The sequence below is a fragment of the Mirounga leonina genome, unplaced genomic scaffold, assembly GCF_011800145.1.
Source record: "Mirounga leonina isolate KUSES-001 unplaced genomic scaffold, KU_Mleo_1.0 Mir_168, whole genome shotgun sequence".
In the NCBI taxonomy this organism is placed as follows: Eukaryota; Metazoa; Chordata; class Mammalia; order Carnivora; family Phocidae; genus Mirounga; species Mirounga leonina.
In genome coordinates, this window is record NW_023270426.1 from 37,712,522 (window position 1) to 37,784,097 (window position 71,576).

A 71,576-nucleotide genomic window follows, 5' to 3' on the forward strand; every position below is an offset into this window, starting at 1 on the left:
AGCTCCTTTATTACTCTTGAAGGCCAGGAGCGCTGTGAGCCCCGAGAAGCCCCAGGCAGCCCGCAGACCCCCCTGTGCTATGACGTGGCTGTGACAGGCCGCTCCGCACTTACCCATCCCAGGCTCCTCACCGCAGGGGTGCATCGGGCCCGCAGTATTAATGGGTGCACCTCGGAGGACCCAGCAGCAGTCCCCAGGGTGCCAACACTCATGTGACAAGTCTTCCTTCCTTATTCCTCCAACACGCAGTACCAAAAGAGGGGAAAAAGGAGAAAATAAAGCCTTACTTTGTTTTACTTGCCATTTATTATAAGGAACCTTTAAAGCATTTTTAAGGAAATACTCAAAAGCAGGGTTGGAAAATGATCTTTCTATAGAAAGTTGGGTACAGTATGTGACTGCAGGAAACCCACTGCCCCTTTGTAAGCTCTGGAACCCAAAATGTATGGAAATACTTGGTGTTTTCAGCAAGAGAAAGAAAATATGGTCCAAATTAAATTTTCCAAAGATACCTTTGATTTGTCTGATTATTTTTCCCGCTCCACGAAAAATGAGTTTGTAAAAATTGCCCCATGGTTGAAAGGGATGTTTTCTTTCCTACTCTGGGTGTTGGCTCTGCCCTGGTAGGTGGTGCTGTATGTAGCAAGTCCTCGTTATTCTTCTTTCAGTTCCTCTTTTTATTTAAAGACTTAAAAGTTTCTCTAATGTGATATTTCTTTATCGTTTTTATTCAGTCCTCAAGACTGATCTAAGAAGAAGAATTTCTTTTTGTTGATATAATTATTTTCATTTAGGGCGCTATTCCCAGCGTTACCAGAAATTCTCAAATGTGCTCCAGTTTTTCAGTTATAGTAAAATAACTCCTCTTTCCAGTTCCCGACAGATTTCATTATAGTGTTATAGCAAATATTACTGAAATAGCTATGTTGCAGAAACAGTAAAAAACTTACCTCAGGGAAAGAGTTTGGTTCATTTTTTTATACTGAAATGTTTAAAATAAGCTTTAAGTAGGAACATTAAGTAACATGACTTAAGTAAGGGACATTAAGTAGGAAGTGTTTAACACAGCTCAGAAAGAAATCATGTATCTTGAAATTTTAAGTGCTCAATTAGACATAAAATACAAATTTTGATTTATGGAATTCTGTTCATCAATGCAGCCTTATAGCAAACATTATTAAGTTTTGGACAAACGAGTTAACTCAGCCAGGCCTCTGGTTGAACTGTGGCTCCCGATACAAGGTAATGATCATTTCTATTCCATAAATACAGCTTCTTTTCTCTTTATCTTATGTTTCAGAGACTTCTCCATTCCTCTAACAAAGGCCCATGTGGCCAAAAAAAAACATTTTAAAGTTTTTATTACAAGTGGTCCCTTGTCCATCTGTCTCCCACCAGTCATTTTAGAGAAACCACATCATTGCATGTTATACACCCATGTTTATTGTTTCCCTTGAGAATCTTCACCTTAGATCTTTATTTTACCTACTCCTCTCTTCAACTTGTAATTGTTCAAGTTCCTGTTTTGTGCCATGGTGCTATGCTAAATTCTGGGATTAGAACAGGGTACTTACACCTTACGAAATTTTATAATTCAGTGGGAACACATACTTGCCAACACACTATTAAAAAATAGTGGTTCTGGGCGCCTGGGTGGCTCAGTTGGTTAAGAGACTGCCTTCGGCTCAGGTCATGATCCTGGAGTCCCTGGATCGAGTCCCGCATCGGGCTCCCTGCTCAGCGGGGGGTCTGCTTCTCCCTCTGCCCTCTTCCCTCTCGTGCTCTGTCTCTCATTCTCTCTCTCTCTCAAATAAATAAATAAAATCTTTAAAAAAAAAAAATAGTGGTTCTAATGGAAACGTATGTTCTGGAGCAACAGGAATGTGGGGGAAGGAGACCATATACAAGAGAGAATGTATAATTTGGTATGTATTTAAAAACTACCCTGAGACAGCATAGTTTGGCGAAGTGACGTAGAGGTCAGTGGCGTTATGCTGGAACTGGGACGCTCTGATTTCAGACTCAGCTACTTGAAATTACTCTGACCTACGGTATCGTCACTGAGGTTCTGGAAATGTTAGAGCTCAACAGCCTCACAACTATCCCTCGTTCCACAAATTAAAACATAAAGCTCACCTATTAAGGGTAGTGGTCTTCTGCTCTACTTCTACAAACCTTACAGATCCCACACGAACAGAAACTTAAAAGTTGTTGGAGAAGTGATAAAAGGAAGACAAGAGATACATGTCATGGAAAAAAAAAAACTCTTCCCTCAACTTACAAAAACATTTTAGTCTATAGAAGCATTGAGAGAATAGTATAACGACCAACAGCCCTTTATCTGGATTCACAAAATTGTTTAATTTTAACACGTTCTCCATACATACGTATACACACACAAATATATATATACTTTTGCTGAATCTTATGAAAGTAAGTTATAGACACTCCACCCCCACATAGTCCAGCATACCTCTAAGAATGGCATTTCTCTGTATATCTACTAATACGTTAGAAGGTTCACGCAATAATATAAACAGTTCATACTCCAATTTTCCCCAATACCCCAAAGATGTCTTTTATATGCTGCCCATTAGTTTTATGATCCAGAATGCATTGAATGCGTACTCATTGCATTTGGCTGTTCAGTTTTTAAATCTAGAATAGTCCTTTTTACATGTCATTGGCTTTTTTGAAGAATCCCAAACAGTCGTCTGGTCGAATGTCATTTACGGCCCGGGGTTCTGATTATTTGCTCATAGTTGGGTGTGGTTAACATTGGTTGGCAATGAGACTGCATTGGTAACGTGGTACACCTGCCGTGGCATCACGTCTGGAGGCCCGCAATGTCTGCTTGTCTCTCTGGTCATACTGTAATGGTTAAGGTGGTGACAGCCAGGCCTCTCCTTGATAAGGATAAGTTTTCAAAGAGAACCTTAACAGTCCCAGAAATTTCCAGTCGTGGTTGTGTTTCTTTTGTTCTGTTTTGTTTTTACCCTAGAACTCTTTTTTTTTTTTTTTTAAGATTTTATTTATTTATTTGACAGAAAGACACAGCGAGAGAAGGAACACAAGCAGGGGGAGTGGGAGAGCGAGAAGCAGGCTTCCCGCCGAGCAGGGAGCCCGATGCAGGGCTGGATCCCAGGACCCTGGGATCATGACCGGAGCCGAAGGCAGACGCTTAACGACTGAGCCAACCAGGTGCCCCTACCCTAGAACTCTTAACCGCTACCAGCTTGCCTTTTCATTCACAAAAAGTTCTGCAATTGTATTTTAACCTAGAGAGGTCTTGTGGCTGAGCTATGGAAAAGGTATACTGAACCTGGTGTGGGTTTCATCAACCTTTTCAAGTTCTGAAAATCCATTATTGCCTTGGCACACCTCTTAGCCAACATTTCTTTCCTCTTTTTTTCCTTTTTCTTCCCTCAGTCCCCCACCCCCTCATGTTTTTGAGGGGTATATAGATCTTGGTAAATACCAGTATAACCTGAACTCATACACCACTAAAAATGAAGAAACAAAGGGAGGTGCTGTCTTTCTGTTTCTCATTTGGGTTTGTAAGCCATTGGCCAAGAGGTAAAAATAGCTTTTATTATTTTTATCTATCTTTTCTTTAAAATGCTTTATCACATTTGGGCTGGACTTAAAAGGCAGAAACATGCCAGACTTTAGAGAGTTTTCATTTCATGTGGTTTAGGAAGAGAAGCAGTACATTATCAGCTGGCAAAACGGGGAGAGAAAAGAAAATAATCATTTCCTGAAATGTGCAGCTTTGATCTTGGTACCTCCATAGGACCGACATCTGAAACAGCAGTTTAAAATCACCCTTTTCTCTTCAAGAAGAAGTGCATTCTGTCCCAATCACATCCAAATTAGAACCTGATGTCCTGTGAAGATCTAGCCGTGGAAGCTTAGACTTTCCACAGCTGCTGCTCTTGTCTGAGTAGAGCTTTAGAGCCCTTATGTGAATACCCTAATACCCTGGAAAAGGCTATAGCTATTAGTATGAATTTCTCCGTTTTTAGTTCTGGGAAGTTGAATTCCTGGCCTGAGGGACTCCTTGTGGCCTGCAGCATTTGGATAAAATTCAAAACCGAGAGGCATTGACCACATTTTCTCTTGAATTCTTTCTCACTCTAACAAGTAGAGTCTCCAATTAGCCAAAGATTTTAACAAGCAAGATTTGCTCCTTGTTCCAGCTAATGCCGGCATCTGACTCATTTGGACCACTGGAATTTATTTAGTCAAGTGTGCTTTGAAGAACTGTCTAATCCGGGAAGGAATGTATTGAGGTCTGGTCATCCAGCCCTTTCTTCCTTCCAAATGAAGTATTGATTTTCATGCCACTTTAATTGCCCAGTAGGGCAAAAATGGAATGGAAGTAACTCCCAGAACAGGTATGAGTCCAGTGAGGCTTAGCACACTTATATCTGTCTCGTACTGGGCACATGGTTTTAAATTTGGAAATTGGCCTTGTGACTAGAAGACTGCCAGTTGGGGATTTTTATTGCTCGGGTTAGAGCATGAAAGGCTGGAGATGAGACTGGGAGTAGACCTTCAAGTGAGCTTTTCAATATTTATCAGTACCTTTTTTTAAATTTTTTTAAGATTTTATTTAACAGAGAGAGAGAGAGAAGAGCAGGGGGAGTGGGAGAGGGAGAAACAGGCTCTCCGCAGAGGAGAGAACCCCATGCGGGACTCGATCCCAGGACCCTGGGATCATGACCTGAGCCAAAGGCAGACGCTTAACCGACTGAGCCACCCAGGTGCCCCTCTCAGTAGCTTTAGCCTGAAGCAAGATCAGTATCTCATTTCAGAAGGGGCAGGTCATTTTCCCAGTGCTCTCTAGGCTAGCCCCAGAGTGACTTTTTTTTTCTTTTTCCTTTTTTAATGAACTGCAATTTAAGCAGTGATCTAGAAGAGCAAAACTTTTTGCTTGACAAGGAAGTTGTAGCTTGTCACCATGTACACCGACCTCAGAAGTGTACCGACAGCCAGCCAGGGAAGGAAAGTCTATGGACAGATCTGGAGATAATCACTATGAGCTCTATCTAGGGAAGGAAGGCAGCTTGGTTTATTTCCTTTTTGGATTGAAAGGCACATATCTTGTTCTGTCTCTGGCAATGAGATCAATACCGTGAAATGGCCTTTTCCCTTTCAGCCTGGCATGTTCTTTACTTAGCACGATGCACTGAGAAATGGGGAGCCAGGTGAGCAATATTTTAAGTTCCCTGTCTGATGGTTCTAGTAATTCTAACACCTGTGTCATTTTTTTATTATACTTGGTAGATAAGCTTGCTAAAAGCAAACTCACAGTATGGAAAGAGGAAAGCCCAAACTTAATGAAGTCATAGATTAGGGAATTGATCATTTTAATGGGCTGTTTATACCTTACAAAAGCTCCTCCTTGCAGATATCCCTCCTTGTAGATAGAGTTAAAGGAAGGTTGCCTATTTATTTTGATTCATTTTTTTTTCTTTTTATCAGAATTTAGAGCAGGAAGGGAATAAGAAATGACTGCCTTAACCTTACTATTTCACATGAAGAAATGGGCCCAGAAGGTGAGGCATACTGCCTTGGGTTCCTCAATAATACATATGTATTTGAAAGTTAGTGGTTGCCTATGTTTACACTGTACATATTTAATCTACCTTCAAATAACACTATTCTTCATACATAGTGCGTGTAGTGTAGATACCTTATAGCAGAGTATTCCCAATTCCTACCCCCATCCCTTCTGATGTTGCTACACTTGTCTCATCCATATTCTATAATCACTAGTACATTGTTACCTTATCGATCAATTAATTTAAAAACTCAAAGATTTGATTTTACCTTCATTTGTTTCTGCTCCAATCCCCATCCTTTCTTCATGTAGATCCAAATTTGTGACCTATATAATATTCCTTTTAACATTTTTTGTTTTGCAGGATAGATCTTCAGGCGATAAATTCCTTCAGTTTTTGCTTGTCTGAGAAAGTACCCCAAATTTTGAAGAATGTCTTGCTGCATATAGAATTCTAAGTTGGAGGGTTTTTTCTTTCAATGCTTTAAATGCTTCACTTCATTGTCTTCTTGCTTCCATGGTTCCTGAAGAGAAGCCCACTGTTACTTTTTTTTTTAAAAATCTTTAAAAATTTTTTAAATTTATTTAAATTTAATTAACATAATGTATTATTAGTTTCAGAGGTAGAGGTCAGTGATTCATCAGTCTTATATAATACCCAGTGCTCATTACATCACATGCTCTCTTTAATGTCCATCACCCAGTCACCCCATCCCCCCACTCCCCCACTCCAGCAACCCTCAGTTTGTTTCCTATGATTAAGAGTCTCCTATGGTTTGTCTCCCTCTCTGATTTGATCTCGTTTTATTTTTCCTTCTCTTCCCTTATGATCCTCTGTTTTGTTTCTTAAATTCCACATATGAGTGAGATCATATGATAATTGTCTTTGATTAACTTATTTCGCTTAGCATAATACCCTCTAGTTTCATCCATGTCATTGCAAATGGCAAGATTTCTTATTTTTTAATGACTGAGTAGTATTCCAGTGTGTGTGTGTGTGTGTGTGTGTATACACACCACATCTTTATCCATTCATCTGTCGATGGACATCTGGGCTCTTTCCATAGTTGGGCTAATTGTGGACATTGCTGCTTTAACATTGGTGTGCAGGTGCCCCTTCGTTTCACTACATCTGTATCTTTGGGGTAAATCTCTAGTGGTGCAACTACTGGATCATAGGGTAGCTCTATTTTCAACTTTTTGAGGAACCTCCATACTGTTTTCCAGAGTGGCTGCACCAGCTTGCATTCCCACCAACAGTGTAGGAGGGTTCCCCTTTCTCCGCATCCTCACCAACATCTGTTGTTTCCTGACTTGTTAATTTTAGCCATTCTGACTGGTGTGAGGTGGTGTCTCATTGTGGTTTTGATTTGTATTTCCCTGATGCCAAGTGATGTTGAGCATTTTATCATATGTCTGTTGGCCATTTGTATGTCTTCTTTGGAGAAATGTCTGTTCATGTCTTCTGCCCATTTCTTGATTGGATTATTTGCTCGTTGGGTGTTGAGTTTGGTAAGTTCTTTATAGATCTTGGATACTAGCCCTTTATCTGATATGTCATTTGCAAATACCTTCTCCCTTTCTGTCAGTTGTCTTTTGGTTTTGTTGACTGGTTCCTTTGCTGTGCAAAAGCTTTTTATCTTGATGAAGTCCCAATAGTTCATTTTTGCCCTTGCTTCCCTTGCCTTTGGGGACATTTCTAACAAGAAGTTGCTGAGGCCGAGGTCAAAGGGGTTGCTGCTTGTGTTCTCCTCGAGGATTTTGATGGATTCCTGTCTTACATTTAGGTCTTTCATCTATTTTGAGTCTATTTTTGTGTGTCGTGTAAGGAAATGGTCCAGTTTCATTCTTGTGCATGTGGCTGTCCAATTTTCCCAACACAATTTGTTGAAGAGACTGTCTTTTTTCCATTGGATATTCTTTCCTGTTTTGTCAAAGATTAGTTGACCATGGAGTTGAGGGTCCATTTCTGGGTTCTCTATTCTGTTCCATTGATCTATGTATCTGTTTTTGTGTCAGTACCATGCTGTCTTGATGACGACAGCTTTGTAATAGAGCTTGAAGCCCACTGTTATTCTTATCCTTATTCCCTTCTCTATAGGGATTCCTCTATAGATAAAATGGTTTTCCCTCCCCTTCTCTGACTTCTTTCAAGATAATTTCTCTTTGTCTTTGGTTTTTTGCAGGTTGAACATGATATGCCTGGGTATCTTTTTTGTTTTATATCTGTTCAGTGTTTTTAATTTCTAGCATTTACTTTTGATTCTTTCTTAGAATTTCCATTGCTCTGCTTACTTTACCCATCTGTTTTTTGTCTAGTTGTTCCTTTAGTGCCCTCGACATATTAATGATAGTCACTTTAAGTTCCCTATCTGATAATTCTGTGTCATATATGAGTCTCATTTTGATACTCGATTGAAATCTTCTCTAATTTATTTTTGATCACAGAACTTGATCTGTGTGTTTTGTTTGCTTTTTAACATGCCTTGTAATTTTTTACTGAAAGCTGGACATACTGTATTGGGTAATAGGAACTGAGATAAGGGGCCTGGGTGGCTCAGTCAGTTAAGCATCTGCCTTCAGCTCAGGTCGTGATCCCAGGGTCCTGGATCAAGCCCCACGTGGGGAGGCTGCTCAGCAGGGAGTCTGCTTCTCCCTCTGCCTGCCACTCCGCCTACTTGAGCTCTCTTTCTGTCTCTGTCAAATAAATAAATAAAATCTTAAAAGAAAAAAAAAGGAACTGAGGTAAATAATTGTCCAGTGTGAGCCTTTATGTTAATCTAGCTAAGAGTTAGGCTGTGATTGTTTGGGGTAGCTCTTGGTATCAGAGATCTCAAATTCTGGGGTTCTTATTTTGTTTCCCTTCTTTGGGCTTCCCTAAGTACTCCTCCATACAGAAAGCCTGTATCTTACAGCTCTTTCAAAAATCCACCATCACACTGGACATCTGTTGGTGTAGTTCTAAAGTGTGTGGACAAGAGAGTGTTCTCTAATCTTATGATTAAACCTTGAGTCTCTGGCCTACGACCCATCACATGTGTTTCTTCTTTGATAGCTTCCTGTCATGAGCACGCTATGAAGGCCCACACATGAGCTGTGTCTTTCCACAATGTCAGCTTTATTCAATCATAAAGCAAAGTTAATCACAGTTATAAAGCATGTTCGGGATCCCAAACTCAGTGACAATTCACCATGTGATTAAACTTTGCTTCTTACACATCACACAGAGCAGGACAGAAGACAAGCCACACAACAAACAAGACAACAGAAGGCACAGGACGTGAACGAACCAAACACAAAGTCATTCTGTGGGTGTTCAGTTGAGATAAGACCTCCCCATCTGGTCCAGGCCAGCTCTCTGCACTTACTGCTTCTTCTGTTCCAGCAGCGAAGGATCTCGGTTCTGTTCGGAGATCCAATGGGCAGAACCTTTGGCGACAGTTGCCCTTTTTAAGTGGTCCGACATAGACGGGTCACGTCTGAAGAGTCTGACAGTTTGCTGCCAAAATCCTTCCCTTTTTAAAGGGATTTCATCATTTTTGGGTCTCTGCAGACCTCCTCTGGTTCTGCTCATTATCGGCTGATGGTCTGAGCGGCGGTACCTTAACTGCTCACGTCCTTTCTTGACACAGGCTCCCACTTGATGTGAGCGACTCCGTTTTGCTCTTTACAATTCCCCAGCCCATGAGGTGAGGCAGGAAGGCTCTCAGGGACTGGAGCGAGAGGAATGCCATTCTCTCACAACTTTAGCACAAAGCATCGCTAAAGTGGTTCCCCTGGGGAGTAGTCCTGTGTTGTGGAGCAGGTTCTGGGCGTGTTCACAAGCATTGCCATTCCCCTCCACCTGCCAGAGCCATGAAGAAATCTTTCTCTGATCTTCCCCACGAGCAAGTGGTGGGGCTCGTGGAGGTAATGCCCACCAAAGCAAGAGGAGGTATCCCCAGTCGTGATGCTGCCAGTCTCTGGCTCCGGCACTCCTTATGCCGACACTTGGTCCTGCACACTCAGTTCTCTGATGAGTCCAAAAAAAGTCACTGATGTTCAGTGTGTCCCATGTTTTACTATAAGGACCAGGGTGACGACTTCCAGGCCCTTTATGTGGTGGAACTGGAGCAGTCGGTCTCATGTATTCTCTGTACAGTCTTCCGTTATATAAATAACCTAAAGGATGAACAGTAGAAGGAAAATTCCTCAAAAGACTAGTGATTTTGTCCCAGTAATAATTCAGAGATAGCAGTTGAAAAACTGATAAAACACCAGAGAAATCTTTTGAGCAAATTACATGCTCAGTTGCTTTTTTTTTTTTTTTTAAGATTTTATTTATTTATTTGACAGAGATAGCGAGAGCAGGAACACAAGCAGGGGGAATGGGAGAGGGAGAAGCAGGCTTCTTGCCGAGCAGGGAGCCCGATGTGGGACTCGATCCCAGGACCCTGGGATCATGACCTGAGCCGAAGGCAGACGCTTAACGACTGAGCCACCCAGGCGCCCCACTCAGTTGCTTTTTAATAACATATTTTCCTCACTATAAAAGCAATGTGTGTTCACGGTAAACAGTTAAAAATACAAGGAGGTATATGGGAGGAAATATAATTGTCCATAATCTTCCTCCCTAGAGATAACCAGTTGACATTTTGCTGTATTTTGTTCTATTTTTCTTCACTATGATAGAAACACCTGCCCCCCAAATTGGGATCATACTAGTGTCCCTTTGCTAGTGTACTGCCCTTTTAATTATTAAGTGTTCTATTTAACCATTTTCTCATCATTTAAATATTCTTTAAAAATATGTAGTATCTGCATAAAAAATTCACTGTAAGGATGTATCAAAATTTGATTATCTATTTGAACATAGTACTGTGGTGAACATCCTTGTTCATAAACTCCTGTGTACATGTCTTAAAATTGCCTTAAAATTACTAGAAACAGAATTACTAGGTGAAGAGCTATTACTATTGAGAGAATACTAACATTCTTATGCTTTTGATGTACGCTGATTGCTTTTGGATGGAAAAAGTTTTCTCACCTGCATTTAGCACTGGGGTACGTGACCTCTGACCCTGCCCCTGGCAGTGTTGGCAGGGGATATTGTGTGACACGATGAGAAACAGAGTACACAGGAAAGAAGATGAGCTTTATAATCAGACAAACTGGATGAGTCTTTGATTATCTACTAGTTAAGTAATTTAACTTTCCCGAGCTCCTTAATTTTTCTCATTTGAAAAATGGGAATAATTGTTTCCTTTCCAGGTGGTCATGAAAATGAAATATTCATTCAACTTCCATTGAACAATTACTGAGGGCCTGCATATGACGTATGCTGGGTGCTTAGGATACAATGATAAAAGCGTGTAAGACTGTTTTTGTTCTGAGTTTTCCGTCTACTGGGAAAGACACCTATCAAATAAGCCTGCAGATAAATGTAAAAATGGAGGTGTGTCCTTGAGCTCTGAGGGTGTCTGATAGGCAGATCTGACCTCGGGCGTTACAGAAGGCTAGGTCTCTGTGGAGGCGATGATGGCGGGGAGGTGAGAAGAGCGAGGAGGTGACATGGCATGGAGTGTGGGATGACAGTGAGTGTTCTTGTCAGAGGAGCAATGTAGAAAAAGGCTCCAAAAGGGAGCCCGTGGGAGGGCTCGCATGGCCTGGGTGGGAAGAGCAGGGGAAGCACCATGATGATCTGCCTCCCATAGGGTCTTGTAGGCCAAGGTCAGTTCTGTCGTTCTTCCAAGAACAACAGGAAGTTCCAGGGAGAGTGGAAGGGAGACAAGAGCAGGTTTGCCTTTTAAAGTCAGAATCCTGAATGCAGTCAGAAGACAGCGTGTGGGGGACGGGGACGGTGGGATGGGGGGAGAGGACAAGTGCCTGGAGGCCGCCGCCCTGCAGAAACTGTGGCAAGCCTAGGACGGAGATGAGGGTGGCTTGGGTTAAAGTGGTATTGAAATACATTTCTAGGCCCAGGGTGGAGCCGCTTCGGCCCGGGGTGCTGTGCTTCCTGCCTTCCGCCCTGTTTTGCAGTTCTCTGGACTTGGGAATGGAGACTGCCCACTTCCTGAACGCGAATGCTTCATGTTACATAAAGTTTCTTTGTATCACCTAACTTGGCTTCTTTAATCATTTTTAACAGTGGTGATGGGCAAAATAGAAGTGAGTAATCAGAGAAGGATTTAAGAGGTGCTCTGAGTAGGAACCGATGAACTCCGAGTGAGACGACGCTCAGTGGTGTGGGACTCTCGCCAGCGATCTCGTACCGCTCAGCTGTAGCCGCGGAGGTGGGTTTTGGAGATGCTGTTGCTGGAAGTCAGAGGATGCACAGCGTTCAGGCCCGATGATGGGCAGCGGATTCTAAGATGTGTAAAAACGAAGTGCAGATAGGGGAAAGCCAAGGAGGGGTGACGAGGGGGCTCAGTGGCCTGCAGATCCTGACGCGGTTGCAAGTGGCGGCATGAGTGGTTGATGGGGAGCTTGGATGGACTGGCAGGTGGAGGCGGTGAGAGACAGATCCTGAGGGCACCGCCTCAGAAGGAGGAGCACTCCCAGGCATGACAGGGGTCACTGTGGGACTGGGGAAGAGAGTTCTTGGTGAGATTAGTCATTCCTCTTCTCCTCCCCTCTGCAGGAGGTCACAGCCCAGAGGAAAATGTTTTTTTGTTTTTGTTTTCATTTTACAAAAGGGAGGAGTAGTGGTCTGGAAAAATATGTCTGTACAGCACCCAGTGCAGTGCTTGTCTCCTAGTAGGTGCTCTACACGTAAGCTGACTCGGCTGCTGAGCTGTCTCCTAGGTCCAGGCTCTATGAAGTTACTGTAGAACTTCTTCCTGAAGCCAGGCTTAGAAATGCCTGTCTACTTTATAATGAATAGTGTCCTGGCAAGATTTCTGTTGTGTGGTTTAGATAACATCCTGTAATTAAAATCATTCTCTGGGACCACATCTCCAGTGTTGAAGTCCTGTTCTGACCACAGTTGGATCTATATTCACCCACCTTTTCCAAAATACATCCATCCTGTAAAGTGAGAAAAAGAAGTTGTAGCATCCTGAGAGATGGTATTTATCAGCCTGCCAGGGCTGTTCTTGCAAAGGTCCCAAAGCTGGGGGACTTTAAACAATAGAAATGTATTCTCTTGCCGTTCTGGAGGCTAGAAATCCAAAATTGAGGTGTTGGCAGGGTGGGCTTCCTTCTGAAACCTGTAGGGGGCGTCCTTCCTTGCCTCATCTACCTTTGGTATTGGCTGCACTGTTTGGTGTTCCTTGGCTTGTGGATGTGTCACCCCAGTTTCTGCCTCTGTCGCCTCCTGGGCACCTTCTGTGCCTCTTTCCTCTTATGAGGAAACCAGTCATCTTAACTAATTACATCTGCAATGACCCCATTTTCAACTAAGGCCATATTCTGAGGTACTGGGGGTTAGAACTTCAGTTCTTTTTTTGTCAGGGGTACATAATTCAAACTGTGGCAGATGGGCTTTAAGAGAACTCACATTAAATATTTCTCTGTTCAAGGGCGCCTGGGTGGTTCAGTCGGTTGAGCATCCTGACTCTTGGTTTTGGCTCCAGTCATGATCTCAGGGTTGTGAGATAGAGCCCCGGGTGGGGCTCTGTGCTCAGCATGGAGTCTGCTTGAGTTTCTCTTCCTCTTTCCCTCCCCCCCCAACTTTCTCTCTCTCTCTTTCTCAAATCAATCAATAAAATCTTAAAAAAAAAATTCTCTCTTCACATTGCCCTCATGATGTGTCTAATAACTATAAGCTTGCTTTTGTAGATGGAACTGCTGCTCAAAAAATAAAACCAAGTTCTGAAGGCACTCATGAAGTGTGGAATGAGTTTTGGTTCATTGTAAGGGCTAAATCCCTGTGGACAGGACTGCCTGTCTGCCGTGGTGGTGGGGAGTCTAAGTGATGAGGTGATCATAGCCCCTCAGTAGTCATCAAGCTTTTTGCAAGAACGTTCAATGTTCAAGGCTCATTTACTAACCTTGCTTCAGAATGCTTGCTTGGAGCTATAAGTAATTCACTGCCAAATCTTAAAGATATCCCCTGGTTTCCATCTTTTTTTTCAGTTAGGTTAAATAACAAGGGGGAACCGCGGGTAGATATTTGTGCTTTCTCCCAAGGCTTTGCCATTGTGCAGAAGGACTGGGTTTCAGTAAGTCTAGGGAGAATGCAAAATGAACTGCAATAAACAAAATGCGCTTCAGCCCTATTTTAGTTCAATTTAAAATGATAATGGGATTCAGGCTGCCTACAGCTGCCCCAGACTTAGGCTCCTCTCTTGATTTGGTCTCCAGAAGACACAACAGCAATGTTCGATGCAGCTGCTGTTTTGAGTTGTGTGCTGGATGGAGTGTGGGCTCTGGAATCAGATCGGAGTTTGATTCCAGGTTCCAAATCTTGGTTTTCCTACCATGGTAGGCAGGAGAATGGCCCCCCAAAGATGTCTGTGCCCTACTCCCTGGAAACTCTAAAATATGGTCATTTACATAGTAAAAGAGATGTTGCAGATTTGAAATGCGGGAGTGCCATGCATTATTCAGATGGGCCCAGTCTAATTACATGAGTCCTTAAAACCAGAGGTGCTTTCCCAGCTACGGTTAGAGATGTAATGAAGGCAAAAGGGCCAGAGATGTTGGCTTTGAAGATGGAGAAAGGGACCCTGTCCCAAGGAATGCAGGTAGCCTCTGGAAGCTGCCAAAGGAAGAAAATAGATTCCGTCCTAGAGCCCTTAAGAAGGAATGGACTCTGTCATAGATCCCCCTAGAGCCAATGCCTTGATTTTAGGACTTCTGACTTCTAGAACCAAAAGATAATAAAGTTGTCATGTTTAAGCCACTGAGTTTGTGGTCTGCTGTAAGGCAGCAATAGAAAACTAATACACCCTCTTACTGACTGTATGACTTTGTGAGTCTTGGTTTTCTCATCCATAAACAATCCTATAATAATCCTGATCTTGAGCAGTTTATGTATGGCTTTGCTGAGATGATGTATTATCAAATCCGTTGCTAATCACTTCATGACTCAGTTACGAGCTCAGTCCCATAGGAGTCTGGCGATTTTCTCTCTTGGGTCTGATCTCCAGTTTGGGCCCAGGTGCTGGCAGGTGAGAGGCTGCGCTGTGTTTGGTAGTCTGTGCCGTGTGTTCACGGCGTGATTCGGGGACCAGCAGCGGCAGCCTCAGCTGGGAGCTTGTTAGAATTACTGAATCGCAGGTCTCATCCCCAGATCCAGGGAGTCAGAATCTGTATTTTTTAACAAGATTCCCAGGTGACTCATATGCACTTTAAAGTTTGAGGAATGCCAGACTGGTGGTTCTCAAACAACATAGATGCTAACAACAGACGCTGGGCCCAGAATTTATGGGGGTGGGACTTCATCATCTGTTTTTTTTAATATGCTTCCCAGTTATTTCTAATGCACAGGGAGTCATAACTACTGGAATAACTACTTCGAAATGCACTTGAATATATGAGACTCAAATCAGGACTATAAAATTTTCAATTAATACCTTTTTCTCTGAGGCAAACAGCTATGCTATGTAAGTATTACTAAGCGCTACATTTAAAAAAGATATGTAAAGGAGGAAACGTCAAAGAACAGCAGAGACACTTTCTCACTGTTCTAATTCCTGTTGCGGATTTATCATGTGCACTTATTAGACTTCTTCCAGAAGACTCATCCAGTTTTGCTTCATTAAGAAGCAGTACTTCTTAGATAATTCTATGACATGGAACCTTGGCATTAAAAGCTCTTGGCTATTTTCTCTTTAGCAAGAGAGATCTAAACACTTCTTACTATTATCAGAAGACAAGCAACAGTACTTGGAGAGCTTTCTCTATCCTAGAAGTACCTGCATCCCTCCCTTCATAGACAGAAGCATAAGGAGGAAGCTGGGCAGTTCTATTCCACACTTCTGGTGGCCATGACCCAGAGCACAGAGTTGCTTTCCAAGAACCAAAACTAGCATCTCCAGCACATCTAGGGCAAAGGATCCAGGAGACAGCGTTCAGATTCAGACTCTTATCCGGGAGCTCCAAGTCCAAACAGCTGGGTAAGGGCTACAGACAAGAGCCAAAATAGAAAATAAGGAGCTGGGTACAAACCAGGACAGGAGGGCAGCGGGTGAGGAAGACTGTGACAAAGTTCCTGCATAGTACCCACAAACAGCTTTGGGGGATTTGAGCTTCCACTGTGAAAAGCAGAATGAGCTGGGACCTAGGTCCGACCAAGGAGCCATCAAGAGAAAACTCACCATGGTATCCAGCTAGGCCTTGGCAACCCCTGCACACTGACCACCACACTCCTTGCAGGATTTCACAGGACGTGGTCTTGTGGTATCTCCCCAGGCCCAGCTCATTGACCCAGAACCCAACAGTCACACCCATGGGCAAGCATCTTCAGTAGAGTCTGGAAATGCAGGCCGGGACAGGCCATTCTGGGGTTTCCACCTCAGTGAACATAAAACCCTATGACAGCGTTTTTATTATCAGAAATTACAATTTTCCATTGTTGTTGGACATTTGGCGGCATTTTATTCACTACTGCTGGCTGGCTGAGGCTTCTAGCTAGGCAGTTAAACACTCCCCGTCATCCAGGCTTAGGATATTTCTCCCATTCTTCTCTTTCCTTTCCCTTGTCCCTCCCTTCCACTTCCCCTTTCCTGTCTTCTTAGTCTTACACGCAGTGTCCCAAACTGCTCTTGTCTAATGCTGTTTAATCATATCAAATTATACATCATCCCTGAGTAACTTCCAGTAGATTCCAGAACATCAGACTCCCCAGAGGTGGGGGTTGTTAGGACCCTAGAGTCCTGGGGAGAGAGCCTTGGGCTAACACATCTGAGCTGCCATCACCCTAGAACCCATCTTCAGAGACAGTAGGGAGCCCAAGTGTCTGCTCTTCTCTGAAGTTGTGCTTCTCCTTGTAGATTAATGTATTGGCTTTCTATTTTCATCAAAAAATCATATAAAAGTCAGACTCTTAAGTCTGAAAGCCACTCACTAGGTGGTCGCATTTCTCAAAGAATACCTTCCTTCACTCTGGAGCGAGGACTATAATCCAGCAAATAACAACAAAAATAATTATGGTGGAGGTACCTATTTGATGTGATTCTCACAATACCCATAAGAGTACAGTGTCCTCCCTTTTCTAGATGTGAACACAGGCTTAGAAGGGCCACGGAATCTGCCCCGGGTCATATGGCTGGCCCCTGTTGTCCCTGGCGTCAGCCAGGCTGCCCGACATCCGGCCGTGCACTTCAAGCACGTCACGCACGTCCCCCTTGCCATCCATCCTCCACCTCTCTCCCCTGCCTCCGCACGCCCTCCAGGCCACCCTCCCTGCCTTCCTCCCCCTGCCCCGCAGCCTTCTCCAGCGCTGCCCTGCCCCGTCCCCCCCCCCGGCCCCCCCCCCCCCCCCCCCCCCCCCCCCCCGCCTGCTCAAAGCCACCAATGTCAGCCCCCTTGAGCACACAGGGACAGCCTGCCAGGTGCGGGGCAGCTGAGTGGCACGTTGGTTCAATCATCTGAACCCGCTGCTGCCCTCACCCCCAGAGAGAAGCCTCATTGGGCGAGTGATTAGGGGCCCGCGCTGTGTGCCGGTGCGCGGGAAATACTCCCCGAGCGCTTTGTGCGTATTAACTTATTTACTCTTCATGATATTGCCCCACCTACGGAGAAGCCACACACGTCGTTAAGTGATTTGCTCCGGTCACACTGCAAGTGGCAAAGCAAAGCTCTGAAGCCGGGCTTCCAGCGCCGGTGTCCACGCAGCCAAGGATAAACCAGGGTCCATACACTTCCTGCCTTCTCAGCTCTGCAGACAGCCAACACCACAGGATCCGATCTTACCAAAACAAGGCAGGAGGAAATCAGGAATGATTGGACCCAGGCCCCCACGCTCCCTCCCAGGCGGTGGGGCTTTGTGTGTTGGGCAGCAGTTACGCTTGGGCAATAGCGCTGTAGACAAGGTCTTTTCTTGTGGCCGTACTCGAGACAAGTATGAGCTGTACCCTCCTTCTTTCATGACCGGCCCCCTCAAATCTCTGAGATCAAAGACACCCCAGGTGATTAGGTGAGGCACAGTGCACTCTGGGGGGGAGCGGATGAAACCATGGGGCAGGCCAGAGAAGCTGCCGGAGCTTGTGGCCGGCCTGTGGGTGCCCTTCTGCTGCAGCCTCTGCTGGAAGGAGAAGTGGGGCTCCCTGGAGAGCAGAGGTTGAGTGTCTGGGAGGGGCACTCTTTCCCCCCGCCCATCAAGGGCAGGGCCCTACGGAGTCTCCCGTGAGGCTCGGGTCATTCTGGAAGCAAGGCTGTCAGCTGCCTTCTGTTGGAGGTCGGGTGAGGCCAGGAGCAAACTTGAGCCCACAGGTCGTGGAGGTGACTCTCACCTTCCCCCAGGAGCCATTGCTGCCCAGCCATGGGTGCGGACAGGACCTTCCAGTGATGTCGAGGTAGACCAGAGCAGGGAGGTGGTAACAAAGGGAGCCCTCAACTGGACAGTCAGCCAGAGCAACCGTAGCTGAATTTGAATATTTACCCAAGAAGGACTACATTTTCAAGTAGTAGTAACTAAAACAATACCATTGTGGTTTGATTTTACTGGATTGGGACAAATTTCATTTTCCCACTGCTGTGTGAGAGCGGGATTCCCTTTTTAAGGAAAGACCATACAGTTATATGGGTAGAACAACTTTCATGTTGGTCCATGGACGATTTGAGAAGGTCAGTTTATAGGCACCACACATGCCTTAACCACATTTGTCTTCACAGCCTGGGGAGGGAGGGCCGTGTGGTGGGAGGCAAGAGTTGCTGGAGTAGCTTCCCCCTTGAAATTTCAGGTAGGATTCTGCTGGGGACTGCTGTTGTGGGACATTTTCAACAGGGGGAGACTCTCAAAAATAGTTTTTATACACACACACACACACGCAGTGTTGTTGCTAAGAAGAAAGATTAAGCCATGTATGAGGATTGAAAAGACTGACACTGGTGGCTGGTGTTTTAGAAAGGTTGGTCATGGACAGCTGGTGACAGCTGGTGACATTTAAGCAGATGACTGAGTGAAGTGAGATACAGCTAAATCTTGTTTGAAATGGGTAATGAAATAGGGGTGAATTTTTTGTGTTACGGACTGAATGCTTGTGTTCTCCCCACATCTGTGTGTTAAAGCCCTCCCCCTTCCCCCATGTGATGGTATTTGGAAGTAGAGCCTTTGAGAGGCAGTTAGGTTTAGATGAGGTTGAAGGTGGGACCCCTCCCCCTCCCATGATGGAATTAGTGCTCTTATAAGAAAAGAAGAGAGACCAGAGTTCTTTCTTGCTCTCTCTTGTGAGGACAGGAGAAGGCGGCTGTCTACAGGCCAGGATGACGTCTCTCAAAGGAACCAAATCTGCTGGCATCTCGATCCAGGATTTCCCAGCCTTCAGGCTGTGAGAAATGCCTGTCTGTTGTTCAAGCCACCCAGTCTGTGGCGTTTTGTTGTAATGGCCCAAGCTCACTAATATAGTTTGGATTTTTGTCTTGTTGAGTTAATGTCCACTCTTACTCATTTCAGAACTTCTGGAGATAAGCTCAAGAAGTTCTCCCTCTGGGATCAGAGTGCCGTCTCCCTAGTTTCGGGAAGGTACACAGTAGCAGTAACATGAACCAGGGAGGTAGTCATAGGAGGAGAGGTAAGGAGTCTAGGATGTTCTCCTTCCCTTAGTTGGCATATAGGGAGGCCTCCGGTGACCAACTCATTTATAGTCCAAATCAAACTTATAAAATTATTAGTATCTACACCAGGGAAACACATAAATGGGGCTCTTAGGGCAAATTGGAATGTTGGTTATCTTAGTTTAGTTCCTGGTTTAGTGATAAACGATTTTAATCCAGCCCTGGCTCTTTTCTCATGAGTACCCCTGGGGCACCGTTATCACTGCTCCAGGCTTGGGTGGCTGGCTGGTGATAAACACTGTGTTTAGGTTTAGGGGAAGGCACAGTCTTTCTTAGGCCTCATTCCTAGGTGTCAAGTAACAGAATAGTAAGGAAAGCAGTTATCTTGCCATTGTTCCTTGTAGGTATGCTTCTAGGAGGGGATTTACAGTTTAGGGTGGAAAAGGTTTGTGCAGGATGCTGACATTCCTGCACTCCATGCTCTTGTATCATCTTGATCCCATTCAGAGCCACAGATTGTAGCAGTTCAGGATGAAAGCTCAAGCACCCAACTGCCTGGGTATGGCTCTGTAAACTTCTAGTTGTAGGACATTGGGCAAGTTACGGAACTTCCCTGTGCCTCTGTTGCTTAGATGTATTTCAGAACAATATCTTTCTCATAAGGGTGCATTAAAGTTAAATGAGGTAATTCATGGAAAGGACGTAGGCAGTGCCTGACGTATATTAAAATGCTCCATCAATGATGGCTCTTGCAATCATTATGGTTAAACATAATTATGTTTTAATAGCTAAATCTCTAACAGATTACTGTCCTATTTTATGGATAAGGAATCTGAGTTCCAGTGTGGATTATTGTGGCCAGAGGAAATGGAAAAGAGTTGAGGCAGGTCATGGAATATGGGCCAGGTAGAGGGGTGAATGAGAGGAGGTTGAGGAAGCCAGGCGGGGAGGAGTCCATCTGTGGAGTCAGGAGGACACTCGATGTGGTCTGGGGACAGCGCTGAGACCAGTTCTGCTGAAGATGGTGGATTGAGCTGGAAGACAGTGGGCAAGAAGGGGCTCCTACAGTGAAGATTATGGGATAGAAAGTATTTAGAGGGCCTACTACAGCTGGCTTTCCCTCCTGGCTGCCTGAGGCCTCTCTGCAACCAAAAATGGGTGAATATTTCCTGAGCACGTCTGGGTGAGGTGCTGCTTGGGTCTTTGGGAGTCCATACCAGCTCTCCCTCCAGTAAGGCACAGCCTTTGAGTTGAGGGTCTTGCATGCTGGGCAGGTACAGAGAAGCAGAGCGTGCCTCCCAGTCTGGGGGCCATCCCACCTCTCTGGCTGAGATAAGTTTATTTGAGCCTCAGCTTCTATTTCTCCACTGGTTGTGACTCTCTCAGTCATGAGGATGGAACCCAATTCGACCTGGCTTAAGAAAAATGGGAATTTATTGGCTAGCATAATTGACTTTGTTGGGAGATACTGGCTTCAGGTACAGTCTGACCCAAGCGCTCAGACAGTGTTATGAGGATCCACTTTCTCACCATGTCTTGGCTCTCTTTTCCATAGTGTTGGCTTCCAGAGCAGCCCCAAGTATGTGTTATTTTATTTATTAAAATTCCAGTAGGAAAAAGCAAGTTCCTTTGCCCTGCTGCCCAGCTTGTCTTGGTCTTGTTGTATCCCATTGGTTCTTGTTGGGCCACAGACCCAACCCTGAACCAACCATGGTGGCCAACGAAGGTGGCATTCTGATGGCCAGGCAGGCTTGGGTCGCAAGCCTCCATTTGGAGCTGGGACCAGAATCATGAAGATGTGGCCTGAATACAGGGGAGGAAACTGCCAGAAAGGCAAAAACAACAAAAACCAAATAAAATAAAAGTAGCGTCTTTGCACAGAGCCAACAAAGGGATTGGTAAAAATGAGATTTATGTGTCTGGAATACAGACCCAAGTGACTTTTAGTCTTAGTTACATGGAGAACAATGTTGGCAGCAGTTTTCTTCTTACTTGCTCTAGAATTCCTCAGGCTTTGCCAAGTGGGTCCTGCACACCCTGCTGTTGGCTTATTTTCAGCCTGACCACTTCTGGCCATTTATCTTAAATAAAGCACAGTATTCCAGCTTCATTTCTAATTAAAATTGTGTGATATTTGCTCTCCTTTATTGTTCATTTAATCTCGACTTCTCCAACGTCTCCCTCCTATTCTGCTGCTGTCTGACCAGAGACCTATTCGCCAGTGACCCAGCACTGCCATCTCATCGTATCCAAAGTTGACCAGTTCAGGATGCAGCTTATGATATTTCCTCACTTGGCCTCCCTGGAGCTGAAAGACTGAATGGTAGATAAATTCTGTGATCTGTGACTTAAGTTCTGTGATGAAGGGGACCCATGTCATTTAAATCTTAAATCCTCTTGCAGAAGCTTTTGGGCATTTCTCAGGAGGACTCATGCTGTCAAGATGTAAATGCTGAGTTGATTCTGTGAATAATGTTATGAAAACATATAGGCAGGTTGCTAGCCAATGGAGAGCTTTTGCAGCCAGGCCAGGTGCCTGGGCTTGGGTCTGATTCCAGTAGGGAGACACTGACTATTATTTTTTTAACATTTTATTTTTAAGTAATCTCTACTCCCAACATGGGGCTCGAATTTGCAACCCCGAGATCAAGAGTCCCGTGCTCCACCGGCTGAGCCGGCTGACTATCTCTGCGTCGGGGAGAGACACCCTCTTCCTCATGACCACCACGCTTTGAGCACATTCTGAGTGTCAAGCCTGAACCTGTATCTTCTTTACGTATGTGATTCTATCTTATAGCCGCAATAATTCTGCAAGGGGAGAATCCCCTTTTCAAATGGCACCCACTCACCTGAAATCACAACTCATTCTTGGCAGGAATCCCTAAAAACACAAAGGGCCCACAGAAAACCAACCACCCAACCTGGCTGCATGCCCATGGATCAAGGACGGTTGGCATGGTGCCATGTCATTGTAAGGAAGAAGGCGTGAGGGACGAGTTCATCTCTCTCTGCTTGTTTGGCAGAGTAGCCGAGGAAGACATCCTGCGAGGGTTAAAATAACACGGAAAAGGAAATGATGCAAATCCCCTTCAAATCAGTTGCTTCCCCCTTGCCTCTTCCTTGCCTCTTGCTCTTTCAGGGTGGAGGTATCTGTGCCCCTGCATTTGCAGTCCTTCCTCTTGGCTGACAGTCTGTCCATTTCCCTGTCACTGATTCCTCTGCTGATTTCATATCCCTTATGCCCGATCTTCACATGCTCACTGCCTTCCTCTCCTCCACCCTTTCCATCACCCATAGGCCTCTTTGACTTCTTCCACTACGACCCTGGCCCGTCCACTTCCTGCGTAGAATCTGCAGCACTTTATCTGTCTCTCAGTGAGCATTTAGTGGCCTTCGCTTGACGTCCTCCCTTGTTTAAGTTTGTATCCTTTTGTCTGTTTTGACTGATTTGCTCCCCAGTGAAATCGCACTTTCCATGCTGCTTATCTCGCACTGTCCAACTTTCGTTTCCGTCAAGGACAGCCGCTGTGTACCTGGATTTTGTTCTGTGTCTTATTTCTCCTTCGTGATGTCCTGTGCTTGAACTGCAGCCTCACTACACACTGACTGTGTGGTCCCGGCCAAGTTGCTTTACCTCTTCACACCTGTGCGTCCTTCTCCGTTAAATGAGGATGGTATTAGTACTTCACTTGTGGGATTCCTATGAAGATTAAATGAGCTATTTCATATATGGAAAGTGTTGAGAACCTTATCTGGCACATAGGAGTCATCTGATAAATGTTAGTTCACACTGTTGTGTTGCTGGTGCTGTTACATTGTTCTGACATTTAAAAAAAATTTTTTTTAAAAAGATTTTATTTATTTGTCAGAGAGAGAGAGGGAACACAAGCAGGGGGAGCGGCAGAGAGAGAAGCAGGCTTCCCGCTGAGCAGGGAGCCCGATGTGGGGCTTGATCCCAGGACCCTGGGATCATGACCTGAGCCGAAGGCTGACGCTTAACGACTAAGCCACCCAGGTGCCCCTGTTCTGACATTTTGATTCACTAGACTTCCCCAAGAACAGCAAACACAGAAGAGGCTCCATGGTGAAGGGACAGAGGGCGAGTTGGATGGGCGCTAGGAGGTGGGATAGCACGTGCCCTATGCCTGCTTAATGTTCCAATGTCCCTTTTGCTGACTCGGGAGGAAAGTCATCTGTCCTTCAAAAAGGAGAAGACACACCATTCTTGCTTACAGATTAAGCAATGAAATAATAATTTTAAAAAAAGGTAGCTTGGTTAAATACTGACTTGGTAGAAATTTCTTTTAAAACAGTGAGGCCAAAGCAAGCAAGGCTTAGTAGGTTTGGCGCCCCATCTGCTTTGTTCTCTTCTGATGCTCTGTCAAGATTCCTGAATGCAGGTTGGATTTTCAAAACATCTGGACTCAGCTGTGCACATTTCCCAAACTGTTCAGCGGTGACATTATAATCTGTATTTCTTGCTACTTAGCTGCGCCTGACTCCTGTGCCTTGACCTCCAGAGGGGAGGCCAGCCCCTGTTCTCTGTTCAGATGGTGGGAACCTCAGGTGACCAACTCATTTATAGTCAAGTTTATTTTTGTTTCTGGTAATACAGGTAATAATGCTTATTACTGAAACATTGAAAAATAAAGAAAAGGGTATAGAAGCAGCAACAAACACTCATAATCCATTCAACTGGAAATGGCCATTCTCAGTATGGTGATGTGTATGTGTAAAAGCTTTTATTTGTATATATATGCACACACACCTATTGCTCTATATCTTTTTTTAAATAAAAACAAAACTAGGATCATGTTGTATATACATTTGGAATACTGGCATTTTTGATAGCATTATATCCTATTTTTTCTATCCTTGTGTGTTTCTTATAAATATATTTGAAAATTGCCTTAATATTTGGTGGGTGAGTGTTCTGTCGGGTCAGGGCCTCCAAGATGCAGATGCTAGGAGAGGACTGACCGTACAGGAAATGTACAGGGGAAGTCCCTGTTAAGGACAAAGGGACAGGGAGCAGGGAAGTCTGACACCTGGGAAAGGAGAGTGGAAGGAAGGTTTGGGTAGGAAGAGCAGCATGCTTCTAAGAAGGTCTTGCCCAGGACCAGGCTGATGGGGAGTTGGTCTCTGGGCAAAGGATGCCCGTTGGGCCATTCTCGTGTTGGACCAAAATGGCCTGGCCCTGGCTCCCACACCATGTTTAGTTAGTGGTTAGGGGCAGCAGGGAGGAAGCATGGCCTCCACACGCACACTGGTGTGGATCCAATGGATGACAGCAGGAAGCTTCCGGTCAACTCTGCTCCCCCCACAGAAGATAGTGTTGAAGAAGATCTATCTGAATGATAACTTCCTGGTCACCACAGATGTACCGTAAGTTCTTGAGTTAACCCTTCACTATTTAGTATTTTGACCATTCTCATTTTTGCTGTTATAAATTATGAAGCAATACACATTATTTAACATAAATCTTTGTGTTCTTTATTGATAACTTCCTTATAGTAAATTAATATGCAGACTTCTGGTTGCACATGGTACATTGCAAATACAAGTTTTTCTGGGCTATCTCAACTCAATAAGAAATGTAAAGAAATCAACAAAGTCAAAATCTATGAGCTTAATCCTAGAGACAACAATGGATGAGACTTTATAGAAATTTTAGAAGATGGAAAAACATTAAGATAAATGTTACAGATCAGGGCGCCTGGGTGGCTCAGTTGGTTAAGCGACTGCCTTCGGCTCAGGTCATGATCCCGGAGTCCTGGGATCGAGTCCCACATCGGGCTCCCGGCTCAGTGGGGAGCCTGCTTCTCCCTCTGACCCTATCCCCTCTCATGCTGTTTCTCTCTCTCTCTCTCTCTCTCTCAAATAAATAAATAAATAAATCTTTAAAAAAAAAAAAAGATAAATGTTACAGATCAATCAAAGGGAAGAATGTTGAAACACAAGTTGCCTGCAGAGGAAGAGGCCAATAAGCCTTGGAACCCCTGAAAGCTTTAGGGATTGGAGGTGTCCTGTGTCTTAGAAGAGTGTGGGGACTGAGAGTAGGATTGCTTGGAAGTCTGTATAACAAGTGGGACCTCCTGATGACCGCCATCCCCCCAGGAGACCACCCTCATCCAGGAGATGGGAGTTTTAATCTCACAGAGGCTAGTGATGTGGGGATGTTGGACTGCACAGAGGACATAGGCTGGTGATGTGGGGATTGCCATGGCATATAAACACAGGGATTACATAAAGATCTACATACAGACCCTGGCCCCTTCCACCATCCCCCCTTCTTGGCTTCAGTTTTTCCATCTGGGAAAATGGGGATAAGGTAATAATAATACTTTACCTTCCAGTGTTGTTTTAAAGATAAAATATATAAAACATGGGGCGCCTGCGTGACTCACTCAGTTGGGCTTCCGACTCTTGATTTTGGCTCAGGTTGTAACCTCCAGGTCATGGGATCGAGCCCCACATTGGGCTCTGCGCTTAGCATGGAGTCTGCTTGAGATTCTCTCTCTCCCTTTCCCTTTGCTCCTCTCCCTGCTCACCATGTGTGCCCTCTCTCTTCCTAAATAAATAAGTAAATAAATAAATAAATTCTTTATATATAACGTGGAAGACCAGTAGTACCTGGCACTAGTAAGTGCTATGTATTTGCTATCATTGTCACTGCTGCCATTATATATATATTGAGCTTTCTCTTTTTTCCATTTATCCACTTTTCTGATCTTATGCTGTTACACTTTTTTTTAGTTTGTAATCCTTTATAATTTGTCTCTTCTTCTTTAGAATATTTTACTTGAAGCTAACTTGAACATGTGGATTAATTTGTAAAACACTGACCTCTTCACAGCCGTCCACTTTCAGAATGTGTATGTCTGCTCAGTTATTTAAGTGTTCTCTGTCCTTCAGACATGTTTTTAGTTTTCTCATTAGTCGTTGCTAATGCAAGTGGAAATTCTGATTCCAAAATATTTTTAAACTAGTAAATAGTGACATTTAAGAAGGCTTTCCATACTTCTTTTGTAGTTGGCTAACTTAATATTATTAAATATTTTTAGTATTTTTTTTAAGATTTTATTTATTTATTCATGAGAGACAGAGAGGGAGACAGAGAGAGAGAGAGAAGCAGGCTCCCAAGGAGCAGGGAGCCCGATGTGGGACTCGATCCCAGGACCCTGGGATCATGACCTGAGCCGAAGGCAGACGCTTAACCATCTGAGCCACCCAGGCGCCCCTATTTTTAGTATTTTTAATAGCTTTTTGGTAGATTCTCTTGAGGTTTAATTTAACAATGCATTTAACTCAACAAATATATTTCAAGCTGGTACCATGAGGTGGAAACACAGTGGTCAACAGGACCAACACAGTTGCTTGCTCCATGGAGCTTATACTCTGGTAGGGAAACACGCAATAATGGGTAATGACGAGAACAGAGCTTGTCACCTAAGGCTTCCAGAATGCCACGGCCATAACTACATCCTTACAAAAACTGAATCAGTAGTGAAAAGTCTACAGTCCTCCTAAATCACCTGCATTATAGGTAAATTCTACCAAATATTTGTGGAACATAATTCCAATCTTGGGCCAGTTCTTTAAGAGAATAAAAGAATGAATGTTCTTTAATTCACCTTATAAAGTTAGTATATCTTGGGATCCAAACTAAAGGAGTCAGAGATGAATGAAGATCTGGCAGCAAATGACGTATGTATACCTATATTTATAGCTAGAACTTTAATGACCTAGTCTGGTTTATCTTCAAAATGCAAAGATGGTTGGATACTAGAACGTCCATGAATGTCATTCACCCCGTTAACAAAACTAGAGAGGAGGTGAGAGAGGAAATCAAGTAGAGTAGAGCCATATCCTAACTTATACACGTTCAAGTATATGCTTTTCAGGCAAACAAAGGCAAATGGCCAAGCGACACATGTCAGACCGGCTGGAGCAGCGCTCACTGGGGACACCACGGAGACAGGAGCAGGAGAAAGTGCGTCTGTCTGCTTTGACCATCTAGCTTGGGCCTGGTGATCTGGGAGGATCAGGCAGCGGACTCCAGGGAGGGAAAAAAGCTGTGGGCTTTTAAGCTCCATGATTAGAGAATCACTAACTCTTCCCTGATGTGGTAGGGAGAGGGGCTGTGGGCCAAACCTTTTAGCATGTTTGTGGCCAGCTAATACCAGGATTAGCCATCTCAGCTCCATTCTGGCAAGATGGGGAGTGGAAGTCCAAATCCTGTGCTTGACCAGAGTATATTGCTTCCAACAGTGGTTCTGAGCCAGTTTCCTTGGAGCTTTGCAGAAGAGCAACTCTTTTTCTGGGAGGTTAGCCTTTGGGAGCAATCTTGAAAAAATAAACCCTTAACTGTCAATACTGTAAGTATAAAACAAGAGAAAAATAACAAAAAATGAGAAAGTTAGCTGTTACTTACCTAGTTCATACTATATGCCATATATTATTGTATACAATACATACCTTTTTTACAGACTCACTCTGTACAAGGTTGAATATGTCAAATCTTACATTTTTATTTGTAGGTGATTCAGTGAGATTTCCAAGGATTGGAACATATGCAGCTTTTTCTTTTAAGGGCTGATTTTAGAACCTAATTACTCATATGAGTTAAGAAGCCACTAAAAATAATTGTTCTCTAATGCAGTTCTTATACCGATAGTACGTAAAAGTTCATAAAAAATCACTTTGAGGGGCGCCCAGGAGGCTCTGAGAATGGGAACTATGTTGTTAGTGAATCTCGTCTGGGGCTAGTCGATCTTCCTTCTCCCCTTTACTCTTCCCACCCACCTCTCCTTCTATCCCTGTGGAATGCTGCCAAGTAGCACCCCTGTTTTCAATAGTATGAAGTTAAAAATAATCTACTACCCTAACACATCTGCTTTTGTCTTTGAGTATTGCCTTTCTGTTCTTGTTGCTATACCCACAGAATTTTGCACGGTCATATCCTTACTATGCAAAAACTTTGAGGTCTGCTTTTCTCATCTAATATTATCTATAAATATTTTATATATCTAAAATTTTCCATTATATGAATGTATAATATATTATAACCAAATTAATCATAAAGCTATAAAATAATTTTTCTATTATTGACATTTGGGTTGCTTCCATTCTAGGGTATTGAATATGGTTCTACTATATATATTTTTTTCTTCTTTTATTGCCAAAGGACATAGTCTCAGGATTGGAATTATGCGGTCACATGAATATTTTCTTTGGTGATGATGCCCCCAGCAGTGTATGAGTCTACCATTTTCACCGCACTCTTGTCATTGAGTATCTAACAGCTTTTACTCACAAAGAAGAGTGCTTGTACCAGGAAAATGTTCACTCAAGTGATGACAAATCATCTCTGGGTGTTAGTGGAATGAACTTGATCGTTTCCCAGGTTGGAAAATGTCCCTGTTCTTTTTCACACTCATTTGGTAAAATCTAGAAGCACCACGACCATATAGTTCCATATAGTGCCTTGCATAGTAGGTATCCAGTAACTTACTGATTGCATTTTGTGTCCTGGAAGATGTTGACCTAGAGCAGTCATGCTATACAGAGGCCATGGTACCTACAGTAGAAAAGAGGAAAGTAAAATGGGAGGTTAGGTGAGAAAATGTGGAGGAGATGTCATCAGATTTCCTAATAGGGAAAATGGGCAGCATCCCCCCAAAGGCAGGGTCACAAACCTGCCCAGGAGTGCCGTGGCATTACGGAGTCTGGCCACGTCCACTCCTGGGCCCTAAACATGAGTCTCTCCCCTCCCCCTCCACGCGTCTCTCCTGCCTCAGCTTCCCTTCCATTCCCTCCCCCCCAGGCTGGCCTGTACCACGTGCACTCACCTATTTGGTCAGGGTACGGCACCGTTCTCAGCCCTGTGGGGCATCCAAAGAGTACACACATGTGAGCCCTGCCTTCCCAGAGTTTGAAGTCTGAGAGGAGAGAGAAAGCATTTTTAAAAGGAAGCAAACTTCCGATGAGGTCCTCTGGGAGGCTTCTTCTGGGCAACGTATATGAGACCACCTTACAGAATCGGCATTGAGACTGGATTCTGAGGAGTGGGAAGGATTTGGACAGCGGATCGGACAATGTCCCCCAGCTTCTCAGGGTCCTCAGTTTCCTCCAGATCCTTATGGCTTCAGTCCCAACCCCTCTACTCAGAGAGCTGGCCGAGTCCAGGGGGCATGCACCAGGTCAGAAAATACCTGGCTTATTTCCCTCCCAAGTTCAAAGATGGTTTTGATACTGCCATTTTTAGGGGCATGAGACAATTTTTTTAAAAAGTAAATGTGCTTGAGCAGGGTGAGACAGGACAGGGGCCACCAGTGTGGAGCCCAGATATAGGGAGGAAGGCAGCCGGCTGGGGCTGCGTGGGGGTCGAGGCTGGTCCCTGACCGTACCTTCCTGGTCTTCGCTTGTGTTTCATTCACCACTGCCTGAGCTCCACCAGTTAGGGCTTTCACTCATTATTCCTGGGAGAAGGGACACTGGCATTTCTTGTAATGTAGGGAGAGTGTAGTGCAATCTGTAATGTTGGGTGACGGGGGCTCTCGTGTCAGAGAAGAGTCCAGGCTGCAGATCTTGGGCCTCCTCTCTCTGCTTGTCATTGTCTTCTCTGCTTACCCTCCTCCAAGCCAAGCCTCCTCAACTAGTTTCATTTCTTTAATTTAAAGCTCTGTTAACCTGTATGCATTATAATTGATCCTTTCCCCACTTTCACCAGATGTACCAGGCTGGGGGGCTACTACAGATTTAGAGGGATGTCATCCCAAGTGATGTCGAGTCGGAGGAGGAAGCTCACACCTCTGAGGACTTATTAATGTTTCTAAATGCGTGTTTAGTTTCAGTGTCCCAGAGTACTTGTAATTGCTGTATTGTTAGGATGCAATATGGACAAAAACGTTTATCTGCTGCATTTTTCTTATTCTAATTCTCGTGATAATGAAGCTGACATTCAACCTCTCCACCCACAAGGAGACAAAAAAAGCATCCCAAGGGGTAGAGCCCACTTACACCCAAATGAACTGTCTGCCTCCCTGAGGCTCTCCACAGAACATTGCATCTGGGTCTTTCCCACTTGGAGTCAAGGAGCTGTGGTTGTGAGACTAGCATGCCTTTCAGGGGATGGGTGAGGTGGGGTCAGAAGCCTCGTCAGAGTGTCTGTGGTAGAAGTAGAGTATTTCTTACTCTCAGGCTATTGTTGTGAAATGTGGCCCCTCCCTGCTCTTCCATTTGGGGAAATGGTGGTTGGTCTATTAGACTGAGTCAGTGTCCAGTGGTCCTGAGTAATGGAATTTATTTCCTGTAAAGTAAAAATGGGCATCCTCTGCACCTCCCACCTACCATAGGTCTTCATCCCCTCGCCTCCCATCCAGGCTGCAGAGTTGGGGGTGACTTTGGGCTTTCATAGAATGATCTTTCAAGTCATTTTTTCCTGGGGCTTGGAAAATGTGGATCTCGTCCAAGAGCTCTCTCAAAAAAATGAGTTCCTTTTTGGGAATATAACTCAACTAACACTATAGTAGTTCTGTGTTCCTGGAACTCTTTTTAAAGAACTCCATGTGCTAATCATTGAATTCTGATTCTGGAGCATGGATGTACTACACAGATTATTTTGGTCTCCCTTAAGGTCTTGTGCATGTTCAAGTAAGCATTACCATTTGAATAAATCAGGGTAGACTTGCATACATTAAAGATAAATCCTGAAGTCTCAGTGGTGTAACTCAGCACAGTGCTATTACTCACTCATGTAACATTATTCTGGACTGGATGGCCCTCCTTAATCTTGTAGTTCTACCATCTGGTACGTGTGGATTTCAAGGTCACTGCTAAAAGGGAAAAGGGGGATTGGAGAGGCACACTGTGTTTCAGCCCAGAAGTAATATAGTTCATTAGCCAGAACTAGGCCCACGGCCCCACTGTAATTGCAGGGGGCACAGAAATGTTGCAGGCACATGGGACATTTAGTGAGCACCAACCAACTTTTTCTGCCACATCATTCTTATCCTAGAATGTTTGTAACTTGGGAGGCAAAAGGCAGTTCCTCTTGCTCTAAAAGCCTCTCAAGTTTTGGAAATAGCAGGAGATCTCATAATTGGTGTCCAGTTCATGTTTTTCCTAGAAGAACAGGTGATCTCCATCCCTCTGCAGAGTGACATGCTTGGCGCCCATTGGCATACTCTTGGCTAGTACGTTACTCCACAGGCATTCTCATGCTCTAGAAGCACCACGACCATATAGTTCCATATAGTGCCTTGCATAGTAGGTATCCAGTAACTTACTGATTGCATTTTGTGTCCTGGAAGATGTTGCCCTAGAGCAGTCATGCTATACAGAGGCCATGGTACCTACAGTAGAAAAGAGGAAAGTAAAACAGGAGGTTAGGTGAGAAAATGTGGAGGAGATGTTATCTCCTCCATGCTTGGCACCCAAGTTTGGAGTGACATGCTTGGCGCCCATTGGCATATTCTTGGCTAGTACGTTACTCCACAGGCATTCTCTTTCACTTCCGTCCCCATCCCTTGGGTTGTATGTTTACTGGCTGTGGAAGACTGTTTAGAAAGCATGTTTACAACAAGCTCCCTTCCTGTATCTGTGCCTCTTTCCAATGTGACTTTGCAGTTTCTTCCATCCAGAGGTGGCACCCATTCCCCTGCCCTTGAAGTTTGGCTGGCCTCGGGACTTGCTTTGAACCATGGAATGTGACAGAATTAACACATGCCCTCAGGAGGCTTTGCACACTGTGGCTCCCTGCACAGGACAGTCTGCTGGATGATGGCCCAGTTGCCCCCTCTGCCTCAGGCCACATTCACCGCCCCTGGAAGCAGAGCTGCCCGGCCTGCTGGCTTGCAGCTGACCCAGGGAGGCGCTCAGCAGAGCCCAGCCTGAATGGCTGACCGCGGTCGTGGGAGTTCGAGGATGCTTCGCAGAGAAGTGGTGGCTGATCACCAAGGGTCAGCGTGTGCCGCAATGTGTGTGTGCCCACTATGTTGTTTTGTGGAAGAATTTAGTCAGATATTACTTTAAAAGGATGAAACATGAATGTAAAAATGAAGACATCTATAAAAAAATGGAGGGACAGTCATCAAAATGTGATGGATTCTACCCTCCGATTGTTTCCTGTATATATATATTTTTATGTTTTTAGTCCACATTAACAAGTTGAAGCTGGACACCTCCGATGATCAGGTGATTGAATTGTGAGGGAAGCCAAAGGCTGGTGAACAAAGAGGCCTCGTAATAATTCTGCGGCTCCTGGAAGATCAACTTTTATTTGCTTGTTTGCTTTTCTATGTAGTCATCCAATGCGAGCACTCAAGGTCATTCCCTAGCATTCTAGAGAAGTCTGTGTGTGCAGGCATTCAGGGGTCCAGGTTTTTTCATCATTTTGACCTGTGCACCCTTAAAGTCTCTTGTTATCTAAATGGTTGTAAGCCTGTTTTGGGTTCTGGAGTTGGAATAGGAAAGAGCATGAAGAAGGCATTCTCCTTATCTTAAGCCCAGATGCCTCTGCAAACACTCTGTTGCAAACCCATCACTTTTGCAAACACTCTCTTGACAACAACTCAGGCAGGAGATCATGCCTCGCTGGAAGAGAGACTGGGAAATGTATGGTTTGGGGCCAGAAACACACTGAACTGCAATCTGTTCTTATGGAGCAGGGGAGAATAAATTTGGGTGAAGAGCCAGCAGTCTCCACCAGAGTGATGTGTCTGAATTTTTTTCTTTTTTCAAGAAGGACAATGGGAAATTTAAATTAGTGGACCCATACCCAGTGGGAAGGCCCTGATGAAGTGATGTGCGGGTCTATATTTTAAGTTAAAATAACATGTTTATGATACGATGTATCTGTTTTCCTGATTTACAGCCTTCATTCCTTAAAATTAATTGACCAATTAGACACAAGGACTTTGCATTCTTTTTTTTTTCTTGGTTCTTCAATATCTCTCTGTAATAATTTCCTTTTTGTTTTCACTTCCGGAGATCGAGAATATGGCAGACTACTTGAGTGCCCATATGTCATTTTGAAGTGACATATGTGTTTCTGAAGTGGTTTCCTGATCTTGAAAGAAAATGTGGAGTTAGCTCAGTGCTTCTGAATAAGGTAAGCCAGGAAAAAAGTAATATCTAAATTGACCCACTCCCTGGTCAGTGCTAAAAGAAGAAAAGGTGAAGATTACAGATGATGAGAAGGTACTCCCATGTCCACTTTTGCTTCCAGACAAAGCCTAATAAACAAGGTCAAATGACTCCATTTTTCTTGGGGACTGAGGACCCAGAGCTTGATTTCTGGGAACCTAGTGAGCTGTCGGAAGTCCGTGTCAGAGTGGCTCTCAGTAAATGGTCCTAGTTGGTCCGTCTGCGCCAGGAAGAGCCATCCTGGAGAATGGAGGAAGTGGGTGCTGGCCCTGGAGGTGGGTGCTTGCCATTTAAAACTCCCACCATCCGAGGCAGCTGTCCCTGCTCGTCCCTGATCCCAGCAGGCTTGGGCCCCAGATGTGCCTTCCTTCGGTGCACCCGCCTCAGACCCTGGTTCTCTTCAACTTCGATGCTTCTTAAAGAGTCCTCAGCCTCATCATCTTAACTCCCTGCTCATCTCCCTCACTTCACAGTAGTCGGCCTGACTCTGGAAAAGGGCTTTGAAATAGAAGTTCATGTGTAACCTGAGAGGAAATCATGTTTTCCTCCATGTGCCTACCAGAGTTTTTGAAAACTTGGCTTCACAGTGCTAAAGTGAAGAGTCTAAACAGATAGGCAGCAACAGGATATTACAGACATTTTCAACTTGACAATGTGTGAAAGAGCTGGGGTTTGGTGTGTCAGCTTCCTGAAATTGTCCCTTATCTGCTCCGAACCAGTCACACAGGGCTGATCTGGGAGATATTGTTTATTAAATGCAGGAGTTTTGCTCTCTCACTTGTTAGATAAGGAGAAACAAGCAAGGCACTGTTGCAGGAAGCCAGAGATTCCAGGTTGCCATGTTGTGCCCCCTTCCCAGGCTGGGTTTGGACTGTGGACCTACTGGTGACTCCTCTTCCTAAATACCTGCTGTGTGCTCAATGCTGAAACAAAAGCGCAGCTCCTCTCATTTCATTCATTCTCTGCAGCAATCCTGTGATCCTCATGCCCAGTACGCAGACCACGGACGTACATTTCCAGAGTGCGTCAATGCCTTTCCTAAAATCATCCAGTCAGCGAGTCACGGAGCTGACACTGAGTCCAGTTTTCCCACCCGAGTCACAGCACAGCATGAAGGACCCACACAGCAGTGTTCATTCCAGAAAACCAAAAAAAAAAAGGGGGGGGGCACTACGGGATTCAGCATTCCCAGAAAAGAGGTTGGTTTGTGGGGCTCATTTTATGGAGGACACTTGATAGTGCATGGAAAAAAAAAAAGTCAGATTATACTCACTGATGATGTGACAGAAGATAGTTACTACCTGTTCCCTAAGAATAAGTAATATTTTGCAGGTCAAGATCTGAGCATGGTCTTGTTTTCTCCAGCTCTGATTCTGCATGTGCTCCTTGGCATCTCTGCTCTGGGACGATATTTGTCCAAAGAAGTTTCTGCTATGGCAATTGCTTCCTCCTTGTAGATGACACCAAGCGCCCATTTTGTCAGCTTGTTCTCTAGCTTCAGACCCACCCAGAGTGTGTCACTTCTGAATTTCCATGTAACCTTGGGGTTTAGGAATGTCAGTTGTTTTTTCCTGTTCTTTCTGGAAATCTCCGTTCCAAATCAGAAAGGAAAACGCCATTCAGGTGCTCACAGATTTATTCAAAGCACCATCTGGCTTTGGTAAAGGATTGTAAATGAAGACTGACCCAGACCCCACAGCCACACGTGCATGATGACTGGGGGTACAGGTGTGAAGTTCAGAGGACAGGACTAGGTGGGCAGAAGAAAGACATGTGCTCCCCAGATGAAGGGTGGGAACCCTTCTGCTGCGTTCTTGCTGTGTTCTGCATTTCCACCTCTGAGCCATTAAAGTTGCTGGTTCTTGGGGCATCTATCTGTGTAGCTCAGTTGGTTAAGTGTCCGACTCTTGGTTTTGGCTCAGGTCATGATCTCGAGGGTCATGAGGTCGAACCCCACATTGGGCTCTGTGCTCAGTGTCGTCTACTTGAGATTCTCTCCCTCTGCCTCTCCCCCTGCTCTCTCTCTCTAAAATAAAGAAATAAAATCTTAAAAAAAAAAAAAAGTTGCTGGTTGTCTTGCCGTCTTCCCCAGGGCACTGTGAAACCTTGAGGGTAGCACCAGGTGTTCAACAAATGTGGAATGAATGAACAAATGGGTAAGAGGCTAAATAAGTAACTAAATAAATATCTCAACACTCACCTTCATTTTACCCTCTAGAATGGAGCAAATTTGGAAGTAAGGCTATTTGAGTTGCTATTTATTTATCTAAGATTTATTTATTTATTAGAGAGAAAGAAAGAGAGTGCCATGGGGGAGGGGCAGAAGGAAAGGGAGAGAGAAACTCAAGCCAACTCTGCATGAGCAAGGAGCCCGACATAGGGCTCCATCTCACCACCCTGAGATCATGACCTGAGCCGAAATCAAGAGTTGGATTCTTAACCAACTGAGCCACCCAGGTGCCCTGTTTGATTGATATTTATACACCTAGAGCTATACCTTCATGTTATATTTGAACAAGGTTTTTGTTCCTGGCTCTCCCTGTGATTCTAACTTCCTTGGTCTGAGGTAGGCCTATGGAAATCAATATTATTTTTAAAGGTCCCCAGGAGTTTCTACTGAGCAATCAGGGTTGAAAATCACCATTCCACATACCTGGAGGAATTAGTGCCCCCCAGCTGATGAAACACATGGATGGCTCCTGTCCTGCAGAATCTGAGCCTCGTGGGGAAAGATTCCCACAAACCGTTTACCCAGAGATGGAAGACAAGGGCATTTTCTGGAAGCCCAGCTCAGGGGCTCAGTTCTGCTAAGATGCTCTGGTTAAGTAGCTGCTCATCTGTAGGACATCTCAGCATTTAACTGATGCCCTAAGTGGTTTCTCCGAGGAGCTTCAGTGTCTTTCTTACATCAGCCACCTCCTTCCGATGTCCTAGGAAGGGCGGCGGCTTCCCTGACAAGCCTGAGCATGAATTCAATGTATAGACGCAGCTTCCCGGTAAAAATGCAGAATTGAAGACACTGGGATTAGAAACAAATCTATAAATCTCTCTTGCCTCGAAAATGGCCGTTTTGAAATGTGTTAAAATGCTAAGATGCCTGAAAAGTTCTGTGTATGTAGCCAGTGGAGCAAGAACTGTGATTGTTTTTCTCAGGCTGTCAGATCAAAGACTTAAAAAGTTTTTTGGCTTCGGGGATCTCTGAATTCACGTGCCCCAGTGATGGAGTCCATGCACAGGACTGCTCATCGGCTTGCTTTCTGATGCGTGCCTGGGCCGGGGGCAGAGGGGAGCAACAGCAGAAAGGGGACAGACGAGCTATGTTTTCCCTTTGCCTTGCAAGCTGTGTTCCTACTATATCTGTATCTGGCCCACCATTTCCTGTTTCTCTAATGATTTGAAAAGTGGATTTGACCTTACACTTTTATCCCCTGTCCTTTAAAAGAACAAGAAGGATGTGTACAGATGTCCCTGTCCTGGAGTTTCTGGGAACAGGCACATAATGTGCTTTTCTGGGGCCATTTGCAGAGAAATGGACCTTTACAGACACTGAGCAGCATTCCGCTATGCGAGTCGCGCTGATAGTTTTATACACGGGAGCTGTGATTCATTGGTGTCAGGAACCGTGAAAGGTCTGAGATTTTGCCCTCTTGCAGTTCAGTAAGTTCATCTGCCACAGCGTCATGGATGCTGGCAAAGCCCCGAGCCTCCCGAGGGGGAGACGAAAGCCTTTATCACACAGCGCTGTCGGCAATTTCTTGCACCCATTCCCCAAGCCCCGGTTCTCACGGGGTGACACTGACAGGACCAGGTGATACCTGCCTGCACAGTGGGGTCTGTTACAGGAGAGGACCTCTGGGCTTACGGAACTCCAATCTTTTACAGAGGGCAGGAAGCATGCTTACCCTGTGCTCTGAGGGGCCACACTCTGTCTCCTGAGGCTGTGCACTAAACAGAAATCCTTGAAAAAATATCCCAGAGCAAAGAGTCAGCCCCTCTGCTTGGAAGACAGGCAGAAATGTGAGCCACCCTAGGGAGTCGCATCCCCAGAGTAAGTCTGTAATCCCAGAGCTTGGATAAGGCTGGAGGCTGAGGGAGATGGTGGGCTTTATGAGGCTTCCTAGGACCCATTTCCAGTGTACCAGGTCTGTACCCACTGCCCCCACGTATCAGTGAGCATTTCTGGCTAATGGACACCCCACAGCTTAACGGTTTTCGACAACCACCACCTATTTATCTCAGATGTCTGTGGATTGACTGGGGGCTTTTTCTGGCCTGGCAGGTTCACCTGACCTCTGCTGGGCTCAGGCATGCACGAGCTGGTGGTTGGCATGGCTGTCAGGCTGTCAGGCGCAGGACCACAGGGGTGATTTGTGAAGTGTCTCCTGGCATCCAGCGGGTGGGCCTGGGATGTCTTCAGATGCTGGAAGTCGCCGAGCTCCCAGGAGCAGCAAGAGAGGGAGTCCCGATGTGCTCATGCTTTTCAAGCCTTTGCATCACTCTTGCTAATACCCCATTAGCCAAAGCAGGCCCTATGGCCAAACCAGACTCACGGGCAAAAACATAGATCCCACCTCTTGAGGGAGGGGAAGACTGTGTGGCGACTTCTAGGATCTTCCACACTCCGCATCTATGGGCGGTTCCTTCCAGCTCATCATCCAGATCCTCGCCCCTCAGAGTTCTGCCCTGTGCTCTCTTGCCTCCTGTCATCACTTCTACCCCATGCCCAATTTCATGCTCATCACCATCCTTTCTACATTCTGAAATTACTTACTTACTTATTCATATATTAAAATAAAACAAGGAAATAAGATAAAGAATATATATAGAAGTAGGCAAAAAATGACGTTTCTCCCACCACAAAACAAGCTCTTGAGGACAATAACTTGTCTTCAGCACCCAGAGCAGTGCATGGATTGAGTAAGCGTTAATAAACATGTTAGCCAAATGACTTCTGGGACAGTGGATTTGGTCACCTTTATGGGAATGGAGAGGCAGAACCATGAAGACATAAACCAAACTCCTGCCCTGAGATGTAAAGGCAGGAGGCTTTTGGGGATGGAGGTTTGGGGGAAAGGCAGAAGCCAGGGCAACTCAGTCGTTTAGTTTTTTTTATCTGCCAGTTGGCAGAGACTTCCAGGAATGATTCGAATTGTCGCGATTCAACTGATTATTATGGAATTAACTGGTGTTGTAATGAAAGTCGCCTTTTTTTCCTGGGGGGCAAGCACACTGCATTTTTAGGATTTGGAAGCTTAGAAAAAATAGCTATTGAATTTGTAATTGTTTCCTCTTTACAATGTTACTTAGCCTTTCTATAAATCACCCCCACCTTGCTTCAAAGCCCTGGGAACAATGACATGAGGCTCTTTTCCTCTCCTTCAGTCTCATTTTTGTTTTTATTTTGTTTTGTTTGGTTTGGTTCACAGTTGAGGACTTCAGGGACACCTGGACTTCCTGTTTGCTAACCTCACTCCTGGTACCAAAATCTCTATTAGAGTTCAGCCAGGGAAGCAGAACCAGCTGTAGGAGATCTGCATCTATATATTTATGCATCTGTCTGTCTATTTCTGCATCTGTATCTATTTACCTATCAATTAGCTATTTATCCATCAATTCATCTATTTTTTACAAGGAATTAGCCTATGTAATTGGAGCCAGCAGTGTGAATGCGTCGGGCAGGACCCCAGGGTTGGAAGATCACAGACAAGCTGGAATCCGCGGTGTGGGCTGAGGCCACTCTCCACAGAAAGCCACCTTCTCTTTCTGTGAAAGCCTCAGTCCTGCTTGGAAGGCCTTTCAACTGATTGGTCAGGCCCAGCCAGATTCTTCAGGAGAATCTTCCTTACTGAAAGGCAGTTGGTTAGGGACTTCAGTGACATCTGCAGAATGCTTTCATAAGTGGGGCTGTAACCCAGCCAAGTTGACATACCAAAAAAGCCATCATACTGGACCTGGATTATTTCGGTTCTTTTTCAGGTTTTGATGAAATATGGGAACGCTTTGTGGAAGCCTGAGTGGGCAGGAAGGGACCCCATTATCTGGAGAGATGGGAGTTGAAAGACACAGAACACTGAATGGGGGCATCAACACTAGGCATTTTGGTTGACCGCTGGCCCAACCGATCTACAAAACCGAAGTTTCAGGTAGTTTTGCTGATTCACATTTTTCCCCATCCTTCTTCAGAAAACAGTTATAATAATATGTATGACCAGGCAAGTCTATGTTTGTTTGTTTGTTTTTTAAGATTTTATTTTTAAGCAGTCTCTACACCCAACCTGGGCTCAGACTTACAACCCCAAGATCAAGAGTCGCACGCTCTATCGACTGAGCCAGCCATGCACCCCAAGTCTATGTTATGACCATGAGTTTGTACCAGGTTTATTCACATTTCAAAAGGGAAATTGATCATGAGCACAGCTCTTCCTTCTCAGCCTGTAGCTCTCAGAAATAAGCATAAATAAATGCTGGAATGGGACTTTTTGGCAAAGCCATCCCAGGATTTCCTCAGAGGACAGGAAGACAGTTGAAGTTCTCAAGAGAGAATCTTAGAGCAAAATAAGCCTCCAGCTGGTCTGGGCGGGGCCACCAACCCTCACAGAAGGAGGTTCTGCCCTGGGAGCGGGAGAGTGGAGAGCGGGCTCCTTCCAGTGTGGTATGAGATAACCACTGGGAAGTGTGCTTGAAACCTCAAGACCCTGGATCCACGTCCACCTGCAGGCATGTCAATGGACGGAAGTCCTTTGGAAGATTATGGGAAAATATTTTTTCAGAATCAAATGTGAAAACACTTAAAACAAAATTTAAAAAAATATCTGGAAGTGAAGCAGTTGGAAAGGGCTTCAGTTCTTGACTGAAAACAAAACTGAGGAGAGCTCTTCAGAAAGAATGGTGAAGAGCCACTGAAATTCTCTCAAGTTTGAGGTAGGTCAGCTGACTTGGGGCTTTTATTAGAAGGTCTTTACGAAATAGTTGTTTGACTTTTTTGGAAGCCGCTCCTGCTGCAGTGCTACCCAAGGGCTTAATTAAGTTATATTTCAATTTGTTTAAGCTGCGCATTACTCAGGAGCCTAACACGTGCAATGCCAAGTCCAGTGCTGTCTTCCAGGCCCAGTGTCCTGACACTCAAAGTGGCCAAAGGGGATCCTTGCCTCAGAAAGCAGTCTTCCCTGGTCTCTCCAGGAGTCATGACATCTGTTTCCATGCCCCTGCTGTTGCCCCAGCAGAGGGCAAGAAAGCCTCTGCCCACTTCTAGAGGTTGCCCTCCTCCTTCCGGAGGCTCTAGGCCTTGAGAATGGAAGTCCATTGGAGGAATGGTCAGGGGAGCTCCTGCTAGTTAATTCCTTTTACTAATGGAAAGTGTAGGCAGAGGGGCCCTCTTACCTCCACATGGCTCTGGTGTACTCAGTCTCCAAATTTCTTATTTATGTTCATAAAACTGTTGGTATCATGGGTCTCTTTAGTTTGTGGTGTCACTGGAAGGTGCAGAGGTTGACCCACTCATTCACTGACATCCTTGGCAGTCTCTGAACGGGTATGAGCTTCTGCCTTACTGGTTCCAGCGAATGACATGGGACAGATGGGCAGAGGAACCAGGGGTCCCTAATGAGCAGGACTCTGTAGCTCCTATGAAATGGGTGAGGTCAGGATTGAAGTGAGAGCTACCACTGGTTCAAGTCAGCTCAGACATTTTCTATTGCTGTTGTAAGACACTTTTGGTTGTGTGTGAGGATCAGGTCCCTTGTGTCTGCTTTCACCGTTGGACTGAGGCTGTGCAAAATCAATAAAAGCAAAGGTTTCTCTTTTTTGTTAGAGAGTCAGCCTGGGGGCCTTGGAGGTCAGGAATGAGTGGAAAATCTAGGAAGAGTAACCACCCCATGTGCACCTGAGGAAGGGAAGGAGTGAGTTTGCTGATTTCAAGAAGAGGAAAGCAACCAAGATTTGCTCAACTCAAGGATATAATTAGCTGACAGGTTTTCTTTTTTCTTTTTTTTTTTTTTTTTGCTGACAGGTTTTCTTGAGAGAGGCAAGTTCCCCTTCAACAGATTTTATATTCCTGAATTTAGAAGAGGGAAGAAGAAAGTCAAGACCATTTGAAAAGGACTAATTATAACAGCTTCACCTTTGAATTGACACTAAGTGGGTGGCAGAGGTGGAAACACCCTTATAACTTTAATATTTTCAGGTCTATAATATGGCAAAGGGGTAACAAACATATTTTTAGCACGTAGCATATTGACAGCCACTGATTTGAAAATAAGTACAGATTGCAAATCCCACTGGTCTCTTGATGTCTAAGATGAGAGCTTTTCAAGTTATCTAAATAGCCTTTGGCTTTCCCTCAGGGCCTCTCCTGAACAACTACAAGGGAAATGAAGCTTCCCACTCTCCTCTTGATATGCTAAGCTCTGCAACATTATGTGACTCTCCTTCTATCCCAGGTCATCCATTTTCTCCCTTTGTCACCTGATCTCCAGGAGGTGGCCCACCAGGAACACACCCTCACCTCAGGCCCCTCTGTGGTCCCACCTCTTCTCTCTCTCCAAGTTGTTCTCTCCCCAGCCCTTCTGTCAACACCACCTACCTGCTGCCATGTTCCATTTTCTTGGGTTCTTGCTCTTCTGTGTCCCCACTGATGCCCAGCTGTTTTATACCTCTCTAGAGCATCGTTACCTGTCAACACCAGGCTTGTGTACACACACAGGTGGAAAGTTTCTACCCTGTAGAGGTTCGTGTGAGGATATTTTGGGGACTTCTCCAAATGTTGGTGATTGCCTTCATCCTTCACCAGCACTGGGTAGTCCTCCTGGCTTCTCTTGGTCCAGAATACCACTCACACATCTGAGGCACAAGGACCCATATTAAGTACAGGAATACTTTGGAGATATTGTGGATTTGGTTCCAGGCCACTGCAATAAAGCAAATACCGCAATAATGTGAGTTAAATTAGTTAATTAAATTAATTAATTAATTAAAAAGTAGTTTATTGAGGGGCGCCTGGGTGGCTCAGTTCGTTAAGCGACTGCCTTCGGCTCAGGTCATGATCCTGGAGTCCCGGGATGGAGTCCCGCATCGGGCTCCCTGCTCGGCAGGGAGTCTGCTTCTCCCTCTGACCCTCCTCCCTCTCCTGCTCTCTGTCTCTCATTCTCTCTCTCTCAAATAAATAAATAAAAAAAATCTAAAAAAAAAAAAAAAAGTTTATTGCTAAAAAGATGCGAACCATCATCTGAGCTCTCAGTGAGTCATAATCACTGATCACAGATAACAAACACAATAATAACAAAGTTTGAAATATTGTGAGAATTACCAGCATGTGACGCAAAGACATGAAGTGAGCAAATGCTCTTGGAGAAACGGCGGATAGCTTTGCTTGATGCAGGGTTGCCACAAGCCTTTGCTTTGTGAGGAACATAGTATCTGTGAAGTGTGATAAAGTGCAACAAAAAACATGCCTGTACGGCTTTGTCTACACTTAAGTAATGAGGAAGCTTGGAAGTAATCGCCTGCTGGTCCTTTTACTCTTTCATTTCCTGGTAAGTAATTAGACATGGTTCTGCTCAAAATAGGGGCTCGTTGAGTGCTTTCTGTGGTTAGACTTCATGACCACTGTTGGTGGTGATTTATCATGTCTCCAGCTCTTCTCGTCCCAGAAAAGAAATCCCATATGTCATCGTTTGCTCTGTGAGGTCCTTAAACAATACTGGTGTGGAAACGGGTGAGAATTTCAGTAAGCTCACTTCGATGCAATCTTCTTTCTTTCATGTTTCCTTGGAAGCTTCTAAATGGAGATTTCTTTGAGGAAACTTATAGGATGCTTGAATAAAATTTGAGAATAGCTAGAGCATGTAAAGGATACCAATGTCATTTGTCACTGTGTATTGTAGAAGGCAAGCTTTTGACTAGAAGTCAGGAGACTCCGCTTCTTCAAGATCTGACTCACCCACTGTTTAGCTGTGTAATTTTAACAAAGTTACTTAATCACTGTGTTTCACGTTGTTCATTAGGTGTTAACCCCTAAACACATTAGTTAAATACCTTAACACTCTATGGTAGACTGAATAATGTTCCCCCAAGAGACATTCTAATCCTTTGAACCTGAATGCTACCTTGTATGGTAAAAGATGTGAGTAGGTTAAGGATTTTGAGATGGGGAAATTTTCTTGGATATTCAGGGTGGGCCTAAAATTCAATCACATGTATCCTTATAAGAGAGAATCAGAGGGAGATTTTATTACACAGAAGAGAAGAGGGCATGTGACCACGAAGGCAGAGAGAGTGGTGATGCCACCACAAGACAAGGAATGCTGACAGTCACCAGAAGCTGGAAGAGGCTGGAACGGAATCTCTCCGAGACCGCCCCCAGTGGGAGTGTGGCCTTGCCAACACCTCGATTTCAGCTCAGGGAAACTGATTTTGGACTTCTGGCCTCCACAACGGTGAGAGAATAAATTTCAGTTATCTTCCCCTGCTCAGACCCACTAAAACCTGGTTGCTTGCTGTGGGCTGCTCTTTCAACTCTTCCCAGCCTTATAATTTTCCCTCTCTTCCATCTTGCTAACCTCCATTTCGGACCCTTCAGGGCAGTATCCAGGGATGGGAGAAAAGAAAAGGCCAGGAAAGTTCACACTTGCCTAACGCCGTCAGGAACTGGCCTGTTGTTCTCAGGTCTGCCAGGTGTTTGAGGTGGACTCTTTCCTTAGCTGTGCTTGTTAGGCTTTTCAGAGACCTGCACTTCCCCATCCGCCTCTGCTGGCCATCTCTCACCTGGGCGATGTTCTCATTATGGTTGGTTGCTTCCTCTTGCTCAGCCTGAGGCATTTGGTGGTACCCCTGGCGTCTTTCTGCCCAGGACTATTTGCCCCTCTTGGCAGCCATCTTGGAAAGAGTGTAAGAAACCTTCCCTTGGCTCCCTCATGTGAGTTACTGGCCTGTAGCCTCAAAGAATGTGTTCAGGCAACCGTGCAGTGGCCTAACATCCCCATCCTTTGCTCTGCCATTGAAGCAACCAGCCAGATTTCTCCATGTGGAGGTCACAGTATCCCCTAAACCAGAAGACACACATGAGACTCTCCATGTGGTCTTTTTAAAAATAGGTTTTATTTATTCATTTATTTGAGAGAGAGAGACAGAGAAAGAGCAAGAGCAGGGGGAGGGGCAGAGGGAGAGGGGAGAGGGAGAAGCAGGCTCCCCACTGAGCAGGGAGCCCAAAGTGGGGCTCGATCCCAGGACCCTGGGATCATGACCTGAGCCGAAGGCAGATGCTTAACCTTCTGAGCCACCCAGGCGCCCCCTCCATATGGTCTTATCGTGGCCCCTTTCCTTCAGCTCAAAGTGAGAGACCCCTGAAGTGGTGTCTGGACTCAGAATAGCAATAAGGGTCTCATAAATGTCTCCCCTAATTCTTTTTTTTTTTAAGATTTTATTTATTTATTTGAGAGAGAATGAGAAAGAGAGCACATGAGAGGGGGAAGGGTCAGAGAGAGAAGCAGACTCCCTGCCGAGCAGGGAGCCCGATGCGGGACTCGATCCCGGGACTCCAGGATCATGACCTGAGCCGAAGGCAGTCGCTTAACCAACTGAGCCACCCAGGCGCCCTCCCCTAATTCTAACACTCATCTTTTTTATGTGTGAGAAGGCTGGGTGTGAGACCGAAGAGGTGTTCAAGGGTAAGAGGCACAAAACAGAAGAGATCAAAGAGCTACAATTTTAAAAGCTCCCAGCTGCTGCTGCTGGTGGTTTGTGGGTCATCCTGTGAGCAGCATGTGCACGGAGTCTGTTGTGGTTGGTGTGCTAGAAACCCTCCTCCTTGGTCTTAAGAGACAGGGGACTTTTTTTAATGGAAATATATATATATATATATATATATATTTTTTTTTTTTAAAGATTTTATTTATTTATTTGAGAGAGAGAATGAGATAGAGAGAGAGCATGAGAGGGAAGAGGATCAGAGGGAGAAGCAGACTCCCCGCTGAGCAGGGAGCCCGATGTGGGACTCGATCTAGGGACTCCAGGATCATGACCTGAGCCGAAGGCAGTCGCTTAACCGACTGAGCCACCCAGGCGCCCCGGAAATATATATATTTTTGATTATAGTGCAGGTCACAGGGAAATACGGATTTGCTTTACAATGTAATTTTGCCAAATGAATCCGTCCACACGCACCACTTGGACTTTGGAGAATTCACTCGAGAGCTGAAGCCCTCATGCGGTAGGCTCCTTTCCAGGTGGCATAGTGAGTAGAAAGGCAGGGGTTTGGGGTCATAAGGATTGAGCTCAAATCTCTGCTGACTCCTCCTGGACATGTGACTTTAAGTCAGTTGAATAAACCTTGTGAGCTTTAGTTTTCCATAGGGAAAATGGGGATCATGTGTTTTCAATATGTAAAATGGGATTTTTGAGTGAAGTAAGTAATGTCCTATGTATCTGAAGCAGCTGGAATGGTGCCCAATATGGAGTAGGCCCCAATTTGATTGAAATTATCCTTATGATGGTGTGCCCTCCACTGTGATAGGTAGTGCCAGTGCTGAGATGAATAAGACTGAGAGTCTGCTTGATATGAGGGCCTGGGGGAGAAGACAGATAGAAAACCCCAGAAATGACAGTAGGTCTGATGGGTCCATGAGGAACCAGCACCCAGCACAGAGGAGGCCCATTGCCATGAGACAAGCGGACTCTCTGCTTTCTTGTGTGTGTTCTCATTGTGTGACAGGAGATGTCCCTCTTTTTACAGCCTCTATGAGTAGAAAACTCCACAGTCCTTTCTCCAAAAATGTGTGACTTGACTCAGTTCCCCTGCACCCCCCCGCCCCGCCCCGCCATGGGGTTAAACTAAAAGACCAGATAAATCTATTTTGGTTTCACACGGAGATATCATTTAAAATAGAAAAGGGCTCAAAATGCCCTCAGAACAACTGGTCTTTCTTTAGGGAATAAGGAGAAACTGCAGACCAATCCTATCGTCCTTCCTGGGAAAAGAAAGAACAAAGGTAAGGAAGAAACTCCACAGCCCCAGAAGGGAATAGTGCTGGTTCTTCTGAAATTCCTTTCAAGGAAACAGCTTTGTTCCCTGTTTTTTCATCACACTCCAACGCAGGCTTGACGCCCAGAGCTTTAAAACTTGAACCCCAACTCTGTAGCCACAGGTTACAGGATCAGAGACAAATGCCTTTAGAAATCTTTCTGTCATTGGAAGGAGTTACTTTCTCACCTTGTCAGACAATATGAGAATAGCTGGTACAGAAATTGTCACTAAAACAATCCAGGGAGATACGGGAACTTTGGAGTGTTGACACACCGCAGAACGCCACGCAGGATATTTGCCAGTCGAACCGTCCCACTTTGGTTGACGATGCTGGGTGCACAAGGAGTGGCTGAGATGGAAGTGGGACAGATGCCTCTGCCATGTCCCTTGTCCTGAATCGAGTTCCCTGCGGTGGCTGTTGAAATGCAGACTTTTTGAGTCAGGTCTGACTACCCCAGGCAGCGTCAGCACTGAGACCTGAGGACAACGTGACCCCTAACGGGCACGATTCGTGTGTCTTCTAGACGAGGGAAGGGACAGAGCTGTGCCTGCCCCTTGTCGTCACATTTCTTTCCTCTTCAGTTCAGCCTTCACACTTCTGCCAGAGAGAGGTACAGGAGATCCAGTCTGAAAGCCTCCACAGGTCCCTCCCCGGCTGGCTGTAGGATGCATTCCACGCCAGGGAAGGCCACGCTTCTCACCATGCGCCCTCCTCCAGCTGCTCTCAACGTCTCCCATTCCTGGGAGAGCCCCCACCTCCTCTGCTGACATCTGTCGTCTTCCTCCTGCGTCTTGCCTCGTAAGTGCTGATGCATTCTGACAGCTCGGATGTCAACTCGCCTCGAAGCCTTCCTCGGCTCTGTTGGCTTCTACAGCCCTTGCTCATGCCTCTTCAACAGTTCTTTCCACATTGTTTTAAACTGATTTTTTATGTCTCCCACTGCAGATCTGGGGCTGTGTACCTGGCATCTACTAAGTCCCAGTGAATGATTACTGATTTGAAGCATCACCAAGAGGGGGCTGACATCAGTCTGCTTCTCCTGACTCACGTTAGAAAGGTTTTGACTAATTTGACTGCTTGTGGTACATCTGGCCTCACAGAGATGTTTTAATAATACATGCAAGTATATATGATTCACATCCTCTGATTTTGTTATTTTGCGGGTAAATTACCAGTTGGGAAATGGGTGCTCTTTTATTCTAAGGCTTAGGGAGGCCTTGGAATTCATCAACATGTGTTGTATGACTTTTTAAGGCTAGCTTCGAGCTCTGGAGAGTCAGAAAGATCTCTGAGAACAACACAGGTCTTCTCAAAGAATTCAATTCTGTCTGGAGATAATAGGAGGTGATTAAGTGCTGAATTGTGAGTAAAGAGATCTACCATGTGCACACAGTAGGTGCTCCATGAAGACTGGCTCACTGAGCCCTATGTGAAATAGGAAGAAGACAGCTGGTAAGAGAGGGTTATTTCCATGTCTGACATGACGCCAACCATTCTGGTGTCTAGCCTTCTGTTTTATACAAAGAGTAAACAAGGTTCTACCGATTTTGAGGCTCGGGAAAATTTCAGAAAAATTTCAGAGACTTACTTTAGTATCTCTCAGAGTTGTCTGTCATGGAAAGGCATTTCTCACTTCTTTGAAGGAGGCTGTTAAATTTTTATAGAATCTTTTCTCTGAAGAGTTCACATACCAAGATTTACGTATGTATCAAGGACATGATTTTATTTACATATTTTAAATTTGTCATTCCCTTGAAAACAGATCAGGGAATAATATTTTGTATAATTTAATGTTTAGGACCAGGAGATTTCCCTAAAGGACTTCATACCCGGGGGTTACCCCATGAGGCAGGGATCTGACTCAGCACCATGAAAGGCATAGGAAATGGGCCCTAGGATGAAGTGTGCAGACAATTGGCATGAAAGAGGTAGGAGAAAGCCTCACCTTCCTTCAGGTGTCCACGGGCTGAAGAGCCGGGCCCATCCAGGAACTGGAGCTTGGGGCACTGGAGACAAAGACTTTCCCTTATGTTTGTTTTCCAGTTTTCTTAAGCTTGGTTCTGTGTTGTGGCCTATACACCAAGCAGAAGTGACACAAAAGAAGAAAGAAATGAAAATTGCTCTACCCCTCAAGGTGTTTGCAGCCCAGCAGGGGAGGCAGACGTAGAAATAAAAGGTGTGGAGGCTCTGGATAACCTTAGGCTAATTTGAAAGCCCAGTGGTGGAAACTATCACCTCAAGGTTATTTGCCATGTAAAGTGCTGGGAGAATGACCCCAAAGGGGGGCCTCAGAACCATTCCTCTGAACAGGAGGGGAGCCCTGGGGATGCCAATCAGCAGCTTGTCCAGAACGGCAGATCCTGGTCCCTCAGGTTTGTGGCCTCCATATAGAGACCTCAGGCTCCTGTTTGCCCAATTTGGGGCCCCCTCTGTCCCCTCAGCATTTTGAAGTGGGGGACGAGGTCCCAGGATGTTCACTGAGCCTTGGTTCATGGGCGATTTCCTGTAGATACCAAGTGGCTGAACTGCGTGTGGTGCCCCAGGCAGGACCTCTCTTGTTCCTTCTCCTGGGGATAGTCAAGCATAGTTTCCCTCACTTCCTTGCATGGCTGGGCGTGGGGCTAGGACGACGAAGATGCTCATGCTCCTGGGCCGGGAGGACGTGGCCAGCTCCACCCCAGGCCTGTAGGAGAAATCCCCTCTCTCTCCTTCTTTTGCTAGGACAGCATTTCCTTGAGTTTGTCATCAGTGATAAAATCTGGAAGGCTGAGATGAGGACAGGGCAAGAGGCCGAGTGACGGTTAGGCCTGCTTTTGTCCTAGGCCTTCGGCCTGCCTGCACCTATAACGCTCAGCCTACCTGACAGGGGGAAGCTCTGTTGAGCTCTGGAGCAAAAGCCACAGGAGGAGGCCCCTCGAGGGCTCAGGGATGCTGAGTTCCAAACCGTAACCCAGCTGCCGCTCCTGGCAAGTCTGAACAAAACGGTGAGAAAGGGGGTGGCAAAAATGGAGTCCTCCGCCGAGTGTGATGTGAACAATTGAGGGATGGTTGCTATAGCTGCAAGTCTAGAAAAACCTTAGATCAATAAAAGAAGATGCCTTCTCCAGAAGGTGGTGGCACACACTAGAAGTCATAGCCACCAGCGATTTCCATGTAACTAGGATCCCTTGAGGAAAGTCTAGGAAAAACCAGGACATTCTCCCTGACTGGAGCTCGCCACTTCTGGCGCAGATGATGCTGTTCCAGCCAGGGCTCTAGCAGCATAAACTATCCCGTGGCTGTCTGGAAATCTTCCCCAATGGGCTCTTATTCTTTGAGTGGTCCCTTCCCTTCTTCCACCTCCCCCTTGGTGCCTCCCCCCTCCCCCCACCCCCCTCGCTTGGATTTCTGAACATGAGTCTAGAGAATAAAATCGGAGATTGTTTACACTTCCTTATGCAACCTAAATCTCACTTGGCTAGAGAGGCGTGTACAAAAAATACATTCTTTTTTTGCTTGAATGTTTTAGACTTTAACCAGTTATTACTGTTGGACTGTCTGGAATCAGTAATGATAGGTACCAGTGAAATAAATTATAGGTGAAAGTAGGACCAAGTATCAGAAGGACACAGTTCCCAGGACAAGTGCAATGGAAAGAACGAGAGTCTGATGCGTCACTGCCTCAGCCCTCCAGCAACAGTAAGTGAGGAGCTGGAATTCTTGACACAGGATCAGAAAGTGGTTGAGGCTTTTGGGCTGAATTAGAAACTTTACACATAAGTAAGCAAGTAGGGCGAGGTTCTTCCCAATAATTGCCGGGGAGGGTTATTATCAACCCCAATGAAACAAACATATTAACATATTAATGCCACGAATCAGCTTCTGACGGGGGCATCCCTAGGGAAAACTGAAAGTCAAGGTAATCCAGGTGCTTTTCAACAGGAACCCAGCGGCTCAGTCCTTTGCACGTGTGGAGCCCTTAAAAAGACAGGTTCCCAGGCCTCCTTTAGACCCCTTAGAGTTTCTGTAGCTCCCCAGGTGATTCTGATGTATGGCCAGCTTAAGAGCCATTGGTGTAAGCTGTGGGTGGGAGAGCTACTCTTCCCAGACTTTTGTCAATATTCTCTCCATTACCAAGGAAAGGGGTGAGTCTGGGGGCTTTAAGTCTTGATTCTTAGGGGCCCGCATGTAATCTCTTCTGCTGGATAAGTGGGTGTAACATGGACAGTCCACAGCAAAAGGACCAGAGACAGGATTAGAAAGAGCCGCTGCTCTTCCGTATTGACGGACTTGACTTTCTCTCCTTGGAGAAAAGCATGGCAGGCAAAGGCAGTGCACTTATGTACTAGACCTTGTTCTGGGAACTTGACATAAAATCTCTCTTATAATCTTTACAAATGGGTCTTTTTGTCTCCCACTTACATACGAGAAAGCTGAGGCTCAGCGGAGTGAAGGAGTTTGCTCCAGGGCTGGATATGCTATACAGCTGGGGTTCGAACCACGGCCTGTCTGACTCCTCCTCTCAAAGCTTCACCTCAGAACACACGAATCCTGCTTGCAAAGTTCAGCAGCGAAGACATGTTAAAGCCACCGGGAAGACTTTAAGAGGAGTTGAGGGGCAGGCGTTTGCTTCCAACAGCTGGGAAGCATGATAGAATCAGCTGCATGGTTAGGGGATGGCCCTCGCAGCCCTGTCCCATCTTCCTGGATTTGGGAGCCAGCAACAGGGAAGTGCCGATGCTCCTGTGACTTGCCTTCCCAAGAGACTTTTGTCCGGTGGAGCTGCGGCTTTGGCGGAAGAGACAGCCGAGAGCAGGGAAAAGCAATAAGGAGTGAAGAGCAGAAGGGCTTTCTCCATAGATCCCTGTGAACTCTGATCTCCTTGGGATTTAAGGAAACCGCCCTCGCTGAAGTCCAGCGTTCCTTGTTCTTGTTAACATTCATGAAATGAAAGAGCCACACATCTTAGAGGACCTCAGCTAGACGGCGTCTCTGGAAGGCCCGAATTCTGGAATAGGAGCTGGTCCCAGGTGAGTACACTCTGCACGCTCTGCTACCCATGTCTGGGTGGAGGTGAGAGGTCCCTGGCAAAACAGTCAGAACCTGATTATTGTGAGAGTGGCCTGTCAGATCTGAGTACAAATCTGACCCCGCTCGAAAACCATGATGTCTTTGAAAATAGGCTTCTGAGTGTCTGCGGTCTCTCTACAAGATACCCTGTGTATTTACAGCCTGGGAGTAAAAACGAGTGAGCCTATTTATAAATACCCGTTCACAGGGACCCAGACGGCCTTCCACCTGCATTCAGTATCACAGGTGTGCTAGACCCCAAGTGATTATTCCAGACACCTGAAATAATGAGTGAAATGAGGTGGGAAGCCCTGAAATTCTGGGTGTATTTTGGGTTTTAGGTTCTGTATCTTTTCTAAATGCAAAGTATATTTTGAAAGTGCTCTCCAGACTTGATCTGTATCTAACCCTCTGGGAAATACAGTAACATGTACTGCCAGGATATACATGTCTCTCTATGTTACTCCTTCAGGGCTTTGACACATATTATTAAGTAAGACATAACAGAAAGGGCAGGTAATTACGTTATTCTACCGCAGAGCGGAGTTGACTTGTTTCTGCCCAAGTTGTTGTGAGTTGTGATTTATGGGGGCGCCATTTGGGAATCTCATAGACATATTGGATATTTTTAAAGATGAAAAATTTCCAGGTAGTGATGCAGTTTATTTAAAAATGAAATACTCTTTCATCCGAATCAAAGAATTAGAGCCTACAACCACAGCAAGAGGTAGTTTCTTAACATTTAGTTGCGATGGAGAGTCTGAGAACATGTCAATTCATTTTTCTCTTCTGTACATTAAAATCCATTGGTCTGTCTTGCACTTTGAAGGGATTGTTCATTCGTACATGATTTTGTAGCATGATGCTTTGGTCATTTGGAAAATATTACGCCACTGAGTTATATAGGTCTTCCAAATGTTGACATGTTTTATTACACGGTATCAAAAAAATCACGGCTGTTTATGTCACCACCCATCTTATCAGAAAAGTCTTTAAGGGTTTGGAAGTTGTCAATGTCATGGTGGTAGATCGAAATTTTCCAAAATTCTAATTTTTGCTTGAGAGCTCAAATTTTTATTGTTGCTAACAAATAACTGTCACTTTACCTTGAAGTGACAGGCATAATTGCTTTGTTGTTGGGTAAATGTCCGCCAACCAGTTTGTCAGTCATTCTTTGAGGTAAAGATGTTGTTTCAATAAGAAAGCAGCTAGGGGCGCCTGGGTGGCTCAGTTGTTAAACGTCTGCCTTCGACTCAGGTTGTGGTCCCAGGGTCCTGGGATTGAGCCCCGCATTGGGCTCCCCGCTCCGTGGGAAGCCTGCTTCTTCTCCCACTCCCCCTCTCTCACTGTGTCTCTCTCTGTCAAATAAATAAAATCTTAAAGAAAGCAGCTAGTTCAGTTCTCATCTTGAACAATCAGACAATTGCTTTTCCTAGAGACAACTTCGGGATAGCAGAAGCTCTTTATGTGTGGCTCCTGTTTTGACTCAAAGCTTATTAAAAAGATGTGTACCAGGGCGCCTAGGTGGCTCAGTCGGTTAAGCGTCTGCCTTCGGCTCATGTCATGATTCCAGGGTCCTGGGATCGAGCCCCACATCGGGCTCCTTGCTCTGCAGGGAGCCCGCTTCTCTCTCTCCTCCCCGCTTGTACTCTCTCACTGTCTCTCTTTCTCTCTCTCTCAAATAAATAAAATCCAAAAAAAAAGATGTGTACCCAGGGTTGAGATTAATAAAATTGCTATTTTTTTTAACTGACTCATCAAGGAGATTTTTAAGTGAAACAGACTTTTTTAAACTGTGAGCACATCCTGCTGAAGAAATCAGTGAGCATTAGAACACTTTGGTGTCGCTGCCTTGGTTTGTGTTAAAATACCAGCAGTTTTACTCATCATTGCATTTGCAAATGTCAGAAACAGTGAAGAAAGCAAATGATGTCATAATATTATTATGAAAACAATTTCAGCCTCATGGACCGCCTACCTGACAGGGTCTCAGAGCCCCGAAGGCCTGAGGGCTGGACCCTGAGAACTGCTGACTTAGAGGGCGCCTGGGTGGCTCAGTTGGTTAAGCGACTGCCTTCGGCTCAGGTCATGATCCTGGAGTCCCGGGATCGAGTCCCGCATCGGGCTCCCTGCTCGGCGGGGAGTCTGCTTCTCCCTCTGACCCTCCCCCCTCTCATGCTCTCTGTCTCTCATTCTCTCTGTCTCAAATAAATAAATAAAATCTTTAAAAAAAAAAAAAAAGAACTGCTGACTTAGAGTATTTGACCTCCCTCAGATGATGTGCACAAGTCTTGTAATCATGGTTCTCCCTCAGGCCTTCTGATGCTGAACACAGTTGAGGGACCCCGACACTTCTAGAAAAGTCAGAATCTTTCAGTGCTTAGGTACAACAGGCCATGAGATGCCAGGTGGTCCCAAAGCGAGGATATAAAGGATCCCCCAGAACATACGTCTTAGAGAAGAGTGAAGGTTGCTAGGACGAGCTCATTTCTCCCTTTGGGTAATGTTCTGTCTTTCCTGTGGTGTGGGTGCTTATGATGGTGTTCTGCAACTGGGAAAGGGATGTCCATCTTTTCTTTCTACCTCCATTTCCTTCATGTTAGCTTGGTTCAGAATGCCCAGTTGATGAACCGTAAGGGAGCTTTCTTATCCAAGAACCATGACCTAAAGATCAATCTTCACACTTCTCCTTGTCTTTTATGCTACTTACAGTCCTCAAAGGATCAAGCTATTGCAAGAGGGATCCTGGCCCTGGCCAAAATAAATCATGGTGCGTATCCGTCTGTTTAGCTTCTTAAAGACTTGTGTCAGAGCTCAGAAGAAGGAGCTTTCCTGGATGCTGGGGTAATACCAGAAGGAGGCGATCTGGAGCTGGATGCGAAGAAAGGGCGGATGGAGGAGACAGTCTGGCTGTGAGACTGGCTGGTGCGGAGATGGCCCCACTCAAATAACCCACAGAGTCCTCAGCAAATGCTTGGCCTGCAAGAAATTGCTGCCCACCACAGTCTCTTCACAGGCTGTACATTACAGTGAGCTGGGCCGAGGCCCTAAGAAAAGGGGGTCCTGGAAAGGCTTCTACCAGGTAGAAGGCCCTTAGGTCCCTCACCTTGTGTAAAGTCTTCGTACATCAGCCCTGATGCTTACTAGCCCCCTGACCTGGGGTAGCTTTCTCTACCATTTTATGCCACATTTTTGTCTGTAAAATGGGGATTATGCTTACTGTACAGGGCAGTGAGGATTAGATGGGTTAATACGTGTAAAGCACATGTTTATGAACAGCACTGTCTAGAGTAAATGATCAATAAAATGTAAACTATTATTATTATTACTATTATTAATTTCACTTCATTGAATCCTCTCATAACCCAAAGAGATAGAAGTGATTATTTCTGTTAAGGCATAGTTTCACATGGATAAATTCACGAGTCTCATGCAATTATAAAAGGAACACATATCAAAGATTTTAGTTAGCTCGTTAATTAATGAAAGAACCATTAAGATGTTAAGGCTAGTTCAGAGAGCAATTGAGAAGCTGGATATACTGTAGGCAATGTTAGGATGAGATTGCTGGATAAGGTACAAGGGTGAGTAATGTCCATCAGGGGTAAAACCCATTGTATTTGCGGTTATATCTTCTGCTGGATAGAAATTATTTACATCTTGTAGGGGATGAAAAAATTTTCCTTGGCCCTCTTAAAGTCCCTGGCTGGGTCTGAGAGTTAAACTGACAAAGACCAATTAACAAAGAAAAGTGGACAAATTTTATTGACTTTTTACGGGAACATAGGAGTCTTCACCAAAGAGCGAAGATCCAAAAAAGTGGCAACAGCAGGAAGCTTTTATACCTTTTAGCCAAAGAAACGATAAATTTGTGAAAAATTGACAAGACAGAGGCGTTTGGGCTGGAGGTGGTAAATGGTAAAGAAGTAACCAGGAAGATAAGGGTTAGTTTAAGAAGATTTTTTGAACAGATTTCTCAGCCCCAGACTCCCTGTCTTTGGTGATCAGAATGTCCTCCTTCCTCCTGGTGCAGGGAAAGGACTTTTCACTTGGGGGTTTTACAGCATCTTTCAGGGAAATAGGGGGAGACAGAGAGAGATCAGAGTAATCTTCCCACTTTTGCCATTTTTGTCATATTCCTTTAGCTTAAGATAGTGAATATGCTAAAGTGGTCTGTTTTGGGGTAGTGTGTCCTGAACTCCATCAGTTCCTACTGGACAAAAATTTACAGGTTTAACTCTGCTCCTACAGAGCTGAAAAATATTCCAGATGATAAAAAGGCCAACCCAGTACTGTGCTCAAAAAACACCCAGTAATCTCTTTTGCCTGTTTTGAGATTTTGGATGAATTTTCCCATAGCTTCAAGGTATGAATAGGGAAATTGAGTCTCAAAGAGGCTAAATAGTTATAGGGCTAGAAACGGCAGAGCCAGAATTCAAATGCCTACACATCCCTCCGTGTTCTTTTCACTAAACCTATTTCTTCCACTCAAATAGAATTCACTCTTTAAGGAGATGACTGGAGTATATACAAGGAACTCCTGGTCTCTGAGGGATGTGGGAGAGACTAGGAAAGAGTTAAATTAGCAACACATCTTAGCAAAAACATTTCTTTCTCCTCCCCTCCTTTTTTTTTTTTTTAATTTACCATGAGATGAAATGAATTTCAGGGCATGGTGGGGGTCCAAGTATGTGTGAAATCATTTATAGGTTATTCCTGGATTGGAAGAAAATACATTTGTTACTAATAACTCAATGTAAATTCTTCTTATACTGTTAGTATAATTACTTTCAAATAGGAGTGAAAATTTTTTATTGTAGTTAGAAAAACAACATTTTCTAATTTTTAAAGTATTATTAGCTGGGTTATTAGCAAGAATAAAATTGAACTTTTTAAGATGAGTTTGAACTGAAGGCAGTGGTTGCTTTGTATTCCTTTTTAACTTTGTCAGAATTTGTCAAAACATGATATAAAGCAAAAACGCATGGAGTAGGTGAACCAGAGTAGATTTATTTATAAGCAGGAACTTAAGCCAAATGCAGCAGTCAACTGAAAAAATGGAACAAATCACTTTAATTGGTTTTTAAAAATAAAGAAATTCAGGCAGAATTAAAAAAAAAATAAATGAGTCAATTTTAACCAGATCTGAATAGTGTTGGGGTGGAAAACTTGCCATCTGAGTAATTAGCACCAGGAAATATCTTAGGGAGGGCACTGTCTTAATTTAGGAAGAGCTTTGTGAGCCACTTAGGGAGGAAGGGGATGCCCTGGGGCTGTGGCCTGGAAGAAGTAACATCATCGTAGGACACACCTTGAGGTGGCGGGTGAGGTGACCACAGTGTAGGAGCTTGGAACGTTGGAAGGGGTGCACCAAGAGACTGTCCCAGTGGAGGAGTGGGCAAACCCGTTAAAGAACAGGGATTTTTAATACTCACTTTAAAATTATTGTTTGCTTTGTCCCACCACAAACCCCTCTGAGCTCTGGTAGCCTTACGCTGCATGTGCTAAGGACTCGGGTGAGTGGTGGTTGGTTTTTGTTTTGTTTTGGTGGTAGGATTGTCAAAGTTGCAGGGGAATTCAAGGGAAAATGACTCATTTCCAAGAAAACAGCCATGAAAGAGATGTCTGCAAGAGGTGGAGGGTCTCCAAGGAATAGAACTTGAGGGCTGGTAGTGATCTGGGGATTGGAGCCCCTGGAGCGTGGGGTGTGTGGAAAAAGGGACCTGAATTAATGTGTTTTCAATACTGAAGCACAAGAGGGTATTTTCTGGTGAATTACACAGTGAAGAAAACAAAGACAGAATATTAAAATTTTCTCTGGACCAGATGCCCACGGCCCTGAGTTCCCTCAGCTGTGGCCCATCAAGGATTGGGCTGATGTTTTTGTTAAGAAATCAAGGAGACTATAAACAAGGGTTGTTCCTTGTCTATGATCCTTTAAAGGATGGTACCTCTGAGGTAATGATTATGAGTCAGTATGACTTAGTGCTTCTGTTTTTGTAAATAAGTACTAGGGAACTTGTGGGGACTGTTCTAGATGCGAGAGAAGGTGACTTCTGTTCTGTGAGCCTGCAAGCTAAGGGAGGGTATGATCGTAACCAGAGATGGCCCAGAGCTGGGCTACGGGTCAGCAGTCCACCAGGCTTTCCCCCACAACCACTTGAAGGAAGCTGGGTGAAAACCTAGTTGGGGTTCCACGTGTTGAAGATCTCTCTCTTCTTCAAGGACCTCTCATCTGGTTAGGAGCTCAGTTTTCTTTCATTCAGTTACATTTTTTTTCTTCTTCTTCAAATTCTCAGTATAAACCGCTCATTTTCTCCCTCTTAGGGCAGTGGTTGTAAACCTATAATTATTTTAAGGAAGCACACTTTCTGCAGTATGTATGAGCATTTTCTCAGCAGAGGTGGGCAAAAAACACGGAAGCCTATGACGGGGAGTGAGGGGTTTTGCAAGGAACTTACCAGTAAAGGACAGACGTGAAAGATTTCCTCACAGTGTGAACTGTCCTGGCCTTTCTGAATGTCTTCATATCAAGAGATCCCAAGGCTTTCTTAGCTGTGGCCCCTGTGGCCAGGGAAATGGAAGGAAACCCGCCGACGCCACCACCACGGCTCTGGCTCAGGTTCCTGCTCTGTGATTCCTTGACCCCAGGCACTGCATGGTGCCCACAGTTGCTTCAGTTAGAGAGAAGTACCCTCCTCTTTCTGAACTGAAGCTGAGGTGGGTACTTTGAAAACTTGTGCCCCAGGGTCTCCTGAACATCCTCTCACCTCCATACGTTGCTCTTCCTAGCTTCTGGTTCTCTCCAGCCTTGAGGCCTGGCCTCATCAGGCGGCGGAAGCAGCCTTGCTCTGGGTCTCTGTCCGCAGCAGGGATGGCGCCGGGAGGACTGCCTTTTCCTCTCTCTGCTTCTCCTTTCGAAGCCAGCCCGGCCGAGCTTTATCCTATGAATCTAGCTCCTTCCTCTGGGCCTGGTCCTTTTTCCCCCTGCATCAGGCCAGGGCTGGCAGGCGGCTTTAGTTTCTTTTCTTTCCGTCAGGATTTTGCATTCGTGTGTTAGGGCTGCCCTAACAAAGCGCTGAGGACTGAGTGGCTTAAATGACAGACACGTATGTCTCAGGACTGTGGAGGCCAGCTGTCCGAGCTCAGGGTGCAGGTGGCGCCCTGTTCCCGCTGCAGGCCCCGGGGAAGGGTCTGTTCCAGGCGGCTCCCTTTGGCTCTGGTGGTTGCTTGGCCTGTGGCAAAAGAACTGCCATCCTCATGAGGTGTGCTCTTGTGAGTTTCTCTGTTGATTTTCCCATTTTTATGAGGACACTGGTCATACTGGGGTAGGGGTTCACTCTGCTCCAGTGACCTCTTAACTGATGACAACTGTAATGACCCTATTTCCAAATAAGGTCACATTCTGAAGTACTGGTGTTAGGACTCCAGCATGTGAATTTTGGGGGAACACAATTCAACCCATGACAGATCTATGTAGAGATTTTTTTTTTTTTAAAGATTTCATTTATTTTTTTGACAGAGAGAGACATAGCGAGAGCAGGAACACAAGCAGGGGGAGTGGGAGAGGGAGGAGCAGGCTTCCTGCTGAGCAGGGAGCCCGATGTGGGACTTGATCCCAGGACCCTGGGATCATGACCTGAGCTGAAGGCAGATGCTTAACGACTGAGCCACCCAGGCGCCCCTCTATATAGAGATTTATCTTCTGAACATACTCCACCCATCTTGGTTCCTTGGGGTCCCCAGTACTTAGAGGTTTGTGAAAAGTCTATTAATTCCTATTAATTCTGGGAGCACCTGAAGCTTTTTTTTTTTTTTCTCAAACCCAATCCTCCTCACCACCCTCTCTGAGCAGGCTGATTCCTTCCAAAGCCATGTTGAACGCAGGCCTGCACTAACCCCGGGCTGTCCTGATGAGTCTCCATTGTAGGCCAGTCTGAGCACCAGGGCTGAGGCCCTCATGACCAGATCTGAGTGTCCCCTCATGGCACAGGCCAGGCCTGTCACCTTGAAATGTTCCTGTAACACCTGGGGTTTTCCTCACAGCCTGTGCATATTAAATGGTTCTTATTGCTGCAATGACAGATTACCACAGAGATGATGGCTTCACAAAACAGAACTTTTTTCTCTCAGAGTTCTGTAGTTGGGAAGTCCAAAATCGGTGTCACTGAGCCCAAGTCAAGGTGAGGCAGGACTGGTTCCTTCTCCAGGCCCTAGGGAGGATCTGTTTCCTTGCCTTTTCTAGCTTCTGGAGGCTGCCTTGACATTCTCTGGCTCACACTCCCTTTTTCACATCATTCTAATCTCTTGTTTCTATCGTGACAACTCCTACTTCAACATCAAGTCTCCCTCTACCTCCCTCTTTTAGGAACACTTGTGATTACATTTGGGGCCCCCCAGATAATGCAGGATCTTCTCCCCATCTCAGTATTCTTTTTTTTTTTTTTAAAGATTTTATTTATTTATTTGACAGAGAGAGAGACAGCTAGAGAGGGAACACAAGCAGGGGGAGTGGGAGAGGGAGAAGCAGGCTTCCTGCCGAGCAGGGAGCCCGATGCGGGGCTCGATCCCAGGACCCTGGGATCATGACCTGAGCCGAAGGCAGGCGCTTAACGACTGAGCCACCCAGGCGCCCCTCATCTCAGTATTCTTAATGTAATCATATCTGCAGAGTCCCTTAGGTCGTGCTCACAGGTTATGGGCTCTGGATGTGGGTCTCTTTGAGGGCTGTTATTCAACCTACGGCGGCTTTTCCCAGTCTGGCCTCTAAGTGCCTCTCTCTCTTCTTGAGGACATTCCTTTCTTCAGCTTCATTTCCAAGTCTTCTTTAAGTTGCTTTTGCTCTCCCACTGCTCTGTTTTGATTATAAAACTCCAGTTCCTTGAGTCTGTGGACAAATTTGACCCTCTAGATAGGAGTTAGGCTGGGCAGAGGTCAATTACATTTTTCTATAACGTAACTATTATAACAGGTTGAAGTCAAGCAAAATAATAAGAAAAAAAACCCATTAGTTTCTGACTTATGTTCAGCTCTTCAGAAATTTCTCATTAGAGATTTGCTAGTGCTTGTCCCGGCCTTCATAGCCTCCAGTTCTGGTGGGGGGAAAAGCCTGGGAGGCATGGGGAATGGTAGAAGGAGCTGACGGGAGGCAAGGAAATTTCTTCTGCAGTGATGCTGGTGTCCGAGACAGCCTTTGTGGGAGCGCCCGTGTGCGGCACGCTATCATTTTCCCCAGTAGGACTAGGTTGCCTGAGTGTAGATAGTAAGAAGGCAGACAGCAGCTGCGATCTGGGTATGGTTTTGCCCAGCAGCTGGGGCAGAAGGACAAAGGGCCCGCTGGGGAGAGTATTGTTCTACTCTGGCCCAGTTTGACAAATTTATATAATGACCACTGGTGCCAAGTGCTTCATAGTTGATTCTCACACAACCTGTTTGACAGGGTTGTTACCCTCATTTTAGACAGGGGGAGAGCTAGGTGCAGAGAGGTTGAATAATTTGTCCAAGGCCACATAGCCTGTAAGTGGCAGAGGTTAGGTGCAACCTCAGAGAGTCTGGTTTCAGGAACTCTGTTCCTTACCTCCTCACTGTGCTGAGGACGGGAGTGAGGGTGGTGGACTGGGACAGAAGGGGAGTCTCTGGGGACTGAGAGTTTTCATAAAGTCAGAGGAATGAGAGGATGAGAAAGTCAGAGTGGACACACGGAGTAGGGTGTTTGACTTGATGGGGACTAATTCGGGGTTATGACAAAATCTAGAAGGTAGCTGTGGATGTGGGCAGCTGAAATGGAGAAGAATTGAAGGTCACTGGAATTCAGAGGTCACCATCCTCCGAGGGCAGGTGTTGGCTGGGACATGACACAGCCCTGAGGTGATCCCGAGTGCAGGGGCTGGAGGTGGAGAGGAAGAGCAGGAGCCAGCTGCCAGAGTGTGACAGGTGTGGGGGGCTTCTTAGGGGGTGCTAGGCAATGTGAGGGGAGAAGGTGGTCTGAGCCTCCAAGAAGAAGGCATTTTATATTTGGAAGTATTGTTGATGAACACGGAAAAATGCCACACTACCATTTGATTCTGAAGTTCGATGAAGCAAGGACGACTGTAGGTAGAACTGAATTTTTAATTTTAACTAATTTAATGCAACAACTGATTCAGTTACTGGAAAACGTTTTGTCTGTTGGGAACAGCTTGGGTACGTGAAACTACTTTTCCATTGTAAATCATATGAAACACAGATCAAGGCCCAGTACTTCATATGAAAACATAAACATCTAAATTGAGATACTGTAAGTGTCAAATATATACCAGATTCCAAGGAGTAAATAGGGAGAAAGACAGTAAAATATCTCACTAATAATTTTCTTATCTTGATTACATGTTGATATCTAAGTTTGGATGCATTGGGCTAATTGAGTTAGGTTGCTTAAATTAATCGTAACCATTTCTTTTTATGTTTTGAATGTGACTATCAGAAAATTTGAATTTATACATGTGGCTCATGTCATGTTTCCTTTGGGCAGTGCTGTTGAGACCAAGCAAGACAGGGACGGGACATGCGTGCTTGAGATCTGCAACCCTCCTGTCACCATGAGGAAGGCAGAGCAGACCAGGATGATGGGAGTGTCTGTGGAGCAGTGTTGCAGGCTTCATGGAGTCCAGATGGGATGGCAGATGTGTCACTGGGATCAGGAGAGGCTATGGCATTTTGTTTGTGGGAGACGTTCCTATGTACCGATTATTTATCTTTTAGGTAGAGAGGTATTTTAGGAGACTGCTGGATGGAAAGAAAAATAGAGAAATGTCTTAGAGAGTTGGGGTGGGGAATCCAACTCAAGGGGAGGAGGAAGAAGAGAGTAGCGGAGTGAGTGAGGGTTTCAGGCGCGTACAGGTGGGTCAAAGTCCTTTGTACTAATCTTGGAAGATGCAAAACTTTGAGAGACAGACGGCACTACCAAGTCTAGAGAGGAGACATTAGCGGATCAGCTAACTATACAAATTATACAAAGCTAGGCTCCTCGAAATGAGAGCTAGGAGTATCTTTTTTTGCCCCAGAAAATTTTGACTCTTAAGAATGGGAACAGAATTCCTTGGCTTTGCTGAGTGAAATGGTTCTTCCATGGATAGCCTAGAGAGACGATGTAGATCTCCACTTTCAGCAGTGTTTCTCTCTCCCTGGAAGTGTAGCAGTGTCGATAAGAACTTATCATAACCTAATGAACATAATTAACACTTGTCGGTTCTCTTCCCTCCCTTTCCAGCCAAATACCTAGGGGGAGGGGATCAGGAGCATTGGCTGTCGGGCACGCTCAAAGCTGGCTTAATTTTGGATTGTCATTCCCAAGAAATGAATGCAGGGATGATCTGTTGTGAACTGTTTAGCTTTGAGACTCTTGACTGGTTTTGACCTCCCTGTTCCCTTTCTGGGTCGACCTTTATCCTTCCGTTGTGGAACGCTCTTAGGTGTAGAGACCAGGTAACTGATTTATGTGGCCATGCTAATTGTCAGTAGGGTCTACAAAACACTCTACCCACTTCCTGCTTTCAAAAAGAAGTCTTCTAGGAGTCCTCTCCATAAACAGCTCAAAAGAGGGGTTTCCATATCTGCGGTGATCAGAGTCAGTAGAGGATGGATCAGATCAGGCCGTCTGTTAGCCATGCCCATCAAATCAGAACAACATGGGGACTCCCTCCAAAGCGGCTCCTTCTGATCCAAATGCCCCTTGGGATAGCCCAGAATAAGAATATGGTAGATGGAAGGGACAAAGGCCCTGAACTCTAAGTTCCATATTTCTTCCAGCCACGAGCATTTTCGTGCGCTGACTTCACTCTCTGGCTGCCCCTTCTCTGGCGCTTCCTTATGTGGAATTAGAAAACACAGAACGGTGGGAAGATACCTGGCTCACTCTGCTTTGTGATAAGACCAGATGACAGTGACTTTGGTTTAATCAAAACTTCTACATTATTAGTCTTTCTACATAGTATATTTTTAGGCTGCAAGAGCATTTCCCTTTATAGTCAAACAAAGCTGAGAAATGAGGATTCTTTCTAACGGTCTATTGATTGGCATACATTGATTTTTATTTTTCAACCCTTTTGTATATATTAAAGTGATTCATCAAACCACACACGGGTGCAAGTCGAGGGGGGCGGGCAGGAGGAACATTGAGCTTCTGTGTCTTGGGAACCTGCCTGTTATAAATCTCCACAGTGAAAAGGAACAGGAACCAAACGCTGAGCTGGCCTCTGGAAGGCTTGACATGCGGCTAGTACTTAACATTGCCTCTGCCGTGGAAATGCTCTCTTTCTAACCCATTGTCCATACACGTGGAAGAGACCTGAGGAAGCTTTGCTGGTCTGGTTATCCCTTGACCTCTAAGGAGATGTGCTAGGTGGTTTTATCCTGTTCTAAAAATTCTCCTGAAAAGGAGATCTCATGGGCTTCCCTGATTAATCTATACTCCGCCTGTCAGAACACTACTTGGAACTCCTTGCCTGAATTCTGTATGTGCTATTTTCTGGCTGTTTCTTCCTGCTATGGCTTCAGTGATGTAAGTTTCTTGGTTTTAACTCTTGCTTAAGGAAAATGAGTTTTAAATGATTTGTTTGTTAAAAAGCTGAGTGTGAGATTTTGTTCTAATGTGGGGTGACATCTCCTTTTCCCTAATCATCTGCATATTCTCTATTCTTTATAGCTGTACTTGAAGTTAAGCCTATTTAAAAAGTCTTGCACCCAAGATGTACTGCTCTGATACCTACATGTATATATCTTTCTGCCTGTCTCTCTTCTTCTCCCTAGAGCCTTTGCTTAAGTATTAAACAAAGAGATAGACAAGTGAGCTGACTACATCAGTATCTTGGCCTTGCTGGGCTAGAGCTGCCATAAGGCTTGATATGGAAACTTTTAACTCCAAAGGTGTTCTCCCCGAAGTCTTAATCATTCTTTATAAATAAAAATGAGCAACGTATTTAAAAAATATTCCTGAGAAAGATAAATGGTTTTCTCCTTCAAATCTGAAATTAGGTTGGAATAGCACCCAATTTTAAGAAATTTAAAACCACTTTCTTCTGCTGAAGGTATGGTCTTAACTGACACAGGGGATATTTAAGCTTGGAAGCCCTCTTGGAATGCCCTGACTTCATGGATTTATGAAATGGTATGTTTGGCAAGAAGTAGTGAGTGTCCCACACTAAGGGTTGGGGAAGAGAGAATGAAAGAGAACAGAATTTAGAGATTCCTGAAATTCCTGAACTCAATGGCTTACTTAGAGGAGAAGAGAAAACCAAAATATATGGAGGCACTCGCAGACAATTTCAATGCGACTGAACAGTTACCCCCAGAACCTTCTATCTTTTCTCTTTCAGTATTTTGTTTCCCAGATACCCCTCAGACTAAGCCCTCAGCACCTCCACCTCTGCTTAGCTGCTCAGTCATTCCCAGTGCATTACCCTAGTGTGTGATCAGCTCTCCATACCCAGGATTATTTGTTTCTACCAAAACTTAACCACCTTATATTTTATTCCCTGATGGTCCTGTTCTCTGGAATGGATGAATGTAGTCGGACAAAGGTATTTTTCACTGGTAATGTCTTACTGTATCTTCTCATCCAAAACATATTTCATTTAGCTGATGCTTTCTCTCTATAATCCAGAGAAGTTAATGATGACAAGACAATAGGGGCTCTATGCCTGTGCAAGGGTTTTGCCTTCATGAGAACCTTCTCCAGAACTCTTCATATCAACCAAACAGACAGTGTTCTCTCCAACCAAAACTTCACATCAACCCTAATTATGAAGTAGCCTTTGCAACTGACCTGCCACAGTATATAGGTGACCCAGGGCTCTCCTTGACCTGTGGAGGACCCAGATTTGGGAAGGAAGAAGGGAAAGAGCTGATGCCAGTGGGAAGAGTCTAGAACTACATTGTCCAACGTAGAGGACACTGCCACATTTCCATCATTGCTTTAAGTTTTATGGAACAGTGCTGGCTAGCAAGTGAGGAGGACATTGCTAAAAGGAAGGTGTTTCCTTCCAAGAAGCTACTTCTTCCTGGGCATGCCAAGATCTCTCTCGCTTGCTAGTAGACCTAAGGATTATGATCTCTAATGGGAAAAAAAGGTACATACATCATTATGATGGATCCCTATTCTAGAGAATTAGCTCTTATGAAGGAAGACTAGCTTATATAGATCTAGTAATAATAATGAATAGCTTTCATCATGTGTGTATTTATATTTTAAGGATTTAACATATTTCTAATGCAGTGGTTCTTCAAAGTAGGCATATTTGTGTCGTACATCTTATAGATCAGGAAACTGAGTTTTACAGGACACAAAGGGACTTGTTTATTTGCAAATTAGGGAAAGGCTGCCCAGTAAGTCCTTGGAAGCAGCTGCCAACCCAGGCATCTCCTTCGAATATCTGGTTGTGGTGAAGGCCGTCCAATACAATCTTCCTGGATGAGCTAATGTAAGTCTCTTCAGTGAATGGCTCTTTGTGACATCATTTCTCAAATTGTGGTCCACAAATACTGTGTTATGTGAAATAGGATTCCAAGATCAAATAAGGTTGGCAAATGTTAGGTTAAAGAAAATTAAACATGCCTATTTTTTGCAGAAATTCTCAGAGCCATTGAATATAGTCATATACATTATGGATCTACAAGAAGGGACACGATAGGCAGGGCTTCCAAAAGTTACTTGGCCTCAAAACCATCTTGCAGCAGAGTATTTTGGAGGGTAAATGTTCTGTGGGGCACTCTGAGACGTGAAGTTCTATGCAAAGGTACTTGGAGGAGAGATCTCTAACCAGAGAAAGTGCTTCTCTGTTGCTGGTAATCTCATAATTGTTCAGCACATATTAAGTGCTCAATAAATACTTTAGCATGAATCTTTGTGGAACGAAAGAATCTGGAGTTTAGGCCACTTCTGGTCTGGATCCAGAAATCAGGGCGGCTGTCTCAGTGTATGGGAGGGTACTGGATGCCGTGTGTGGTGATGGAGGTGAGGTTGTGCATTCTCTTAGCTTATCTATAGACGGCAGTGCTTTTTTTTTAAACTTTATAATAATTCTCATAAATACTTAACATTATTAATTTTGCTTGAAGTTATTCATAGAATAATTTTGGGAAGAGTTTGTGGGCAGGTACAAGGGTGCGTTTGATGTTGAGAGCAGGAGCTGAGTCAGCTCAGAGTGAGTAGGTCAGAATGCCTGCAAAGGGGCCCTTGAGAGGAAGTGACTGCTCAGACATTCTTCTTTGTCAAAAATGCTTCCTGCGCCACTGTGACCTGTCGCAGAGGCTTCTGCTGTGTGGTCTGTCTTTAAACTGGCTTACTGGGTGGGGTGGCCCCTGGCCAGTCCGTGGGCATCTCTGGCAGATTGGCTCTATGTGCCCGAGCACACATTAGGAGGCAGTTTTCTCTTTCCCCATTGGGCTTGTTGAAACAAAAAGGCAGTAAAACAACACAACCCACACAAAACAGAGTGTGGCAAGCATCTGACCTTTCACACTAGTCTCCAGGCTCTTTAGCTGGATCCCTCCAAAAAGTCTGGTCCCTTCCATCCCATCTATCCTCATCATACAGCTCATTTCTGTTCATTCTAGATGCTGTTCCCTTCCACAAAATCCTGTCTTAGCTAAATGAGCCTACTGGGCTGTGCATGTCATTCTTTTTCTGCCTGAGCACAGTGAGGATCAGGTTCTCTATGGACTCTAATGTTTCCTTTTTCCACTCTGGAAGGAATCACTAGGAATGAAAGATGCTGCAGTGTATCATTCAGTGGGTATGAGCTCAACAAATCAACAGTCCCCTGGCCGTCAAACTCCATTGATTCATCTTTATTAGAAGTCAAAATGCAATTAGGTAGGTAGCCAACAGAAATTAGTGTATATGTCACAAAATGTGCACAAGCATTATTCAAGCATTATTCAAGGTAGCCCCAAACTCGAAACACCTCGCATCTCCCTCAATAGCCCGATGGGTGTGTTATGGTATATTCACACAGTGGAATGTTACCCAGCAGAGGCTAAACAAATCAAAGCTATGCACAACAATGTGTACTCTCTCATAGCCATAATGCAAAAGAAACCAGACCTAGGTTGCGTTTATATATATTTCAAAATTAATCTGTGGTATTAAAGTCACTTTGGTGAGGATGACCAAGATAGGACACAAAGGATTCTTTCGGGATGTTGGTGTGTTTACTCAGTACAAATTCATTGACCTGTATACTTGTTGTTTACTCTTCCGTGTATATGTTATCCTCCAATGACAAGTGTACTTAAATAATGTAAAAAATATAATTAGGATTCTTGGTAATCTGCTTCTTTCAGAGGGTTTATAGCTGAAATATAAGTAGAAAAAGGTAGGAAAGTGTGGTGAGGCCGGTTTTTCTTGCAAACTCTCCCACTGGGAGGAATGAGTGAGAGGATGGGGTGAGGTAGGTGTGTCCTTCTGGGGAAATCTCTCCTTAAGAGTAGGAGAATATATTCCCCAATGGTGTAGATTCCCATTCTGTTTGTTTCCAAATGCTTTATTTAACCCAAAGGAATGGCACAGATATAGTATTTCAGACTAACAGAATACATATTTTAGGATCTTGGCTTTAGAGGGGGAGCTCCTTACATCACCCCAGATAGGTTCCCAGGACCCGGAGACACTCGGTTGGAATGGCTGTTCCCATTTGCTGCATCTCACGAGGAACTGATGGGCCCCTCACCTGATCAGAGATTCACAACTAGGTTGTTAATGGTTTGTGGCTGCACATCCATCAGCAGCTAAATTATATATTGATTTCTCAGGAAATTGGAAAACCTAAGTAATATTTGATTAATGGGGACTTATGTTGGGCAGTTGGCTTCCACCCTATATATTGATGAATACTCTTATTAGCTGATCCTTTTTGGGGGATGGATACATTTATTAGGCAATGGAAAATTTCTACAAATAAAATGAGTATTTTTTTTTCTTCTAGAAACATTTAGGAGAGAATAAAAACACCCTTGGAGGTTCTTTCATAACAGTGCTGTCAAGGAGAGAGGAATGGCTTAAAATAACCAGATCTCATGTTTAAAATCACAAATTCAGCATTCAGCGTTGTCAAACTCCTCAAATACACAAGCCCGACTGTCGAAGGGGACTCAACATTAACTTTATCAAAAGTGGATTTGTAGGATATGCCTAATTTGCAAGAAATCTTTGAGTTCAGAGAACTTGCTTAGTTGAAATTTTATTATGTATAAAGTTGTTCAAGTCTGGTTCAAATATTGAAACTCTGCAATTTGCCAGCTGTGGATTGAGGGGAAAAAAAGCCTGACAGTTTTAAATGAGAAGACCAAGGTTGGGTCACCATTCAAGGCCAAATCAGGGCTATTTAACCTTTGGGTCATTAAGCAAAGAGACTTTTGAAATTTATTTATTATGAAGGGATGACACTTAGTTGTGCTTTAATAATTATTACTAGCATAGTTCTGGGCAAAATTATAATGTAAATTTTATTTCTAGATCTCTTTCCCTGTGATGTCTCCTCTCTCTCTCTCTCTTTTTCACTTTCTTTAGGCCCCACCCCCAAGACAAAATTGCTTTTGGCCTGCCCTGACTCAAACATGTATGTTCTCTGTTCATTTGTTCTTCAGTTCATTCCTTCACCCATCTGTCCTTCTATCCAATATATAGGTTTATTTAGCATGTGCTATACTAATGGGGTAGAATCAATCTTAAGAAATATATACTCTTTATTTTGGATCTTCTAGAAATGATATCTACCCTTTTGGGATTTTATCTGCTAGTGATTATGAAAGGAATTCCAAATTGGTTGATTGAAAAGAATACAAATGTCAACCAATGGGATAACTCTCAGTCAACATTCAGTGGGCTTTGGACTTGATTGTGGAAAGAGATCTTTCTTTTCCCCTTCTTTCAATGTCTGATGTGTTTCACAAAGAAATGTGCCATCAATGAAACCATAATTTAAGCACTTGCCCAAACGGCCTTCCCCAGGACAACTTAGTCACCTACTTAGAGTCAAAACCTTTATCTGGGGAGGTGCATGGTTGTCTGTATTTTGTAGCTGGGTATAGGTCTCTGTGACTTTTCCTTTATCTCTCACCTGTGAGTAAACCTGATCAGAAGGTAAATAACAAAGAGAGTCACTAAACAGAGGTGGTAAAGCAAATTTAGATCATAGGAAGCCCCAGCAATCCACAGCTATGGAGTGGTCCATTCTGAATGGACTTTGAGCCCTCTTATTACCTCAGGTTTCAGAGGCCAAGTCAGAGGTCTAGGTTCTGTTCTGGTGATCATGTTGTTGGTCACTCTAGCAGTTTCAGTAGGTAACTCTCCAGAGAGTGGGTGATTCCCAGATGCTGCTTCTGGTTAGTGTATTTCAAAAGAAGAGTAAGATGACCCCAAGGGAACCACCCTAGGTGTCTGGGCCCCATCCTATGTATCTGTAAATGGAAGAACTCTTCTTTTGGTTAGGTCTAGAAAATGAAAGAGTGTTATCTTCCCTTGTTCTCCTTTTTTAAAAAGTTGCCCTTTTTTCTCTTTTGAATTGTTTGGTATCTTACCTGTGATAGAATCACTGAAATAGGGACCGTGGGATGCTGTGTAATTCATTCCTTTCTCATGTCCTCAAGTTATGATGCAATTATATCCATATAGGAAGAACCACTATTGATTGCAAGTGGTTTATTAAACATCTCAACTCAGTGGAATTCAAATAGAAGGTGATTTATTTTTCTCTTATCACCTCCTTCAAGCATACTTTTTTGAATTGACTTTTCTTTTGTATCCTTAACAACATCTTGGGCAGATTCTTTGTTTCAGTCATTTTTCAGATAGCGGGAAGTCCGATCTTACTCAGTCTGTCTTAAAACTTCAGTCTCACATCCGATTTAGTGCTCACCTCCTCCCTGACCCAGAGCCAGCCAGGCCTTAGCTTGAGGGATTTGTATTGATTGTGAAGAAGGCATGATCTTTGCATCCATCCCTCCCTTCCTTCCCTCCCTTCCTCCCTCCATCCTTCCTTTTCTGCTTTTGACTCCTCCTGGGATGGACCAGATGAGAGATCTCAGAAAAGAGCCAAAGTCATTTGCTTTCACTGCTGCTATTGTAGTTCCTTTTTTTTTTTTTATTATGTTATGTTAATAACCATACATTACATCATTAGTTTTTGATGTAGTGTTCCATGATTCATTGTTTGCGTATAACACCCAGTGCTCTATTCAGTACGTGCCCTCTTTAATACCCATCACCGGGCTAACCCATCCCCCCACCCCCCTCCCTTCTAGAACCCTCAGTTTGTTTCTCAGAGTCCATAGTCTCTCATGGTTCATCTCCCCCTCCGATTCCCCCCCCCCTTCATTTTTCCCTTCCTGCTATCTTCTTTTTTTTCAACATATAATGTATTATTTGTTTCAGAGGTACAGGTCTGTGATTCATCAGTCTTACACAATTCACAGTGCTCACCATAGCGCATACCCTCCCCAATGTCTATCACCCAGACACCCCATCCCTCCCACCCCACCCCCCACTGCAGCAACCCTCAGTTTGTTTCCTGAGATTAAGAATTCTTCATATCAGTGAGATCATATGATACTTGTCTTTCTCTGATTTACTTATTTCGCTCAGCATAATACCCTCCACTTCCATCCACGTCATTGCAAATGGCAAGATCTCATTCCTTTTGATGGCTGCATAATATTCCATTGTATATATATACCACACCTTCTTTATCCATTCACCTGTTGATGGACATCCTGGCTCTTTCCACAGTTTGGCTATTGTGGACATTGCTGCTATAAACATTGGGGTGCACATACCTGGGTAGCCTTTAAAAGAATACCAGTGTCTGGACGCAACCACAGAGATTCTGACTTGATAGGTCAGGCTCAGGCCTGAGTATTTTGGAAAAGTTATTCAGCTTATTTTAATGTTCACCTCTGTTTGAGAACCACTGATGTGATGGGAATGGAGGAGATCAGACTAGTGGGTGCCATGGGGATATGGTTGGTGTATCCTTGGTGGCTGGGTCTCTTTAGAATGTGGGATATATAAAGTCATTGTTGTTTTTTGCTTTCTAACCATAGCTGAAATTCACAATCAGTAGGAAAGTTTCATTTGACGTTGAATTTTGCTGTCATTTTTGTGAATCTACCTGCCTCTC

General features: G+C 44.6%; 1 protein-coding gene and 2 long non-coding RNA genes across 11 annotated transcripts in view; 2 read left to right on the plus strand and 1 right to left on the minus strand.

The window, feature by feature from the left end:
• The window catches only part of IPO11 (importin 11), a 210,834-nt gene extending 210,323 nt beyond the window's left edge, over positions 1–511 (plus strand). For both annotated transcript variants that reach the window (XM_035014503.1, XM_035014504.1), the window contains one exon: positions 1–511. This exon is cut by the window's left edge and continues 911 nt beyond it. The gene's annotated coding sequence lies outside the window, so the exon portion shown is untranslated.
• Positions 512–29,133: 28,622 nt separating this feature from the next.
• LOC118016829 lies at positions 29,134–40,813 on the minus strand. Its single transcript, XR_004680935.1, has 3 exons — positions 40,736–40,813; positions 31,498–31,563; positions 29,134–29,148 (listed from the first exon to the last, which is right to left on the minus strand). It is a non-coding gene; the product is annotated as an uncharacterized LOC118016829 (long non-coding RNA).
• Positions 39,502–55,089, plus strand: LOC118016828. 8 transcript variants are annotated; one of them, XR_004680933.1, is made up of 5 exons: positions 42,663–43,788; positions 47,320–48,302; positions 48,418–50,052; positions 50,783–51,383; positions 54,136–55,089. It is a non-coding gene; the product is annotated as an uncharacterized LOC118016828 (long non-coding RNA). The 8 variants fall into 8 exon arrangements; XR_004680929.1 differs by having other exon boundaries at positions 48,418–49,358; positions 49,883–51,383; XR_004680932.1 differs by having other exon boundaries at positions 48,418–48,550; positions 48,667–51,383.
• Positions 55,090–71,576: the final 16,487 nt, after the last annotated feature.